At 39.7% G+C, this 70,960-nt stretch overlaps 6 protein-coding genes, 1 long non-coding RNA gene and 1 pseudogene across 12 annotated transcripts; 4 read left to right on the forward strand and 4 right to left on the reverse strand.

Moving 5' to 3' along the window:
• Positions 1-853: 853 nt before the first annotated feature.
• Positions 854-5,863, forward strand: LOC149096265 (uncharacterized; annotated as a pseudogene).
• Positions 5,864-7,750: 1,887 nt separating this feature from the next.
• LOC149096266 (uncharacterized) lies at positions 7,751-10,171 on the reverse strand (the record flags this gene model as incomplete). Its single annotated transcript, XM_089281401.1, has 2 exons — positions 7,751-8,796; positions 9,940-10,171. Coding segments are annotated over 2 exons (1,266 nt in total), but the record flags the coding sequence as incomplete, so codon positions are not given.
• Positions 10,172-13,044: 2,873 nt separating this feature from the next.
• LOC149096267 (uncharacterized) lies at positions 13,045-20,905 on the forward strand. The gene is made up of 5 exons (XM_089281653.1): positions 13,045-13,119; positions 14,144-14,230; positions 15,514-15,739; positions 18,228-18,508; positions 19,472-20,905. Exons 2-5 carry the CDS (start codon positions 14,164-14,166, stop codon positions 20,794-20,796), a joined length of 1,899 nt encoding a protein of 632 aa, XP_089137779.1. The 5' UTR covers positions 13,045-13,119; positions 14,144-14,163; the 3' UTR covers positions 20,797-20,905.
• Positions 20,906-24,258: 3,353 nt separating this feature from the next.
• Positions 24,259-26,131, reverse strand: LOC149096268 (uncharacterized). The gene has a single exon (XM_089281246.1). It carries the CDS (start codon positions 25,704-25,706, stop codon positions 24,381-24,383), a length of 1,326 nt encoding a protein of 441 aa, XP_089137372.1. The 5' UTR covers positions 25,707-26,131; the 3' UTR covers positions 24,259-24,380.
• Positions 26,132-35,348: 9,217 nt separating this feature from the next.
• Positions 35,349-41,342, reverse strand: LOC149096269 (DELTA-actitoxin-Afr1c-like). 2 transcript variants are annotated; one of them, XM_089281014.1, is made up of 7 exons: positions 41,232-41,342; positions 39,702-39,810; positions 39,275-39,301; positions 39,105-39,173; positions 38,254-38,353; positions 36,740-36,934; positions 35,349-35,896 (listed from the first exon to the last, which is right to left on the reverse strand). In XM_089281014.1, the coding sequence occupies exons 2-7, from the start codon at positions 39,801-39,803 to the stop codon at positions 35,544-35,546; spliced, it is 846 nt and encodes a 281-aa protein (XP_089137140.1). In that variant the 5' UTR covers positions 39,804-39,810; positions 41,232-41,342; the 3' UTR covers positions 35,349-35,543. The 2 variants fall into 2 exon arrangements, with proteins under 2 accessions (XP_089137140.1, XP_089137141.1); XM_089281015.1 differs by lacking the exon at positions 39,275-39,301.
• A 2,504-nt stretch (positions 41,343-43,846) lies between these two features.
• Positions 43,847-45,873, reverse strand: LOC149096270 (uncharacterized). 5 transcript variants are annotated; one of them, XR_016204520.1, is made up of 5 exons: positions 45,590-45,873; positions 45,287-45,373; positions 44,751-45,033; positions 44,211-44,350; positions 43,847-43,952 (listed from the first exon to the last, which is right to left on the reverse strand). It is a non-coding gene; the product is annotated as an uncharacterized LOC149096270 (long non-coding RNA). The 5 variants fall into 5 exon arrangements; XR_016204521.1 differs by having other exon boundaries at positions 44,751-44,929; positions 45,590-45,871; XR_016204519.1 differs by lacking the exon at positions 45,287-45,373 and having other exon boundaries at positions 45,590-45,870.
• An 8,605-nt stretch (positions 45,874-54,478) lies between these two features.
• Positions 54,479-56,114, forward strand: LOC149096271 (uncharacterized). Its single transcript, XM_089281013.1, has one exon. The coding sequence runs from the start codon at positions 54,767-54,769 to the stop codon at positions 56,003-56,005; it is 1,239 nt and encodes a 412-aa protein (XP_089137139.1). The 5' UTR covers positions 54,479-54,766; the 3' UTR covers positions 56,006-56,114.
• A 10,809-nt stretch (positions 56,115-66,923) lies between these two features.
• Positions 66,924-69,830, forward strand: LOC149096272 (uncharacterized). The gene has a single exon (XM_089281201.1). It carries the CDS (start codon positions 66,924-66,926, stop codon positions 67,743-67,745), a length of 822 nt encoding a protein of 273 aa, XP_089137327.1. The 3' UTR covers positions 67,746-69,830.
• The last annotated feature ends 1,130 nt before the right edge of the window (positions 69,831-70,960 follow it).

Below are 70,960 nucleotides of genomic sequence, written 5' to 3' on the forward strand. Positions count from 1 at the left end.
ATAAATAAACAAATAAACCAGCAAATAAACAAGCAAAAACAAGAAATAAAAGCTGTTGTGCATAGCTTGAAATGCGTATTTGAAACGGGATCTTCGAATTTTTCTTTCTGCCCTTTCGGTTAGTCAGGTTGGGGAGTTTGGAGCGGCTGTAGTGTGGCATGTGGCGGTGAAGCTCAAACGCGACGCGCATTAACGATAATAGGGGTCAATAAATAATAACAACTATAATACAAACAATAACCACAAATGCAACGTTAATCAACATTTTACGAAAAAATTGCACACTGCAATGTGTTATTTTAGCTGTGTTGTTGCTTTGCCGTTTCTTTTTTTGTTTTTTATGTTCTTTTTGCTGTTGTTGTCGTTGTTGTTGTTTTTGCTGCTGCTGCTACGGTTGATGTCGTGGTTCTTGTTCTTCCAGCTGCTTTTCTTGATGTGAAGCTGTCGCTGTTGCAGTTGTTGATTTAGTTCCAATATTGTTATTTTTGTTTTATTTATTTATTTATTTATTTATTATTGTTGTTGTTGTTGTTGTTGTTGATGTCAATATTATAAAAGGTATTGACAACAGTTATTGTAATTCTAAATATATGTTAGGAGCAGGACGAGCCAATGCCAGGAAGGCTTCTTTCTGAGAGGTTTGTATCGTGGAAATGGGAATAATGTTGGCAGTATCGAGTGGGGAAAATGTTGCAAGTCATCTCACCATCCATATGAATGGGGAAACTGCTATGACGAAGACGTAAGCAATACATTTAACAAAGCCGGCCTCAGTGAGTGTAAAAGGGAAGGTTATTTTATCGCCGGGTTTGTAACACGCCAACAAGGAGGCAAATTGTCCAGCATCAAGAAATTTAAATGTTGCAGTATGCGGAATGGTGAGTTTTTACCGTACCTAGCCCTTCTTAGATAACATAATTTTCTCTAATTAAACGTGAGGGCAGAGTGTGCTTAAATGAAAATCTGCTAAAATAAAGGCTCGAATTTTTTTTGACATTCTTGTCCACAAATATTGCCTGATTCAATTAGTAAAGTATTCATTCCGTCATTACCTATCTCTCTGATATCAATGCTAAATGCACAGTATTCAAATAGACATTTACAAACCACACTTTAAGAAATACGCATATTTTCAAAGTGTGCAGAAAGATATATATATATATATATATATACATTTATTAAATCCATTTTGAAATCACTGGTTATCCTTGCAATCTGATTGGCTCTCAGTGGTGCGATTTATTCACGAATCGCACTATTTTTTGCTCTAAATCGCATCTTTTTCTCAGCCAATGAGAATGGGCCAGTAAAACAAAACAACCAATCAGATTTCAAGATTAGTTTAAAGTAAACAATAAAATTTCAGGAAAATGAAAGGCAAAAAGCCACTGTGTGGAGAATTTTGCAAATACTATTGCCAAAACTTTGTTGTTATTGTAGCTTTTTTTCCAAAAAAATTGACGAATTTAATTAATTACAGTGTCTGAATGACGATTATGAGCTCCTTTAGGCTGAAGACCTACTTTAATGGAAGTTCCCAACTTTCAGTGTCGATTTTGACGAATATTTTGGCGATTTTTCTTCAACATCTGCTCAAGATCGTATGATACTGAGTCCAGTAAAACATAAACAAACGAAAACCACATAACAACAAATTCAGAGTCATCTCAAGAAGGTAGATGTTTCCAGGTTTCCGGTAGTTTCAAACGAAGCAACAAAACAGCTGAACTCTGTTGCTGTGAATAAACATAGTCAAAATACGCCACACTGCACAAAATAGTGCATGAACGAACGTCTTACGAAGCCGGTGCCAGTCCCGCCATCTTGGAAATATCTTAAAACAAATGGCGCTGCAAGAACTTGACAAGGTCCTGAGTATTGAATCCTACGCCGAGGTTACAAAAAGAAACGGAGATGATAACGAGCTGGACCCCTTAAAATCATGCCATAGAACGGTATTTAAAAGAAAAAAACGTACTATCCACTGGGCATCGCGCACTCGAGGGAGTTTCACAACTCAAAAGAAATCGATCGCAGAATTACACAGGATATGCACCTTCAAATTCCTTCTCCAAAGACAATGAAAAGTCTCAGCCTCAACCACAGAAGAAAGGTAGGCCTTCCATAATTGATTCGGGCGACAAGAATTGCACTTTTATACCTGAAGTAGACTATTTATCAGAACTGCTTGTTTCTTTGTCATGCTCGAATGAGTTTTCGTCACATGACATCGTTTTGCATACTAAATTAGACGTAAAGGCGTTTCCGGTTCCGCTTTCTTTTCACAAACCGGCTACTGGAACAATACACCAAAAATCTAAAATTTAAGGCGATAAAATTGTGCGATTTCAAAATGGATCTAATAAAGTGGCAATTGAACTTCGTGTCGTGCAATTTTGGTCTGAAATCGTACTTATGATTTCAAATCGAACTCGCGCTGCGCGCTCGTTCGATTTTGAAATCACGCGTATGATTTCAGACCAAATTGCACTCCACTCAGTTCAATTACCATGATATATATATATATATATATATATATATATATATATATATATATATATATATATATATATATATATATATATATATAACTTCAGAGCAGTTCAGGTCTCACGAGTAATCATCGTTTTATTGCTACAGAACTGTTTCGTATGGTACAAGGACCACACTCATCGGGCAATTTTAACGACTGAACTGTTGAAATTGGAAAGCTGGCAGTTAAATACGAAAATTTGAATGGTTGCTATAGTAGCTGCGTTACATTCAGGCTATTTGAAACTGTTCGAAGAGTTGCTAGGTAACAAAAGCATGATATAAGAGGGATTACGTGTCGTTATTTTAAGTTACGTTACTCTAAAGTTCCGAAGTACATATCGGTTTCTGTGGGGGCATGAACTTGCTAATTCGTTTCTTCTGTTGAGTGGTATGTTTTTTAGTAATGCTGGGGGATGGTTGCTCTGTCGGTGGACGTACGATAGTTTGTTGCTGGGCTTCATATATGGCTTGTAGCTTCCGTCTGTGAGGTCGAAGGTTACGTCAAGAAAGTGAACATTTTTTTTGTTGGCATCGATTGTGATCTTTAGGCCATTTGATTTGAATACATTGCTGACTTCTTTCTTGGTTTTTTCAATTTATTTCGGGGTGGCTTTGCAAATTGTAGCCTTTGTCTGAATGAAAAGGTCATAATCATTTGTAAAAAAGAACTGTGTAGCCTAGTCTAACTGGTCTAACTGTCTAGCCAACTCCTCAATCGATTGAGTTGAGCGCTCTACGAAATACGTTCTACTCAAAAAAAAAAAAATTATAGATATATATATATTTCTTGAAAATCTTTTTTTCTCTTTTAGTTTACCTGGATGATTAACCCCGGGATATACTAGGGAAGTGGGTTCATAAAGTTGAAAAGGGGACTTAAGACTTTTTTGATATTCTTGTCCACAAACCACAAACATTGCCGGATTCAATTTTTTTGTTTTGTTTTGTTTTGTTTTGTTTTGTTTTGTTTTGTTTTGTTTTGTTTTGTTTTGTTTTGTTTTGTTTTGTTTGCAACACTACACTTTATTACTTATTACAAAAACTAAAGTTACTTACATCATTACCACTACTTACAAATTACAAATAACAATAGCAATCAACATTGGTTACAACACTAACAATATAACAACCTCTTTAACAGGAGTTAATCCAAAATAATGAATAATATGATTCAATTGTTAATCGCGCCATTAGTAGAGGTAATTTAAACCCTTTCTTGAATGTTTAGGCAAACGTAGGAAGCCATTCTTGAAAATTAAATACCAATTGATAATTGGGTCTGAAATTAGGTATGAAACATTAGATAGCTTGTTTTAAAATTCAATAAGGCTTTTAAGACGTTCCAGTCGCTCCCATCAAACACATCTGGTCGCGTTACGATGAAAAACATTGCTTATGATAGCAAATAAGAATACCGGATGCATTGCTCTTTTCCAGAAATTTCCCAACTTAACAACCTGGACGGACTTAAACAGCGCGTCATGGACTCCACCTTGTTTTACATTGGACAACTAGCCAACATGATGGGATTTGCATGGACTGGTGGATGCTGGTCTAAGTACGCTGGCGAAGATTTTCGTCGCCGAGGAGACACTTGGGAATCCAAGTACAGGTCGAATTGGTGCCTCGGAGACGGACCCAAGAAAGACGTTCGCCTAAAGATCACGTACGAGAATTTTGCCTACACCATGAAAGATGTGACATTCGGAGAGTCTGTTAAGCAGTCCATCCCCGTGGATCAGGAACAACAGTTGCTGAATTCACCTGACAGAAGCTACAGCAAAGTCGCCTCTAACAATAAGAATAATGCTGGCTATTCCTCCGAAGTGCAGATTGAAATGCGTGTTGCAAGTACCCTCAAAAATGTCCAGCGAACCAGCTGGGATTCAAAATTTGGCATTGAAGTTGGCGTGGAGTACGAGCCCCCAAGCGCAACAGGTGGTGTGGGCTTTTCGGCAAAAAGCAACTTTAACTATGAATGGGGAGGAGATGAGGAAGATACCACTGTCAACCAAGACTAGCATATTCTAAAGGTGACTGACAAGAAAGAACTTCCACCCAAAACATTTTCAGAATGGCACGCATTTAAAAAGCCCGAAAAAGTTACCCTTCCTTACACAGCTACCATCGTTCCCACATTCTCCGTTAAACTGGAAGGCTACATGAAATGGGGAGGCGGTTACCATGGAGCTACGACCAATTTCCATCAGGATCATCGCGGCTCTGGTGATCGTAGCAATGTAGAGCACACTTTTGGAAGTGCTGAGATCCCGTTCTACGAAGACCTCAAAAACCAGATTGAGCAGAATATGTTACCTTGGCAATGGCATGCTATGAAACAGAATTACCCCTCTGCAGACTACTTCATCGATCAGCTAACAAATAAAGATCTCTATGCATTCACTATGGCAGGTCAGTTTGAAGAAACAACAGAAAACGAGATAAAGTCATATTGGTATCCATCGCGACCCATCAACGAAATGTCAGACGCAATCACGAATTTAACTTTAATGGCTGATCAGGGGGAAAAGTTTCCGGAGTTTCCACGTATCCGCCCTCCACCACCAAAAGTCAAGACCATTGACAACAGTAAGGAGACGAAGGTTCTTCCTGTTAAGCATTTTAACGATGATGATGGGGGAGGACCTGAACCTACCACGTTCCCTCGCATTCATCCTCCGGCATCAAAGGTGAAGACCACCAACAACAATAAAGAGAAAAAGCCTCCTCCTGTCAAGCTGTTCAGTGAATAAGGCACTGTGTCATGTTGAGTAATTAAATTCTAACTGAGTTTTCCAAGAATTATAATGCACCCGTTATAAATACAAAGTAATTAAAGGAAAATAAACGTAGAATATGTTTTTTATTTCTTTTAGAAAATTCCGCGATGAAAAACAGAAAACAACTTGATTACTTTGATCACAAAATGTCAACTCTCTCTGCTTGTGCCATCATAATGTTTCTATCGAGTTCTATCTCAATACCACCTTGCTAAATAATAAATATGGGTCATTGACCAAAGTTTGGGATCAAGAGCGTTTAATATTGGCTATATTCCTTTTTGCGTGTTTATATCTGGTCCATATATGGGATAAGGAACACCGAAGGATGCTTTATGTGCTCGAGTCACAGCGGGCATTCCCGAAAGCAAGTATCGTGGCGCCATCCTTTTTTCCCGGCCCGCTTAGGTAGCCAATCACATCGCAGGAATTGGTTAATATTGCCACTTACAGAGCTAGCCATGTAATAAGGATATCTAGAAAATAGCCTGAAGAAAAAATTCGTGCTGATTGGTTGAAAATCGCTTCACTGACTGAGCCTTTTTAAGCCGTGCTCGGGAATATCGGCCGTCGGTCGTTTTTGTACAGATCCCGTCGCGCTCGGTTCGTACTGCAACAAACTCGGGTTAATACTAATCTCTTATTAACCCTCCAGTATGGCCCTCTGGCGCAAGGGCCACACTGGGGAATATTGGCCCAAGGTTGTGGCAGTACGGAAAGAGGGCAAAGTGGTCTGTACAAGAAAAGAACTAAGGGCCATTATTCCGATCAATAACTAAAATCAACCAATGAAATTTATCCATTGCCAGTCCAATATTCTATAAATATTGTACCGGGCACAATCACGCACGATCAATCCTTAAGATTTTCTCTTTAAGCAATAGAGCTCTTTTTCCGTGTTTACAAAGCCCCCTCAACACCGGAGGACGAGAACACGCGGAGGATTGGTAGAATTCGAGACAATTATGCACACCCCAGACGAAGTCGAGGGTTTGTTTAACTTTCGAGAATTCTCCCAACCCCCCGACTGTTTAGATGAGGCTATGCAAACATGGAGAAAGTGTTCTATTTCTTAAATAGAAAATCTTAAGGAGTGATCGTGCGTGACACGTCACAGCTGTGTTTACATACTCTCATCTAAACACACCTATAGACCAATGAGAGCGCGCGTAGTAGCTTCGTTATTTTATAAAGTTTTATTACTCACGTTTCTCAGAGAACTTGCTGTGACATAAAAGGTTCCTTTTCCGTTTCTTCCAACTCTCTTTCCCTTTTGTTTTACTTAACATCAGACTTGAGTATCTGCCTAATATACGCCTAGTCGACGATGTTTTTCCAGTTGATGATAGTATCATTTTATTCTTAACATTTTTAGTCGTGTACTATTCCGGCTTTCAGAAGGGTGGGTTAATCCTGTCTAAAGATTCGTTTATTATTATTATATTATTATTATTATACACTGCTTTTGATACTTTTTATAGAAACGATTCGTATGGCAAAATTCCGGCTAACAAAGAATCAATAAGGACGTCAGTTCTTACTCACCTCAAGACTATCTTGCTATCGTGAGTATGGCTCTCGCGCTGGGTTTGTAAAGGTTGTTAATTTTTTATGTCAATATGTATGGGTTATTGACGAAGCTTTTTCGGTCAAGATAGCTGGATATTGGCCAAGTTCTTTTTTTGCGTGTTTATGGACCGAGACGGAGTCGAGGTCCATAAACTCGCAAAAAAAGAACGAGGCCAATATCCAGCCATCTTGACCGAAAAAGCTTGGTCAATAAAGGATTTATTATATGGCTTTCGCGGAAATTTTTCTTGCGGGACACGGCGGGTAGTCCCGAGCGGGAGAGATAGCTCCATCTTGCCCGTTCGGGTAGCCAATCACAGCGCAGGACTTGATTTATCTTGGCCGCTCACGGAGCTAGCCATATAATAAATCTGCGTATGAGACTCATGATACGTACTCATGATATTCTCTTTGTCAGTGCAATCATTTTGCTTGTTCATTGGTCAAGACAAGCCCCAAGGGGGAGTGGCCAATTAAGTATACATTTTACATTTTTTTGTGCGCACTCTTACTGAGTACTTTTGAATGCAAAAATTATTTATGAGATCTACCGGAATAGCAATGTAAAGGAAGATGGTGATTGATTTGAGAAAGAAAATATTGTGTGTGATTGTAGAAATCTCTTCTTGTTTTTAGTAGCACTTTTATTCGCTCGTCAGTCATAACAAAAAGAGTGCGCTTTTAACCAGGATGAGTGTATTTCCCAAACGGATCAACTAGTATTCAATGATACATCACAAAGTACAACCATACTTTCATTCTTCTTTGTCTCACTTTTAATGTGACAACGGAGTATTACAAGGAAAATCGTAATAATTTTATTTCTTCACTTGCTTAGGTAGTCTGTTCCGTAAAAACGGCTGCGGGGAGACTATTCCTTAGGCGGAAAGCGTAGCATTTGCACCTGGCACGTTTTCAACGGGTTTATCATCCCACTGCACATCGAAATCCAAGCCTGCCACGTCATGAAACATGCCATGGAGCTCGAACTCGTACAGGCTCTCGTCGGTCAGTACGCCAATTACCTCTTGAACGTACTGATTCAATTCCTCGTCCTGTCCATGCATCATATCACTCCAAAGCCAGGGGCTGTCACCTCGTTCGCTGACCTGCTTCAAGAACTTGTAAACAGGAACACTGTCTGTACCGAGTGTGTATTCAAAGGGAGGTCGGTTGGTTTTACCTTTGTGCGTCTCGTGGAAGTTTTTCTCTTCCAGGAAGCCTTCAAATTTAACCTTGAACTGTACTTGAATGGTGGCTTTGTAAGGTATATTGACTTGCTTGTTGGAAGTTGTTATCTGGTATGATGACCCAGAATCGGCATCTGTTGTTTGCGTTTCTTTCACTTTAACGATGTCCCACTTGATCTTCCCGTCTTCATCTGTGTTCAATCCAGCACTCTCGCTTCCTCCAGACAAGGTGATGGACGCTTTGAAAGTTCCAGCAACTAAGCCGAACATACCGGGAGACGTGTAACCGAGCGTCACGGAAGCTCCGAAACTGGATTTAAACCTGGTGGTAGAGGAATGGGTGACGGTGCGAACAGACTTTATTTCTCGTGAAATACTCGTTTGGGTTGAAGTCGAATCCATGTTGTTGATCTCTCCGACATCCTGTACAATAGGCTTTATTGACTGAACTTCTGGCTCCCCGTAGTCGATATTCTTTACTTTAAAAGAAAAGTTCTCGTAGAAGATCTTCAGACGTTCCTTCGCCTTCTCTCCACTGCATCCGTTTTGATAATGGGACCTCCAGCTGTCACCATCTCTTATAAAATCTTGACCATTATGCTGACCTCTGCATCCTTTTGACCAACCGTATCCCAAGTAAAACGCCAAAAGACCCAAGTTATCAAGCGTCAAATCCATAGTTCTGGTCTTTACTTCATCTCCCGACTTCAGTGTTAAGACTTCTACAAGGAAAAGCGGAATAGAGGCTCTAGCCGTTATTAGCACGGGAACAGGTTGACACATATACATGCAAATTCATTGTATCGCATGAAGTAAGCATTAACAGCACCAGTTACTGGGCTTTGCCAAGGTTTACATTTTCGACCGCAACTTACCAGCTTCAAATAAAACGCGACGAAAAAAATTTTGTTTTCAATACTAACAATTTTCAATGCAAGAATAGGCCCTTTGCAGCTAAGCCATCGCGTATTTTTCATAACATTATGGGCTATAACTTAATGAATTCCAGAAATGGAAAAAGCATGTCGAAAACTATCAAAATGGCCACGTTTGATGCTCCCATCATTAAAGAATGAGAATTTATGACAGTCTGAATTTTAAAAAGAATAAGAAGATTTGTATGGAAAAAGTTGTTGGAGAGCAAGGCCTTCCTCTCCAGCAACATTTTCCATGCAAATCCTCTAAATTTTCTAAACTTACTCTTTAAATCCAGGGGCTTCAAACTTGGCCATTTTGGTATTTTCGATGCACTCTTTCCATTTCTGGCATAGCCCATAATATAAAAATTTTCTTGGAAAATGTTGGTCACGTGACACCAGCTGCAAAGGGCCTCTAACCATTTCACCTGTTCTCAGGGTGAGCCTCTGCGAATATGGCAGTAGAATCCTCTAAAATAAGGTTACCGGCAGATCACTCAACCAACAATTCGTAGAGGTCTGACCACGTAAAATGGAAAACACTATCAACCTAGTACCGATTATTTTGCCTTTTGGACGTCACCTATTAAACTTAGCTACCTCGTAGAGATGACTCAATAAGGTTCTATGGGAATGGGCGAAAGTAATATAGTGATATAGAAAAAGGTTAAAATCAAAAATAAAAAATAAAATTAAGTATACACTTTCTGTCTAAGATGGTACTCAACTGAACTATGTAGTCGCAGACGGGGTAGCAAATTTGTGTTTTTGTTTAGCATGGCACGGCATAAGGTTTCCCAGCCCCTGCTGAGCCCTTGCCCTTGCGTAACGTTTCCCAGCCCTGCGGAACAAAATGTCCGTTGTGTAAGGTCTCCCAGAGCCCCCGGAGCAATACTGCTTGATCTTTTTCAAATTCCCCTCCCTTCCCCTAAGCGGGCAGTTACTCACCGTCATACATGTTGCAGCACCTAAGCTTGGTGATGCTAGAAAGTGACTCAGATGCACCTCTGTGTAATCCAACTACATAGAATCCCTCATCGTTGCATTTCCATGTATCACCTGCACCAACATCTTGATCTTTGCATTCTTTGTACCAGTAAGGTTGTAGTGCAGGTTTACAACACTGCGCCCACTGGATACTTTTTAACTGATGACTTCTTCCTCTGTGGAACCCATTAAGGAAGTGTTAGAAGTGCCGGGAAGACGAAGGCCAGCATTCCAAAACCAAGAGGAGACACCATTGTACTGCACCTTCCTATAATGTTTCAAAACAGGAATAACCACTAAAAGACAAGTTATCTTTTAGGAGAAGAAATCTCACTTCATTTTTAAGTTTTAAATATCCCTCTGTCAAAAAAACGCAGACCCATTTTCTAAAAGCAAAGAATCGGCGAACAACAATCCCGTCCTCAAAGGCCTCGAGTTTTAATTTTGGCCAGCGGCGACCAATCGCCTCACCCTCTGTTCGACATAAAAACAAAACAAAAAAGGAACCAGAAACTCCTGGTTTCGCTTTGATTATGCGCATGCGTTCATACAAATATCAACCGCTGCGATTGATGCTGGCTCATTTTCCTATTTCGCCCAGGGTTTCGATTCTTTCTTGAAAAGATACTGTATCAGCGGATGACCACGAATAACTACGAAAAAGCGCGAGTCAAGATACAAAGAAAAAAAATGGGCCTTGAATATGGCATCACGTTTACGCCATTAAATAAATATCTTCCCCTATTAATGAAAACGAAATTCTTTTAAATACTAAAAAAAAAAGTCTTCTTGCACCGTACCAAAAATTCTGAAAATTTCCAGTTCTAAAATTTAATTTAAAACTCGCAGCAAACAGTGGATACACTTTAACAGTAATCAAGGCATAGCTGAGCAAGGTAAATTTGAAAATTACTCCTGGAAGTTGTTCACTCGCAGGATCAATGAAATAAGTAAGTGCGTCACTCGACAAAATGTTGAACGGGTCAGTTCTTCCCTATAAACAGTGGTGTACATGTTTTAGTAGCAAACAGTAGATACACTGTATCGACAGTTTTCAAGGCATATGTTTGATAAGGTAAAATTAATTTAAAATTCTTTCTAGAAGTAGTCCGCTCTTACGGTCAAAGGAATAACATAGTAAGTACGTGGCTATACAAAATGTTGAACGATATCAATTCTCTCCTATTAAAATCGATATTTGTCAGTGATATGCACATACATGCATAACAAGTGTTTTTTGAAATAATTTCAAGAGGCTGTTTCATCTTTGTTATAGCCAAATCAAGCTATCAAATGGTTCTTTCCTTTTTTCTTTTCTCTCTTTGTTTTCACATACTTTAGAGAATTTGGATTTTGAATTGAGAATGTCTCATGAAGTGTCTACGGTCATAACTTACCAAAGCAGGCAGTATTTTGCAGTTAGGTACTGTAGTGAGGTCCACAGTGTGCAAACATGTTTGGACCTAGTCTACAACAAAAAGATGTATCTATTACCAAAAAGCATTTGAAAAACATAATCTATTATTAAAGCGTAAAGGAAGGAATTATTTCATTTTTGCCTGTTCTGGTGCTTGTATTCAGTCCAGTGAACAAAGGGATTATTATTTCGTCTGTCAAAGGCAGCAAAATAAAGTTTAAACTGAACGACCGAAATAAACAAAATAAAAATTGCGTGCTAAAGAAAAAGGCATTTAGTATATTTTTGTCCATATGAAAGTTTGTAAATTACTTTCTTTTTTGTTATTGTGAAAAGAGATGTAAAACACATAATTCGTAATCATTTATTAAGAAGTGAACGTGACCATAATAATTTTGACAAAGTTGCTGAGTGATCTGTAGAACAGAACACTGAAATGTCATATTTTTATGATTGTCATTAAAGCTAACCAGGGACACATTAGTGTTTTAAAATTTCCTTCAAGTCCGAGAAAAATTAATACATAACGTATAAGCTTCCTTGAAATAGGCAGCATCTTTTTATGACAACAAAAACGATGAAAACATTAGTAGCTTTTCATATCGGAATTCAATGTTATTTGAAAGATAACTTGTGTGCTATATGGAGGAGAATGAAGAGATGACTTGTGTTGAAAATCCCATTGTCAAAGAAAACGAAAAGTACACCTGAAAACACCTTGCTTGTCACGGAATCAGACTTTGAGCGGTAACGAATAACATAAATAAGTGTAAAATAATCATTGAGACATTTGGCGTAATTATCGACTACAACTCCAAGGATTATTTAATTAAAGACAAGGGAAAGTAATTACATCGATGAACAATTTTGGGTGACGAATATATCATATTTCCTTATACTGAACGCTTGTTGAAGGTTTACAGTAAACCTGACACTGTATGGCTTTCATATCAAAAGGCCAAGACTAACATCGAGAAAATTAATAAGTTCTAAAAAGTGTCAATCTTTTGTTCACTAGCTTGTTCGTCGGATTGGCTGTTTCGACAATAATCCGACTTTTCACAATCTTTCAGTACGGGTAACCCGCTTTAGACTGGCCCTTTACGAAAAAAATAAAATGCTTTTTTAGCACATAAGGTATTTTCGAGCCTTGAATTGTCAAATCCAATTACCGTCGAAGCGCGTGTCTTGACATCTTGACCGTACAGTGGCGTGTAATTGAAGATGAAATAAATAAAATTTGGCGCATTTGAGTAGTTTCCAGTTTTGAAATTGTTTTAAACTGATATTTCTTAAACTATTTATAAATTCATGATTTAAAAAACGTTGCAACCATTTCAAGTTTTATTACGCATAGATTCAGCACTTCTTAGATAGCTGCCTGTTCCAGAAGGTCTCCTTTTTAAAATCTTCTCGAGAGAGGGAATTTACTTTACCATGTGGCACAAACATATTTTAGTTTGACAGGTTTTCTATTGTTTCCTCGAGGATGGATACCTTGAATGCTCTGTTTGATATTTGACTTATTCCACGCTTTTGAAAAATACAGTGTCAAAATGGAATTCAACCTACTGTGCAATCAACAACACATTGTTCAGGTGCCCTTAACAAGATGTCAAGAAAGCGCTGGCTCACTTATAATTACTGTGAAATTCAAAACAGTCATCTGAACTCAGCCTGCCTGAGAGGAAGGAAGAACTCAGATTTACTGACACATCTTTGTGGTGAGTAGCAGAGAGAAAATTTTTACATCACCCGTTGCCAAAATAGTAACTATACTAGCCAATGAAATACAACTTTTACCCTTTGGTCACAAAGACACGAAAGATTGGTCCAAAGGGAGAGTAAAATCAAGAGCGAGTATAACTCTATATAAACGGATTTCCTTAAATTAGTGTAGCTGAGAAATACTTGTGTTTTTTTGTTAGATATATGAAGCTTTTATTTTCAGTTACCATTATTCATCTAATTAGCCGTGTTCGCATTACATGTTTGCGTAAAGTGTACTTCCTTTTGTATAGAAAGAAGTAACTGCTTTTGTCCTACCAAAGATTCCTAATTTTAGTGTAAGGCTCTCACTTAGTAGACACGCACCTCAAAAAGCACTTAGAGTCACTGAGTTTAGTTCACCGTGAATTTACTTGACTGAGTTAGCGTTGCATCGTTACGCGCCAAGGAAATCTAGGTACCTTGGAAGAGTTTAAGAACAAGATATCATGAAAGGCGCAAGGGCTCAGTCTTTCCTTCGGATGCTTAATTGAGTACGTCTTGCTTTGTTTCCTTTCCCTAAGGTCTTGGTAATTTCTTGGTGACAAAAAGAAATTGTTAGCAAAGATACACAAGTATCAAGGAAAGCCAAAATCTAGTACTTAATTGAAATTCAGTTTCATTCTTCCCTCGGACAGTAGTGGAGTGTGAATTCCGATAGGGGACAGTACTTAACAGGAGCTACCTCACGGCTTGCGCATCTTGAAAAGCCTAGCCTAATTTTTTTTAAGTTTGTCGTTTCCAATCCGTGTTATATCTTCTCCATCCTTGATCATCCTTGTTCCTTTATGGTTTATTAATATCTCTTAAGTGTTTTTCTATGTTAGTAAACTATTATTTTCAGGTTTACTTAAGTTTAAAGTTAATTTTGTATGTGGCCAAAACAACTCAAAATACCTTGACTGAGCTCCTTTAAGTCATCCCAGCCGTCACCGTTGAGGTCTTGACGTGAAACGAAACTGTCTGCTTTCTATATTACAGCATATCGTACATTCCTGCTTATGATGTGGCCAAATAATCCAGTTTGGCTGACATTCTTGGTGTGTAGCTTATGTTCGTCCTTTTCAGGTAAGTGCATGAAATATCATAGATTGGTCATTTATTTTCAGGTACAATATTATGTTAGGAAATTGGAATATGACGTGAGAATTCGAAAAGTTCAAGAAACGGCGTCGTTTCGTCAGGGAGTGGGGTGGTTTGACTAATAAAGAGTGTATGGGGTTCTAAAGTGAAAATTAACTTGCTTGAACAACTCCATCATATCTTATCAAGGGAGGGGTGTTTAACCTACTTAAATTGCCTTCGAATATCCTACAAACAGTCACGAAACAGATGGTTAAGGGGAATAAGATTTGTCGAGCAGAAAACAGTTGAAATTGAATTCATATATGTAGTAAGAAAAGAAAGAATCAATTTAACGGGGCTACACCTTCAGGAAGCGTTTTGTAAGATCAAGCTGAACTACTTTGGACCCTGTGTGATGAATTTATGCCTTTTACTAAAGATTTAAAGTTGGAGGTTGGAATGTGCTCGGGCTGGGTCATTCTGTTTCGTATAGATTTTCTTGAACTAGGTCAGGACTCACCACAACCAGGGCTAAAAGCAGGTACCGGTCAACCGTCAGGGTAACATCGCTAATCTGTTAACAACGGCATCAGCGATATTTGTTATCCTTAGAGAAAGTCTAGATGGTGCAACATGCAAGTTTTGTAGCGTGCGACTTACAATGTGCAAAAATCTTATCGTACGTAATTTTAACTTTAAAGATTGTTTTAGGCAGGGATTCTCCAGGGGTCTTTGAACATGTTTCGTAAAGGCCAAAGTCAACGGTTGTACCATCTAAAACACCCCCGCGGAAGCTTAAGATAATCATCGGTACATGCAAGTATGTAAAACTAATCAGTTTCTACCGGAACTGATCATAAATGTGACCCATCCGATTAAATTCCTTAGATTGGAATGATTTTACTTGACTTCAGGAGGTGGTAAAAGGACTGGCTGCTTTTCATATGTTAATTTAACAGTCGATTTTAGGTTTTATCATCGAGCTGTTAAGAATGCACGTGGGAAGACAGCATGGAGGGCATTGAGAAAGCCCAAAAGTTACTCGAGGTGCGGTCGAGAGCTGTAGCTTTGAAGACATCACGATAATCGATCATGTCATTTCCCTGGTCAAGTCTTTCTCAAACACAAATTGGAAACGGCCGGTGTTGGTGCGTTTTCAAATTTCTCCGGCGTAGTGTGGACAGAAACATTTGATGCGTTTTTAAAGTGAAAACTCCATTTTCAAATTTAATCCGACGTACTGTATACGTGGCCTTAACGACATACGTGTTTTCTCTCCTGCCCAGTTGCTGCACGCTCATGTTTTATGCAAGACTGGAGCAATAGCTTTAACAAAAAGGGAGAAATGAGGTGTGAAAGGTCTGACGGATATTACTACGTGGTCGGCTTTGAACGGGATGGCACGGACAACTTAAACGGAATAAAGAAAGCCAAATGCTGCGCGCGAGATCAAGCTTTCTGGAACACGCCTACCCAATGCCAGATGCCGGACTGGGCCGCAAAAATGGATGGGTGAGAAACATATTGTTTTCCCTCTTCGCACTTTAGATCCACCGCAAAGTTTATCTTGCCCTTTGTAGGTGATTCGCTATAAAGAGGGTCAATTATACTGTGGCGGTTTCACAACTTAAGTCAGTTTTGAGTGCCGTTTGGCGGGTACATTCACATTTATCTGGCGGTTTACAGTTAAGAAATTATTGCGCAGTTGGAGGAAATCATAAATTTGGCCCGCAGTTTTCGGTACGTTTTTGCGTGTTTTTGTGGCGGTCATTCAAACAGAGTTACTGAGCTCAGAAGACTGAGCGGTAACTTTGTCTTGCTTGAAGCTTCTCCTTTAACAAAGATTGACTTTAGGGCTAGAGTAAGTCTTGTGGTGTTTGTGCAGAGAAATACGATTATTGAGCTAAAGATCATTTATGATGACGCACGTTTTCGGTTTTTAGGAGAGAATAAAAGCGGTCTGCGATTTCGAAGGTACAAAATTTGGCGGTTTGCGGAAGGTAATAGACCTTATAAAAAAAATAAAACATCACAAAACAAAAAAAAAACCTGCATTATGAAGCCAAGATGAAAAAATTGCCTTGCGATCACGTGATAAAAGTTAGCGTTCTTTTAATAAAAAATGGATTTTTTTACAAGATGGACCTCTTCAACAGTCTGTGTAATTCCTGGCGAGACCAACAGATCAAAATTGATGTTTGGAAATAAATGAATCGGTCATCTGATTTAGGTGATTCCACAAAATTGCTTTTTGCATCCTCGCTGCGTTCGATTTTCGCGTCATCAGCGCGCGCCCGAGCGCGCGCACATAAACAACATTATTTCTTTCAAGATAAGCTCGACAGCGAAATATACATTTTTCAGAAATTATTATTAATTCCTGATAACTAGGGTAACCTTAGGGGGTTAAAGAGTTACTAAAACGGTCCTAAATATTGCCCAAAAAGGGCGCAGTGATACCCATTTTTATTGCACTTTTACAATACGGCGGCAATACTGAGAAATTAGTTCATGCTTTTATTAGTAGTAGATTGGATTATTGTAATAGCCTTCTGTATGGAATCCCGGAATATCAGACTATGAAATTGCAACGTGTTATGAATGCGAGTGCAAGACTTATATATCGTGCGCACAAGTTCTGTCATATAACACCTCTACTCGCAGAATTACATTGGTTACCAGTGCGCGCCAGTATACATTATAAGATACTCTTGATAACTTTTAAAATTTTGCATGGCCTATCACCTAAGTACCTTTCAGATTTAATTAGTATTCAACAGCCTTCGTCCTACCATTTGAGGCGCAACGACAATGGTCGTTTGTTGGAAAGACCAAGTGTGAAAGCCAAGAAATCATTGGGAGACAGAGCTTTCCAGGTAGCTGCTCCTTTCCTATGGAATAAGCTGCCAAGGTCCGCGCGCGAAGCAACGAACTTAGAATCTTTTAAGACTTTAATCAAGACATTTTTATTTAGGGAATCATTTCAGTTATCTTAGCATATCTATATCTTTATTTGTAATTATCTTTTACCCATTTAATGTAAATATTTTTTTATGATTTTGATAGAAAGATTTGTAGAATTTTAGTTATTAATTACTGTTGTGATGCGCTTTTGAATATTTTATAGAAAAGGCGCAATACAAATAATAAATGTTAATGTTAATGTTAATGTTAATTGAGAGTCGAAAGTAATCAGGCAGTTACTTTGGTCTTGGTTTTGGTTTTGGTTTGAGATTGGCTGAGCGGTCTAATTGGTAGGTAATTGGCCTGGTTTCAGTTTTAGTACATTCAATCGAGAGTACTCCATGCAAAACATAATTACCTGCAAGCCAAGTGTTCTTATAAATGCCCCTTCTTTTTAAATTGCATTCCCCATTCATTCTTTTTAACTTGCATTCCCCATTCATTCTTTTTAAATTGCATTCCCCATTCATTCTTTTTAAATTGCATTCCCCCATTGTATTGAAGTCTTCAAACACTTTATTTTATTACTCTTGCTACTCTGTTTTCGCCGTCCTATTGCCAGGCTTTTGTTGTTATTGTTGTTGTGTTTTGTATTTGTTATAGGAATCTTTGTTAACATTATTGATTGTCATTGAAATATGTGATTATGCTGACGATGATACTGATAATGATGACGGTGACGATGATAATGATGATGATGATGATGAGGAGGAGGATGATGATAATTAACAGATATTTCACGACCACGCGTTGGAAGTAAAATGGTAGATAGCCTCAGCATCTCAGCATGGCATCTCATATCCAACAAGCGCGAGTGGAATAATTATTTTATTAAAAACGCTCCCAAAATATAGAAAATTAAACTACAATTAAATTAAAAAACGCCCCAGAAAATCACGCGCACCGTTACTATATTCGTGGAGCATGGTTTAATGGCTCATAACCCTTGATGGCTAAGCCAATGAAAACTCTCGCATTGCATTATTCAATGATTCAGTTTATAATCACAATGCTTATTTCGCAAAATGCTCTTTAGGACTGGAACAAGCACATGCCAGCAGGGTTTTTATCTCAGAGGGCTGGCCCGCGGAGACAGCAGCAGCGTTGGCAGTATTGATTGGGGCATATGCTGTAAATCATCACATCATCGCTATAGGTGGAGAGATTGTTATGACGAGGATGTAAGCAACACTTTTAACAAAGCTGGCCTCAGCGAGTGTAGAAAAGAGGGAAGCTTTATCACTGGTTTCCATAAACAAACATCAGGCGGCCAATTGTCAAGCATTAAAAAGTTTAAGTGTTGTAAAATGGAGAAGGGTGAGTCCAGTGATTATTCCAGTCTAAACTTACGTCAAAGTGGTTTAGAGCGTTTTCACATGATGGGAATTAGGCAGTCTGCTCTGAAATGGGTTATAGTCTTCTAGAAGAAGAGTAACTCCCCTATACAATGACGAATCTAGATCCCTGCTCAAATGTTACGATAGCGGCAGTTAATCTTCTGATTAGCGTACTAACTTTAGAGTGTCTTCTAGCAGGCAAGAAAAGCAGGCGAGCAAATCGCATACAGTCGAACCTCCCGTAAGCGACCACCCAAAATGTCAAGGAAGTAGTCGCTTAGGAGACCTTAGACTATATTGGGTCAAACTTTTGCCTCTTTCGCACATGGTAGCAATAGAGACTTCACCCATGTTTTAAATGTTTTATTTATATAAGAACTCAATTTCGAGAAAAATATGGTACTTCCCATTGAGAAATTTGCGTCTTTTGTACTATTTAGGAATACGATAATGTTACACCACCCTATTGTTCAATTTCCGCTCTATTAGCTGTGAAGTGGTCGATTACGGGAGGTTTAAAACAAAAGAAAATTTCCAACTTTTAACTCTAAAAGTGGTCGCAGTCGCTTAAGAGAGGTGGTCGCTTACAAGAGGTTCCAAATGTACTGATTTGCCTTGGAAACTTTTGGTAGCGACTGAGATGAGGAAAGGTTTCAAGTAGTAAATATTTCCTCATCAAAGCTGGAAACATAAATCCAAAGTTCTGCTCCAGTTGCAATTCTTAGTTTAATTTGATATAAGACGAGCTACAGTTTAAGTATAGAGATCAGTTAATATTTTGCGATCACGAAATTCCTGCAGACAATGAGAAAGATTTGGATCTTGTGGAGTAACTGTATATATTTAACGGAAGTTAGTGGGCAAACCGTTAGTTCCGTCTGCAGTCGTTATTACATGAATGAAATGACGCAAGAAGAATGACTGATGCCTTTCTTTTTTCTAGAAATCCCCCAACTCGCAACACTAGACCAACTGAAACAGCGTGTTATGGATACCACCATGAATTACATCGGAACGCTGGCTAGCTATATGGGGTATGCATGGTCAAGTGGATGCTGGGCTAAAAGGGTTGGTGAAGATTTTCGCAAGAAAGGCGACACCTGGGAGTCGACATACAGAGAAGATCGCTGCGAGCTTAAAGGTGGACCCAAGAAGGACGTTCGCTTGAAGATCACCTACGAAAACTTTGCCTTCACAATGAAAGATGTAAAATTTGGAAAGTCAACCAAGCCCCCTATTACCTTGGATCAGGAAAAACAGCTGATGAATTCCCCCGACAGAAGCTACAGCAAGGTCGTCACAAACAGAAAGAGTAACCCAGGTTATTCATCTGAAGTGCACGTTGATATTCGAGTTGCAAACACCCTAAAAAACATCCAGCGAAGCAGTTGGGATTCCTATTTCGGAATTGAAGCTGGCATGGAATACGAGCCACCAACTGCGACAGGCGGGGTGGGGTTTTCCGCCAAAACAAGTTTTAGCTACGGATGGGGTGGGGATGAAGAAGAGACCACTGTCACTAACGACTGGCACATTCTAAAGATTGTTGAAAAGAAAGCACTTCCACCGAAAACTTTTGCTAAATGGCATGCATTCAAAAAGCCCCAGACAGTGACCATTCCCTACACAGCTACCATCGTTCCTACATTCTCTGTTAAACTGGAAGGCTACATGAAATGGGGAGGTGGTTACGATGGAGCTACAACCAATTTCCGTCAGGATCATCGTGGCTCTGGTGATCGTAATGAGGTAGAGCACAGCTTTGGAAGTGCCCACAAACCATTCTACGAAGACCTGAAAGACCAGGTGGAGCAGAACATGCACCCTTGGCAATGGCATGCTATGAAGCAAAGATACCCATATGCACAATTGTACATCGATCAGCTGACAAATAAAGATTTATATGCATTCACTATGGAGGGCCAGTTTGAGGACACCACAGAAAATGAAATAAAGTCATATTGGTATCCATCACAAACCATCGAGGGAATGGAAGAGGAAGACGAAATGGCGAATTTGACTGCCCAAGCCGACCAAGCGGAAAAGTTCTCAGGGTTTCCACGCATATTTCCTCCGACACCCAAGGTCAAGATTATCGACAACAGCAAGGAGACGGAAATTCCTCCTGTCAAGAACTTTGACGACCAAGATGAAGCAAAACCTGAACCTACGGTGTTTCCTCGTATCCATCCCCCGGCACCCAAGGTTAAACCCATCGACAACAGTAAAGAGATGAAGCCACTTCCTATTGAAGAAAAGGAAGAGTAAGACTAGGACTGATGGTGTTGAGTTGAAAGCAAGCTGTTTGAGTGTTAGCTAGAATGAGAAATGTACTCGATCTCAATGTAAGTCGATTAAATGAAGACTTGTGCAGTCACTTACGCCAGCTTCATTGATTAACTTACCACGCGCCCCTTTGCTTTATTCAGTGTGAACCAGGGATGGTGTAGAGGCGAGAGTACTCACCTCTCACAAGTGTAGGCCGGGCTTGATTCTGGCCCGGTGCCATATGTGAGTTGAGTTTGTTGTTGGATCTTGACTTACTCCAAGGGTTTTCTTGGAGTCTCCAGTTCTCCTCCGTCGTGTGAATTCAAGATGTCCAAATTTCAATTCGAAAAGGATAAAGAAAACCAGCTAGGGTTGATTTATTTACTTACAGTGGAGTCAAGCTAGGAATTATCAGTCGTCTCCTTTTTCTTCTCAACCAAACTCTAATTTAAATGTTCTATAATTTTGAAGATCCTTTGAAAGGTAGCATCATTTGAGCAATTTCAATTTAATTTTTTTTCACTGTCAGAATCGTATTGATAAGTTTATCAACTCCATTAAGAGAAAGTCCTGCATTGAGATCTTTTCTGCCACTCTAGACTCAGGCAGTCTGTTAAGCTTCCCGCAAATAGTAAACTTCGCTGTTTCTAGGTAAAGACTAAATCCACTACGGAACCCGATGGATGATCGAGCAGGTACCCGTTCCTCGAGGGTCCCGAAACGTTTTCGCACCCGGAAAGCCAAAGCAAAATATCCAAGCTTATGATTACAGAACTGTTTATGAACAGAGGTTCCCATTATACAAGAAGTCTTTGGTGTATACACCTCTCCGTTTTTAGATACTGATAAATCAAAAATGGCTTTAAATTGAAGGCCCGAAAAGTTTTCGAGGCTTTCGAGAAACGGGCCATAGGTCCGGCGTTTAAATTTTGGAATGTTGGTTCTCTCCTTAATTGTGCTCTAATCCAGAAGACCCCTAATATTTGGGAACTTCTTCCATGTTCCTGGTATCTTGTTCAAAGTTCGCTTTATAGTAGTATTTCACGGGAAAACTTCGTTGTTATTTCTTGTTTGCCGTGCTTTCCTCGATCGTGCACACAAACTATTTACCTTTGAAGAGTTATTCATGATCTTCCTAACTAAAATAAACTTTTAATCTGGGGGTCACTATTTCAAATGCTGTAGTAACCAAAACAATTGTTCAGCTTAATAGCGGTCAAAGTAGAGATTATAGGTAATGTTAAGTCTTCATACGAGCCAAGTGGTCCATCAGGACGAATCTTATCCCTGTTTTTGTAGTATAAAGCGACTTGGAGTATTTCTACTCCTCCCTGGATGGGATGCTAGTTCATCGCAGGGTTACCCCCAGCATTAAATTCGCCAGTACCCATTCATACACCTGGGTGGAGAGAGGCACTGTGAGAGTAGTGCCTTGCCCAGGAACACAACACATTGTTCCAGGCCAGGGCTCGAACCCGGACCGTCGATCCCGAATCGAGCGCACTATTATAACCATGAGGCCGCCGCGCATTCAGCACAGTGGCTGGTATCCAGAGGGGCCCTGCTAAATACAATTTCTAAAAATATAAAACGTCTAATAGTATAAAATAGTTATAAAAATAGAGTTAAAAAAAGCTAACGTCTAGTAGTTGAAATAGTTATATAAAAAGAGTTTAAAAAATTGAAACGAGTTACAAGCATGAACTGGTAGGGAAAAAAATAGATATCATAAATTAGGCGCTATAAATAAAATGGGCTTTGACAAGATTTTTAAAAGGGGAGAGTGATACAGCTTGTTGGATTTTACAAGGTAGTGAATTAAAAAGGGCTGTGCCAGAAAATCTAAAAGTACGTTTGCCAAGGCTAAGTTTGGGTTTGGGTAGATGGAGGTCAGCCTTCCTTCGAGTGTTGTAACCATGTACATTGTAGTTCCTAATGAAAAAGTTACTTAAATACTGAGGAACTAAGTTATGCAAAAATTTAAAAACTAAACACATTTGTGGATTTTACGGTTCGTTTCTAAGTCAGTCCACCCTAAAACATTAAAAGTATCTCTAGAAGAGTCACGCTTGAGAATGATACGGGCAGCATGGTTTTGCAACCGTACCGCTGCAGACTTTTGCTGGAGCCAACAGACAGTTCACCCCAAGCAGTGTCAGTATAACTTAAGATTGGCTCAATAAGGGTATTGTAGACACACTTCGCTGCTTTAAGAGTGAGGCAAGATCGTATGCGTGCTAAGTCCTAGACGCTTATTAACTTTTTTACAAGTAGTGTCTATGTGCTCTTTCCAGTGAAGCTGTTCATCGAGCATAGTCCCGAGGTAAGTGAACTTCGTCACTCTCTCTATGTCCTTGCTTTGAATCTGCAAGACAAAGTCTGAGGTGGTTTGCAGCAGTTGTCTTGTTCCAAAGAGTAACCCTTTGGTTTTGCTCTGGTTTGGTATTAGCTTACTGTTCACCAACCACTGCTCAACACGGTTGAGGTCTTCTTGTAAATTTTCCCTGATTTTGCTAGCCTCAGATCCAGAATAATAGATAACAGTGTCATCCGCATACATGCTAATCGACGAGTGCAGTAAACATTGAGGCAAATCGTTTATGTGTATCACAAATAATAGAGGCCCCAACAAGGAACCCTGAGGAACACCGAACTCGAGAGGAAGGCTGGATGATAACTCCTTTCCATATTGAACTCGCTGCGAGCGGCTGGTTTCTGAACCAGCCGAGACTGTGCCCTCTAACTCCATAGTGCTCTAGCTTGTGAAGGAGACATTCGTGGTCAACAAGATCAAAAGCCTTTTTTAAGTCAATAAAGGCAGCGCCAGTCAACTGTTGTTTGTCCATGTGTTCTAATATATGATCAACCAAGTGGACAACCGCGGTTTCGGTAGAATGCTTCTTACGGAAGCCGGATTGATATACCGATAGAACTTTGTTAACCTCAAAAAATGCTAACAGTTGAACTTGGACCGCACGTTCCATGACCTTGGAAACAAGGGGGAGAACTGAAATCGGACGATAGTTGTTCTCGTCATCCTTTTTTCCTGCCTTAAAAATGGGAGTTACTTTAGCCTCCTTCCACTGAGATGGGATTTCGCCAGACGAGATTGTGAGGTTTAGGAGATAAGTGATTGGCTTGGCTATTACAGAGGATGCGTCTTTGAGGAGTTTTGCGGGGATTTTGTCAAGCCCGGTAGCTTTGGATGAATTTAGCTTTGACAGCTCATGGCGCACGAAATTGGCGCTAACTTCCTGCAGAGTAAAGTCATTGTTAACTCTGGGGGCTAAAATCCTTGGCAACGTGTGGTCTTTGAAGACGCTGCATAGATTCTTTGCAATTGATGAAAAGAACTTGTTAAAGTTCGTTGCCGACATTGTTTCTGACCCTCCGGACGCAGATTTCTTTTGTTTAGGTAAGATCTTGTTCAGTGTTCGCCACATTTCTTTCGAGCTTTGATCATTTGAGAGCTGGCTGGAGTAATAACAACATTTTTCTTTACGCATTTTTGTGTTCACAGCATTACGTAATCTTTTGTAGTTGCTCCAGTGAAGCTCTTTGTTTGTTGACAGCGCTTTTTTGTGTTAATGATCACGCTGGTGCATGAGGTCTTTTATTTGTGGCGTTAGCCATGGCACGGATCTTCCGCGGACACGGCGCGTGACAACGGGCGCGTGTTCATCGGCCGCTGTGAGAAATAGGTCTTTGAATGACTGCCACGCATCATTAGGAGTTTGGTCAAGTTCTAAGATATCCCACGGGATGCTGTTTAGATCCTCGCAAAACAAAGCGGGGTCGTAATGTTTATAATTCCTGGCCTCAACAATCCTTGGCGGTGGAAGCGGAATTCTGTGAAGTTTCCTAATTCCAAAAATGGCCGAGTGATCGGAAAAACCGATCGGTAATACTCCAGATACATAAAGTTCAGGCTTTGAAGTAAAAAATAAATCAATAAGAGTTCTAGAATTTTGAGTAATCCTGGTAGGGTCGGTAATGAGCTGCTTCAAGTTGAATAAATTTGCAATGCGCTGGAAATTTTTTGTCGCCGCATTTGGTGAAGTATAATCAAAATTAAAATCACCAAGTAAAACAGTTTCGAGACTTTCATTTACGTGGTTATTTAACATTTCCTCCAAGCTGTCCGTAAATGTCGAAGCGTCGAGGATTGGTGGTCTGTAAATAGCCCCAAACAGGATCTTTTTACTGTTCGGTTGTGATAACTCAAACCAAAGAGCTTCGATATTGTCGGCGGGAGTATCGAGGCGATTTAAACTCAAATTATCTGCTATGTAAACAGCTATACCACCCCCATGGCGGTCTCTGTCTCTTCTCATTAGCTGATACCCAGGGAGAGAAAGCTCTACATCCGAGAAAGAGTCGTCCAGCCAAGTTTCATTAAGGGACAGGACGTGAGGTTTGAACTTGTCACAAAACAGCCGCAACTCGTCCATCTTATTCCTCAGACTACAGATGTTGATGTGAAATGCCCGGAGACCTTTCGCATCGAAAGGCAGTGATGTTGCAGGCCCTGGATTTGAAGACACATCGTTAGCCAGGAGTACTAGGTTTGCAGTTAGTGTGATATTCAGAAGTTTCGCGGCAAGGACTAGCTTCGACGTCGGCGCCATTTCAGAAGATGATTTGGAGCTTGACTTCGTTTCCGATGGTGCAGAGTCGATTTTAGGTCGGTTTAGGTCCTGGGATGTCGATAGAATCTGTAGCCTATCATGCATAGGCAGTTTGGAAGCATTATTGAAGAACTGGACAGCGATTAAAACAACTAAGAGATATATTATTAGGGAGCGAGAGAAACGTGACCAGCCCGCCATTATGCACGTGGTCCCCCCTTGAGAAAAATCCCTAAATTGGAGCCGTAATTTTGTTCCAGCAAATGCAGCTATGTTGCACATGTGATGTGCCAGATGGCTAAAGCGAAAATAAAGAAGAAAATCGGAATAAAAAATTATCCCTCTAGTGTTATTGCCTTAAAATTAGTTTTGTTACGTCATAACTTGTGACGTCACCCGTTTTTTTACTGTTAATACCATCCTAACAAAGCCGAAAATCAAATTTCTAAAACCATACGATTTTTGACAACATCAAGCTTTCTATTTTTCTAGATTATAAACCTTCCTATAATAAAACTGAAAAAAAATAAACCAGAGAGACTGACTTAAGAAAGACACTATGGTTAAGCAAATTCCGGGAGACCAACAAAAAAATATTTAACTTACCATATCTCAAAAAATAATCATCATAGCAAAAAACGGTTTCCGGCATTTTACTCCCCAAGTCAAGGCCTTTGCAATGACATAATCTTTTTATCAGATTTTACAAAAAATTACAGCATGTTTTGGTGACGTCATCAATAGTGACGTCATAATCTGACATTTTGTCACAACTTTCAAATTGAAATAAACTGGAGAACAAAGAAAGCTCATCTACCAAACTTGTTTCAGAAATATATAAACCAAGCAAATATAGCCTTCGTGAAACATTAGGGGGGTGGTTTGGCCCCTACGTGATCCGATCCTCGCTATCGGTAGACGTGAGTCGCCACTCAGAAAACAGCGAACTGTTTGTCTGTAGAGACAAATGCTACCAGCGTTTGATAAAATTTAATCGGGCATCGGATAAGTTGAAGGAGCTAAAGAAAGAAATCGAAGAAGTCTTCAAGGCAAGAGAAAATCTCAGGGCAAAACGCCTACTACATCCAGATGAGAGTGCCGACAGAGGTGCCAAAAATACATCAACTTCATCACCTCGAGGAAAAGCATCCAAATCGCTGCGATTTGCCGATACCACTTGTACTTCTTCTGCCATCCACGAAGATTCGGATGCGTTGGGTACACCAATTTCTGCTGACAGAATGCCGCTGGGTTCCTGCTTATCACCGATTCAAAGTCATCCCTTTGGTCTGGTCTTACGCGCTTTTCCAAATGCACAACTGAACGGAAGTTCTCCCCTTCCAATGTTGACATCCACGCCGATTTCTGGCCATGGCTCTCGTGATACGAGTCAAATCAAAGTGTCCTTTAAGTATCCGAGTAAAAATGTGAACAAAACTTTATCACCGGCTTATCAGTCCGTTGGAAAGGCCTTGGCTTATGGCGTTCCATCGCAAATCGCGGGAACAATAATAAATTGTCAACCACTACGACAACACAAGTGGAAGAGCTTGATAAATAAGAGATTTGCTAAAGCCGGTAGCCAGGTTCACAAAAAACATCTCTCCTATTTGAAACTATTTTTTCAATTGCCAACTTCTGATGATAATTTAACCTGGGGATTTTAAACGTGGAAGACACCAAAATAAAGGCTTCTTCGAGCGACGCCATGTTGGTTTCACTATCAGTAGCCCCTAGAACACGAGTTGTGATTGGATAATTAGTCTTGGCGCGACCGCCTCAGGAATATGTGAGGGATGTTGTGATTGGCTAATCCCCAGAAACAAATGGGGTTCGGGTTTAAGCAGCCGTTAGTGGGGGAAAAGCGTTGCGTGACGACCCTAATGACGGCTGCGGAGGAGACTAAACCTTTGTGAGTTCGAGTGCGGACTGATTTGTCTTTGGCAGCGATGCAAGCGCGCATCAGCTCATTTTTTTTTCTGTCGCGTAACGGTGAATGTCCTCCTTTTAGTCTTCCGAGAATTGAACCATCCAGTAAAATTTCTAAATCTCATTCGAAACTGTTACGAAACGGAAAAATGTAGCCTTTCGCAGTGACGGAACGGACAAAATCCAACCTATATGAGTCGTACACAGTTTAAGGCGACAGACCTACATTACCATTAAGCGTACCGTTTCGTTTCCCACGTTATTAAAGCTGATTAGTCAAAGAGGGGACACTGCTTGGCTTGAATCAAACAGAAAGATTTGTTTCACTGCGTAACAAGATCACTTTGCCACTGTGTTTAAAACAACACTGCAAGTTGTCATTCAGTACCGTTTCAGGGAACTCCAAACCAACGATTTTTTGAGTTTGAATTTATTGTAAATATTGGATGCGTTCATAAATCTCGTAAACGGAGTAAACGTTTGCAGTTGGCGACCATTTCTCCGCTGTTCATTACCACATAGTCAGTCTTAACTTCAGAATAATTAGATTTCTAAGCTAGTGACGTACTGAAAACACTTCGCTGACGGGCGCAGATAAATTCAAAGTTAAAGTTTCCTCGGCGAATTAGTTTAACATCATTTAGGCCTTCGTAAAATGATCAGGATGAAGCCAAAGTATGATTATTTTCGTTCCATCTAGCAATTTCTTCGGAACATCTGAGATCATATACGCTATTTCAAAGAAACTTTCATAAGCCAAAAGTAAAATTTTTATTAGCTTTCTTGTCCCACCCACGCACGCTAACTTCCAGCCGTCAAAATCGTTTTCAATACCAAAAAAATATCAACATCATCGTCCCAAAGTCGTAACATCGACTTATCCTCGGTTAATCAACACGTTAAATCTATCGTCGAAGAAGAACCCTCGTGTGTACGGTTCGAATGTAACCTGTCGGACCAGTAAATGTAGTCTTATATGGTATTGTATATTAATACATATAGGCCGAGAAAGGAGACTCTTAATTGAAAGATAAGACCCTAGTATGCGGCATTTTAAATGAAAGTATTTAACTGGACCTTCTGTTAAAGAAGGAGAATAACCAAAGTGATGAGGAATTGAATGAAACATGACAGGGCACATGAGGCGTGGTGTGGCAGCGGGTGGTGTGGTAATTTTTACTGCCAGACCCGCCCCCGAAACTGAACACGAAGAATAATAGTAAAGAGACGAATATCAGTGCCCGTATAAACTTGGCAAGAAACAGATTAAGTGATTGATAAGACACGTCTTTCTTCACAAGTGGATAGAAGATTAACAGTGAGTGCATTGATATAGGTCAATAAGTATTGAGCGAACGACGTTTTATGAATAACCTAGAAGTATCTCACTCCAAGCTCCATAATTCAAATATTAACTAGCTATAGATTAAGCAAGAGACTTGGCTTTTGTTTTCTGTTTTTGTTGTTGTCGTTGTTGTACGTACAATCTACTTAAGTGCCAAATGCGTCAAGTGGTGTCCATTTAACATTACGTGAGACATGACAGTCTCAAGATTCAGTTGCTAATTATCTGAAAACGATGAGATTATCTTCCTTCAGTGAGTCCTTAATTTATTCTGAGCAGCCATCAAGTGTCAAGTGAACGAAGGATTACCTTAAAGGCGATCACTGAACTAAGGATATTGTGTTGATAAACCTCGCCAGATTCTTAGAACTATAACATCTGACAATTACTACAAAGAATTGATTTTGCGCTTGAAGTCTATAAAAGTGGTCTGGTAGAAGTGTCAGAAAATTTTAACTCTCTAGAACTAAGTGACATATATTCCAGTCAAAATGATATGACAAATTAATGTACTGGCAGGTCACGACGTGAAGGGCCTCAAAAAGCCAAACCCTTTATCTCCAAATCAAAGAAAGAAAGGAAATATTAGTTTTATGATTGTCCTTTCGATCATGTCAACACCTGTTGGTTTCGATAGCTCGATGGTATTGCAAAACTTCTTTTACTTACTCGAAGGCCCCTCCCGTCCCGGCATTCTCGGCTAACACCAATACTTGGCCAGCATTCATACATAAACCCGGTTAGAGTTAGGATTTGTAAGAGTGAGGCTACTAAATAATTTAGACAACAACATTCAAAACTGGCCTTACACTTGCCACTCAGCAGACTGGCAGCTTAGCTTCAGCAGGTAACGTTATACAGGTCTTTTCGGTACCGTGATGTTAGATGGGTTGCAGCTTTGCGCGATTATTTGCTCGAGTCAGTTCAGATGCTTGATGACATGCAAGAATTTTTGCCACGACAACAAAACAGCAACAGCAACAACATTCTTTATTTAAAGATGATGCCGGAAAAAGTGAGGACGCGCTGGTGGAGGAGTGTTTCTATAAAAAAACAAACTAATTAAAAAACCCTCTTCTACCGTAATTGATGTAATCACATTATCATCAGTCTTAATTGTGCCGTCGGTTGATAATGAAAGCATCATCATCTATTCTATCTGTGCGATAAATCCATAAAACTTAAGTCCTTTACGTTCCTTTTTTTACGGTTGACAAAGAACATGAGATAACTGAACTAAGCATAGGAGCGTTCTGTCTTCCAGTGAAAAGATCTTATCGGTCATAGTCGATTTTTTCATTGTAGTGAAGGCTGGGCCACATGCTCGCCTGGATTCTTTCTTGGAGGGTTCCACCGGGGGTCTAGTGACGAACTAAAGAGTATCCAATGGACAGCCTGCTGCAAGCCTTCTCTTCATCCATACTCGTACCCAGACTGCTATGACCAGGATGCTGGACAGGAAACCTGCGGCAGTGCAGAAGGGATGGCTTCCTGTTGGTTGGATTGTACCGAGGAGCTGGAGAGCAATTGTCGAGCATCAAAAAGTTCAGGTGTTGCAAGATGCTTGAAAGTAAGTTGATACACCTTCACCAACTTTTATGTGTATTAGCCGGGCACGTAAAGAAGTACTGGAATAAGTAGAGTACTTGAAATAAGAAAAATGTCGATCAGCACAGTTCACAGTCCTTGTGTTACATAACGACTCTAACCTTTAACACAATAGCCTGGTACATGTATTTAAGGGAGTACTGGAAGTAGGTTATTTGAATAAAGAAACAAAATCGACCGGAATGTGGAGCATAGCTAAACATTCTTGGACTGCATCAGGGCTCCAACCTTAAATACTCGACATTCTGTCGGATTCGATTGCAATAAAACTTATGAAAAGCTCTGACACTGTCCCCAAACTGCTCGGATTTATTAGCGGTAAGTTTGCGTTTCGTCTATTTACAGGTTCAAAGATTACTTGCCGATTGCTATCAACAATTAGCAATAATATGTATTGGCGTAACTTTTAGAAATAGCTTTGAGTTTTCGTAATTTTTATTGTTAGGTGCAAGGGCGCGGACATCACTTGACCAAGCCAAATCGCGCATTATGGACGTAAGTTTAAATAACCTAGGAACACTAGCGCATGCTATGGGCTACGGCTGGACAGGAGGTTGCAGAACCAAATGGCCTGGGATGGACTTTAGAAGAGAAGGAGAATAATTGTGTGTAGTAATATCATAGCTGCAACATTGTGACAGATACATTGTATTAGATTATTAAGAAACGCCTATGATACATGTATTAACTAATTATTTAAAGTGTCTGTTAAGTTAATCAGTTTTTCTTAGAGGTAATTTACTCACCATGTTATGGTTTAGTTAAATAATTGCTTTTTTGGCTTGAAAATGATATTTATTGTTCTTGGTTTATGTTGCTCTTAAATCAATTTTGTGATAACCTGCATTGGGCATGGCATAAATTAATATTTTGCCAACACGAAATGGAGAACTGGGTCTTAAGCAAAGTTGCAGGATTAGTATTTTCGTAGAAAGAAAGAGTTGAGAAATTTGTAACATTCTACCGACAGCCTTGCCATTCGCAACGTCCAATAAGGCTAATTTGTTCCCTAGTGTTGTTCAAATAGTGTTCTCTAATTTATAAATTATTTCAATCTGTTGTTTAAATGATTGCCTTATAACCCCATGTCCAGCTTGGGTGCATGTAGGATATTGACGTATTGTTTATCCATGTTGCTGTAAATTATCTTTAATTGATGTGTCAATCAAAACATATCTTGGATATGCTGGCTTTTTCTGGCAAATGTACCTATGCCTCAAAATCTTTGAGTGCGTTTGGTTGTGCAGTGCAGACAAAATACAAATACATAATATAACATACTCATAGCTTACTTATAATTCTTGGTATAATTTATTAATAGCAAAATTAATAAATTATATGGGATGGACTTTAGAATATGTAGTCCACAATCTCAGTCGAGAAAAAGAACAAATCACTTTGGAATTGAATAATAAAATTATTATCCGAAGCCTATGCAAGTATTCATGATCAGTAACAAAATATCATATTTATCGTTCATGCCAGAGGGATTTTGCTTATACTTATACTTTGAGATATGGTGCAAACTCTTTCAGCAGGAGGAGACTCCATACGAAAATGAAGATGGCTAACGATCTTTGGGGATCAAGTTAGAAAACAAAACTTTTTAACTTTTTACATGTGTATACTATTTTGGTATTTTTTGTGAGATTTCATTTGGTAGAGATTTGGGGACTGCGTATTTTGTAACCACTGCATTTCAGTCATACCCCATAACAACAAAAAATGTGTAAACTTCTTTTGTGCGGGAGTCCCCATGTTAACTAAGAAAGAATATAATGATTAATAACGATGTCTTGTGACCAAAAAGCACAGAAGACAGTTCTGTTATGTGATCAACGTTTTTGGTGGCTCCCCTGATATCCTTGAAATCATGGCGGTATTTTCATCATCACACCATCTTACACCTCAGTCTGCTGATGTAATCCTATTTCGGGCTGAAACTATAAAATCGTTCGCAGTTTACCTCACATACATGTACATGTTGGATTATTTTCATTAGCAACAACATCCCAAAAAATAAGTAACTGACGAGCTCCGCTTTTAAGCTTTGCTAAATCTATATATTAACTTTTTCTTCTATACAAATGTTTTTTTGCTCTTTTGTTTTGTGTATATGGTGATTATTAAAACTCAAACCAGAAGGCTAAACAAAATAGAGAAAACCTCACCGCAAAGTTACAAAACTCAAATCAAAATTGTATCTTTTCCTGGGTGAGCTTAATCGGGCTTTGAATAACCCGGCCCAGGAGCTGCGCTTTTAGGCTGGCGTAAATTTATATATTATGTTTTTAACTAAACCGAATAAAATCTGTCCTCTCTCTAAATGGCAAAACTAGCCAAAAAGCAATCAAAACAAAACTAGCCGTTTCTCGCGTTTTTTTTTCGCTGAAATTCAGTAAAATTTGGCAGACTGTTAGTAAATGTTTGACGTTAGTGGAAGCTCGTTTTTCAGGGAAATTTATGAGGAGTTTTTTGCAGCGGTAAAAGACATAAATTTGGAAAAATCGGAAAAAACGGCCTTTACAAACTATACTTTTTTTGTGTTTAAAATTCGTATCCCGCAGGGTGCGATGCGCTGTGAAAATTTGGAAGATTTCACCGAAGGAAATTTAAGAAAATCACAAATAAGGCCACAAAAAGAGCAAAAAAAAAAGAACACATCTGTTTGGGCATTTATAATTCAAGACTAAGACCCAAAATTTTAACAGATATGATAGTAAAACACTATTTAAACATTGCTTATTTCATGTAATAAGTTCGAGAGGACTGGGTGTAAAAACAAATACAAAAACTGCATCCAACACATAATACTTGCGCGCGCAACTCCATAAATGACTACCCTATGGAGCCACCTTGATTGCTAAGTCCAGTGTAGGGTGGGATTTATTGTACAGTATATTCTTGATTGAAATTCGATGGTACATATATATGTGGGTTATTATTGACCAAGCTTGCTCTGTCAAGATTGCTGGATTTTGACCAAGTTCTTGTTTTCGCTGTCTATGGACGAACAAGACGGAGTCGAGGTCCATAAATACGCAAAAACAGAAGGAGGCTAATATCTAGCCATCTTGACCTAACCAGCTCAGTCAATAAGGGATTTATTACTCGGGCCTCCGTAGGAAAGCCCGAGTCATAAAATGCAAGCGTTTTGGTCGCCAAAATGGGGGTCATGATCGCAAGCGTTCCATGCGCAGACCATGGAAACTGGGGACGGGAAACGCGACATTGCACGCTCTTCGTGACAGAATGCGGAGTTTTGCGAATAAAGTTTTGGCAAGAATCGCGCCTTATTCGTTCATCTCACATACAAAGATATCGATCGTCTTCGGAAAGGGTCGGTACAAGAATTATATTGCTTGAAAGCCAGCCAGGTACGCAAAGTTCACGCTTGAAACGTTCTCGTGAGATAACAGCTGAGCCGATCGCGGTATGAATTCAAACTACGACAACACTGACGAAAAATAGCAGTCAATGACTGAATGTGGCTACTGCTGTTATTATTTAGAACATTGCAGTAAACCAAGTCGTATTGCAATAAAACATGCAACTTGCTACTTGCACCAGGCAAAATGTCGATCTCCAAATTTGTCAAGATAAGACTTTTGGTAACTTGAATTAAATATCTTACGTCCAAGTTAGTTGGCTTTCTAGTAGGGTGCAGCAAATAAAAAATAACGTGTGATTTTGGAGGCAAATCGTACCGGAAAATTAAACCGATTGTGCAGAAAATTGTACGGGATTGTTGACGAACCAATGTTCTTGCTAAGTCCTAAGGAAAATCTGCATTCTGATTGACGATAGTTTAGCCAGTAATTTCACTAGTAGTTCGAATATATTTAGCAGTCTTAGCAGTCGCTAATTCTTTTAGAAAACTGTGTCTGACTGCTTAAGAAAATCGTGTTGCGTGACAAAAACTAGATGTGTATGAAACCAAAATAAATAGCAAAACAGAATGCCGCATCTTCCCTTATAAATGAGATTCCGTTTTAAAAATACTTCTGCCTTGATTCAATAAAAATATGTAGCTTGAACATTTCTTCATAAATTGCGTTAAGGGTCGCAAATTCTTGGAAGTTATCCGCAAAATACACAACTTGAAAGTTTATGCAAATTATGCGCAATGCAATTTGCACCTTGTCATAGGGCTGCTGTTTTCGCGAAGGAGTATATACATTAGCCCTCCAAAGGAGACATGACTCTTGAAAAGGGTTTAAGATCGCAACACGGCAAAGATGTTCAGCTGCACAATTTACTCGGATCGCCACGACCAGTAAACGAACCTCGTACAATTTCTGCTAGCATGTAAAATGTAATCGCCACAAGTTGTTAAAAGACCCGGAAAGTTCTTTGCAAACAAGTTCTCCATAAAAGCGCAGACAGCTGTGCTTCATTCTTGAAGCAAAATGGTTTAAACTCACAACTTGCGACGTACATTGGGACTCAAGACTATGGATCAGAAAGTATTTATAAGGCTCTCTCAAAGGGACTAAAGAGAACCTTAAAGATTGAAAGAAACCAGAGGTACTTGGCTAGAATTTCGGTATTGATGAACAATGAAGTTTTACTCGCATTATCGGCCAAGGGAGAATAAAAAAATGCATATAAATTAGTTTGCACTTAGTTCAATGATTTTTTTTTTTTCAGAACAATTCTCCACGGAACCATTCTAGTCGTGATAGCTCTGTAACGTAGCTCGGTGTTGCACAAAAGTTTGGGGTAGGGGGTAAAGGGAATTTCGTGATTCGGGAATAGCTTAATTTTTTCCCCGTGGAATCAGTTGCCGACAAACCGTTATTTTCCAAAACAATTCAGTTGTGAAAGGTCCAACTTATTTTGTGTGAAAGGTGATCTTGCGCCCCCCCCCCCCCCTCCCACCCTTGACTTCACCACCCTCTTTTGTGGGTGTTTAAAGTTTCTGTAAACTAAAAGTTAGGGGTTAAAACGAGGAAGCCATCGGCGTCTAAGGAAGAGCTCCCCTGACTAACCCATTTAACTTTTGGGTTTAAGTTCAGTTGTGAAAAACAACGAAATACTACTTTCATTTTTCCTACACGTTTATTTGTCATTTCAACTCTTTAATAATAAGCCCCACAGATTTTCAACTAAAAATCTTTCATACAGCCAATGATGCGACCGTGCTAACCATCACCCCCTAACTAAACTTACTACACAATACAGCCTGTTACTTCTTAACACCGGTTATGCGAGCGAGTGAGGCAAGCATGCTTGTTTTACATGCAAGTTTCGCTTTCTTTCAGGACATGAATCTCCAAGGTAGCTTGACCAGAGCTGGACATAGAGCCGCAAAATTTTAGACCAGAACCGAGGGATCTCTCATGCCAACCATTTGCCTTGAAGGGGTTTGCGTCATAATACAAATCTACGTAATGATCATAGTCGGCGTCTTGGTTTCCAGAGTATAGCTTAGCATTCCACCAGTTCTCGTAGAAGTTATAATCAAACGGGACAGACCACATCACAGCAAGTGTTTTGCCGATGCTTGGAATGTAGTAGGCCAGGACTCCGACAACTCCCGTTGCGACCGGTCCATTGGTCTTGCGAGGCCCGTAAAGTACGGCATACCCTGTGGAAATAGAAAAGAAAAAAAAAGAAAGAAAAAAGAAACGGAGAAACGGAGAAACAATTAAAAATGATTGATCTCGGTTCTCGCAAAATATCATGATTTGTTAGTGGCGAGCAGATCAATTATTTGCCGAAGCCGAAGACAGAGGAAAATAATTCTTCTGCGAGACACTGACGAATCACGATATTTAACGCTAACCGAGCTCAATAACTGTTCTTGAAAATGTTCTTGGGCGCTTTGTTGACAACGGTTTTGATTTTCTTCTTAATTATTAATCTCGGTCCTATTTCAGAGGCTCCAATATAATTCTGAAAAATGGGGATATCACTTGAAAAATCATGTAACAAAACAAGCATGGCGCGAAAAGGTGAAGAACAAAAAACAACAACAAAAAAAAAAAGGTGAAAAAAAAACCTAAACAGAAATAAAAATGTAATGTAAATGTCAAGATTATTTATAGTAGTCATTCACTTAGCTATACAAGCAGTAAGCTTAGCTATTTTACAGGCATGCCACTGAAACAAAGGAAACAAATGTTTCAAATAAACGTAGCATAGTTCAAAATCCCAACTGGCAGAAGGCAGACCAGTTGGCTATTTACAAACCGTTACCAAGAATTTGAACTGAGGGATACCGAGAAACAAATCCCGCTAGTGACAGATGGAGGCCTTGAACCCGAGACCTCCAGATTACAACACCAGCGCCCTAAACCACTCGGCCACGCTGCCTCCTTTGATGCCTAGCAGGGTGAAACGGTCATGTTGGTCATATTGTGTTGGTCAAGTTCAAGCACGATAACTACTATACTAGCGAGCCCCTGTAAATGCTAAATTCACTTTTTACCGTCAGAAACAGAATAGGGCAGGTTTTCATCTGCAGTGCCAGAAGAAAAGTAGGTAGAACCTTCTTGCCACCTAAATCCACTTTCGTTGTCAACGCCAACGGCGCATTTGCGGTTTACGTTAGCGAGGACATCTAGGAGGTTTTGCAGCAGGCCGATTGTAAGCTCGGCACCTGCAATAATAGTTCCTGCAGCAACTGAAATTAAATGAGCAAGTAAGTGAGATCTTAATAAAACCCCTGCACAGTCTGTATCAACCGAAATCTTGTTAAAACCTTACCAGAAGTGGAAGCGATCTAAGGAGGCATATAGAAGACGTCTGGTAAGGTTTTGTAAAAATCAACGAATCAAATATCTCGACTTGTTACTTGTATGGTCCGCATAACGCTCTCCACCGGACAATTAACAATTATTCCACGAGGGCGCGCTCGATATGAGATGGTAAATAGCCAACGAGGCCCTACGGGCCTCGTTGGCTACGATTACCTCATATCCAACAAGCGAGACTGGATTAATTGTTGTTTTAAAAACGTCCCTAAAATGTAGAAGACTAGGCCCCCAAGAATCACGCGTTTGCATACCATATTTTTAGAGCATGGTATAATGGCTTATGACCCATGATGGCTAAGCCAATGAAAACTCTTAAATTGTATTATCCATTAGACAGTGGGGATTTATCCGGAGGAGGGCGTTATCCACCTTTCGAACAAATCTTGCCTGGCCCTTTCTCTGTCACGCAACTTTGCGCTTTCGGAAGAGGGAATCTCTTTGGAAAGCGTAGCGTTGCGGGACAGATAGAGAGTCACAACTTGTATAGTTACTCGTTTATTGACAAACTATTACCGCAAGGGGAGGGGGGACTCTCAAGATAAGCTATGTGGGTTTGTACCGCTGTGAAGGAAATAGTTTTCAAGCAATTTAGTCTGGGATAAATAGTTTTGGTCTAGAGTAGGGTATAATTTAACTGACAAGTGGCCAGTATAAATAATTTAGTCTAGAACAGAGTTATTTACCCTGGGTTCGACAATGGAAATTAAAACTCGAAAGTGACTTTGCAAGATATTGGCTTAGTTAACGTATGTTGGGCTGCGATAGTGATAAAGTTTCAGCATGGAAAATAGCTAGTCTAGGATAGAGTACGGGTTTTGGGTACCTTGTCCAGAATAGGGTCGCAAAATCAAGCTGATCATGGTCTAGTATAGGGTAAGGGTTTCAGTGTCCCCACGGCACACCCCTACCCAGGCGGGCAAACCATATCTAGCTAATGTCAGACTACTTGGTAAACTATCAGCTCTTGATTTTAACGAGTTGGTGCAAGCCCTTGCCATCCTTAGAGGGCTAACCTAGCTGGAGGTGCAACTTCCTATGTTTTCATTTGTTTGGTTGTTGTTGTTGCCTTTTTTCTTTTTTCTTTTTTTGTTTTTTTCTGCGACCGTCTCTAACTAGGCTTTACAACTATCGAGACAATTCATTTCATGTGTCAGTCCACTAACTACAATTACGAAAGATCATTTACTTCTGCCCTCGCGCTTTTCGCTGTCTAGGTTTTCCAAGTCCATCGGCTCCTGCGGTATAGCTTCAGCGTTATGAGATCGCTTTAAAAGGGCCCTCAGTTCCTATGTAGCAGAAAGTAAAACAGTCAGCTCATTCAGTTGGTTTTAATTCTTCATCTCTTCTTTTGTTATCAGCCGATTTTAGAACTACCTTACATAACTGTAGCATCAATAGCGTGGCCGAATATCTCCCATAGAAAATGCAGCCAATCGGAATACAGGAAACCCGTTGAATATTCGACGGTATTGCATCAACCTTCCCATCATGCAACGCGCATACGTCACATTGATTGCGTTGGCCAGTGCATTTCTATGGTGTGGTATAAAATAGTTATGCAACGCCCTCTCGTGGTATACCATGGAATATTCCACTTATCACTTGTATTATCTTGGAATACACGCTCGCCTAAAAAGGTCGGGTGTATACCGAGGAACGGGTAGGATATTCCGTGATATCCACTACCTCTAAACTGGTAACGATTAAACACAGATAACAAGAAGCTAAATTTCACACGCTTTCAACAATCGATCACTTACTAAATTCATGTGCCAAATGTATCAAATATTGTGAAAAGTTACTTTTTTAAAACAGTGAAAAAAATGAAGTAATATGGGACATTACCAACAGAAAAGTAAATTTAATTTGTTAAATAATTATTACTCCTTTCATAGTGTCAAAGAAAGCATGTTTTTGACCCAGCAGTAATCAGATCATGTGATCTGCGGTTAGTAGTTTCGCAATGATTGAATTAATGAAGCGAAAAGTAAGAAAATTCTATTTCCAAAATAAAAACTTACATTAATATCTTTTTACCTGGCGATTGGGAACCATTTCAGGAAAGTGGGCCAGACCAACATCTGCTAACAATGCCTCAGCTCCCCGCTTTGTAAGGAAAAAAAAAGCTAAAATGTTAGAACAAGAATCAGCAATGTTTCAAAAATGCCCCTTCACACATTTTTATTACCAGTAAAAGTTGTTATCACCTTGGTTTTGGGCATTTCTTCTAGTACCTATGTGGAGAAAAATATATCCAAGGGCTTAGCGGTTATTGTTTAGCATCTGACCCATGCAAAACGTTTTTCTCCCTTTATAATATGTTAAAAATATAAATAAAATCCTTCTAAAGGTACATTTGTGTATTTCAATGAAATTGTGGCCGTTGCAATTTGACTTTCTTGTAAAAGTGTGTCACAGCATAAATGCCAGATTCTAAAAAGCACCTCGATTTGTTAAAGCTAATGTTCATGCTCTTTCACGTTTTACATGATTGTGTTAAAATTATAACTTCATTCATGGCGTAAAACGGACCAAATATACCATGGACATTTTAAGAGAGACGCCATTTAGGGTTGCGAACATAAAGTTTGATGAAAGGCAATAACACAGGTCATTCTTTTTTTTTTTTTGTACCTCTCCATTTGGATCGTTTGCTTTGATCGGCGCAGATCCAAAGGTAGTAGTAGTAACCGAAACGATTAACAGCAAGGAGAAGATAAAACTGAGGTGGTCCATGTTCAACCTAGAAAACAATAATTATAACCAAAAACATTCATTACCAATGACAAGAAAACTTCTCGCGTCTGAAGTCTGTGGTGGGTTAGTTGGGTTCAGTGATTCTAAAAATCTATCTATAATAATTATAGCATGGAATAAACAAACAGTACGTGGAGGAACATTATCCTGTGTATTCTAAGGTTTTGGTATGAATAATTCAAATTTGTAACTTACATTTGCAGGAGCGTGGGCGCTTTACGTAAACAAATCTGTGCTATACTTGGCAAGGGATGAGAAGATGGTATGATGCATTTTCCGCTTGGTTAATTTTTTTCGTCCGTAATTAGGTAGAGAGTTATTATGTTGCGTCTGAAAGGTCTGTGGTGGGTCAGTTGGGTTCAGTGATTCTCAAAGGAAAACACCGTTTCGGATCATAAATCGCTGAGAGGGTTGTAAATGCGAGAGAAAGCTCACATCTCGATTGTTCTCTAATTTATGTTTTGTAGTGTTTAAAGCGCCAATTCATAATTCACAATTATTCCCTAAAATATCTGCACATGCAGAAAGCATGTTGCTCTCACAAACAGACTTCCCGAAAGTTGCTTTCGGGAAGCAAGCTGATGCTTGTTAAAAAAAATCAATTTAGAGACAAAAAATATACAAGAAAGAAAAAACTGAGCTACTGTTTTCCACGCTCTACATGTATCTGTTTCTTCACGACCTGATAAGCTTCTATGTGAAATCGCTTTGTTACATCTACCATGGAACCCCGCCGCATCCAAGAGAGTTCCATTTTTTCTATTTCGTCGCTAAATTTTGTCTTTGTTTCTATTCGGTCAAAATATTTCTAGCCTCGTTCCGTTCCGTTTCTGCACTTAGTAGCTCATTTTTGCGTACTTTTTTTTGCATACTTACGGTGCAAGGTGTTTTCTCAAAATGACATTTTCTGTTTCTACATCGATGAAAGAGAACTAGAAAGGAAGTTGAGGAAAATTACGTGACTGAATTCATGAACAGAGTTGGAAGTTTGCTTGCTAGTTTTCTATATATTAAAGACTCACAAAAATAAACTGTTGTTTAACATAGATATTTCGTATTCCCCACTTAAAGTTACGTGAGGTTTTGGCGTCTCGCGATGCTGCTTTACCGTAGTTTCCAATCTGTAGTAACCTCATCTTGTCAAAAAATACGGTCTCCACGTTTAAGGACGAGAGCAATTCAGTCGAAATTGCACCTTCACTGTGTGTGACTAATCAAACTTCCCTTTATAGTTGAGGTTTTCAGTACAACTTGTAGATAGCGAAGAATTAAGTTCTTTGCTTAACCTTATTCAGTTTTACTCGAGGATAACGAATATGGTTTTGAGAACAAAATATCCTAATGCATATCAAGGTGTATAGTGCCAGCTTACTTTATCAAGAGGAACTTCAAATAGGAGATACAAACCTACTGTTTGTCTTGCTCACTCTGTACTTTGATGAAATTTTTCAGCAGCAGGTAAGATCGTCTTTTCTAGAAACGTTTCCGAAAAGAATGAGAGTCCGTATTTTCTGTGCTTGCTTTTCAACGGTCCTAATTAGACGGGAAACTGAGAGGTACCAATAGTCAAATTCCTTAATAACGTGCGGATGATACCTGGCAGACAAATTGTTTCCAAAATGGTTTTCAAACAGCGGGACGCCTAGAGATATTTTTCCAGTGGTGGGAGAGCTTTCGGTGTTCAGTAGCTACTTATATAATCTAAATGCGCTAGAAAACTACTGATTATTTGTTACATGTAATCCAACTTAAACTTGATCAGAAAGGAAACATTTGTATTTGGTTACCAAGGAAATCATGTCTTCTGTTCAAAATCACCGATGATATGAAAGATGAGATAAACAAAGAATACGTGCAGGCAGAATTACCTTTGTGTTTATTCTGAGAGACTTCCTTTAATTTATTTGTTTTTGCGAACAGTTATGCCAAGTCAACTATACTTGCGGTTCTTGTCATCGTTTGGTCGAAATTAAATACTTAAGGTGCAGCTTAGTTTACAGCTTTCTTTGAAAACTGAGCAGAACTACCGCCCGAAGTAGACTTTGCAAACAGCGCATGACTATTTCCATTTCTTAAGGGTAGGAAAAGTTTTTGATGATAACATTTTCTGACTGAAGTTTTTTGATTAAAATAGAAAGCTTAGAATATGCATATATCTCTGATCATTTTTCGTACACCTAAAGTTAAGCATTTATAGTTCAAGAGCCATTCCCACACTAAAGAATTCTGGATTGTGGTCAATGTTCTCAACGAAATCCACCTTAAAAATACACGGTTTGAAACAAAGGAGAACAAAACCTTTTTTAAGTGCGTAGAAACATGCAGAGATGTTTGCTGTTACCAGGACATCAATGCATCTCTTAAGCATACCTTACATGAAACTCGAGTTGAAAATGAGATAGATATGTCGTGCGATATGAAATATTTCGGTAAACAAGAAAAACAATTAATAGCTGCCGACAAACGTATTTGCAAATATCTTTAAGTAGTTATGATATTATCAATTTAGAAAAATACTGCGAAACGTCCGATGAAAAACACTGATTTTAAACAAAAGACATCACGTATTTTATAGTAGAGAATCCAGTGGGGACTTTTTACTTGAACTTAAATAATTGGTTTGCTGATAATTCTTTGTTCCCTTTGCAATGTAATACGTACAAGGCATAGAAGAATGGTTTTTCAATATAATTTAGCTATAAAACGTTAGCAACATTATCCTCGTATAAATTCTGGGAGACGTTCGTAAATTTATTTGTTTTCCCGGACAGTTATGTCAAGTCCTCTATACTTGCGGTTGCTGTCATCTTTTCTTTGAGGTTCAACACTTTAGGTGCAGTTTCAGTTTACAGCTCTATTTGAAAACTGAAACGAACTTCCGCCCGCAGTAGACTTTACAAGAGGCGTTTGTCTGGCGGTTTTTGTCGTCTTTTGTTCGAAATTAAACACTTTAGGTGCAGTTTTAGTTTACAGCATTATTTGAAAACTCAACGAAACTTCCGCCCTTTGTAGACTTTGCAAATAGCGCATGACTAGGAACATTTTTCTAGGGTAGGAAAGGGCTTTTGGTGCTAATATTTATTCACTGAACTTTTTTTTGACCAAAATAAAAAAGCTAAGAAAAGGTAGATTAAAAAATTGCTCTCAGATCATTTTTCATGCTCCTAAAGTTAGGCAGATACAGTTCGAACATCAAAATTTCTGGTTTGTGACCAATGTTGTAAATAAAAACCGCCTCCAAAATATATGATTTAAAACAGTGGGGAACAAAACCTTTTTGTTAAGTAGGAAGGACCGTGCAGGTTTGTCGGCTGTCACCAAGAACATAAAATCTATCGGTTAACGACGCCTTCGATTAATCTCAAGTTAGAAATAAGATAAATATGTCGTACGATATGACATATTTTGGTAAACAAGAAAAACAATTAATAGCTGCCGACAAACCTATTTGCAAATATCTCTAAATAATTATGATATTAGCAATTTAGGAAAATACAGCGAAAAGCCCGATCAAAAAGCTTTATTTTAAACAAAACACGACACGTATTTTATAGTGGGGAATCCAGTGAGGAGTTTTTACTTGAACTTAAATAATTCGTTTGCGGATATTTGTTTGTTCTCCTTGTAATGTGATAATTACAAGGTATAGAAGAATGGTTTTTTAATATACAGTCCGGGATCGTTATCAGATTTGATAACCTCGACCAAAACAAACCATAAACCAATCGCTGCACAAGTTTTCGTTCACGTGACATTATTTGGTAGCAACAGTGTATAATTCAATATGGCGGTCGACGGGGCGCTGCGATGAAAGGAGTTACTTTTTTCACAACATCACAATGCAATTTCATTTAATTGTAATTGTATGTTTGCTTCACAATAGGTTACTGGATTATGGAATAGAAACAGAGATGTATGGAAGAAAACTGTCTTTGTCCAAAAGCTACAGCGAAAAGTTTCATTTTCAGATAGACACCTTATAATATTTGTTCCGAGTAAAAACACACGAAGGTAGACAACAGTTATTCTGTTCACAAAAGCGTTGTTTATTGATACTAATATGATTAGCTTCTATTTTCACTCAGGCTTCATTTTCTTGGTAGTTGGCGAAGCTGGCTGTTCAACAGTCTGTATAAAATATAAACGAAACACTAACAGTAAATACATCTTGAGTTCACAAATTGACACTGAACAAGTTGCTTCTATATTCCAAGCGGAGAGCTGTAACTGAATTTCGTTCAATTTGCATGAGCGAAGCGTGGTTAGGACCGAAACATCTCCGACTATGATTCATTACTATGACATGGAAATAACAGTATCGAAACAGTTCGCGACCCTCCCTCTGTCGACTCTCTGTCCAGATATTCTGAAGATAGAATAGCTTACCTCGATGGCCATATCCCATCCCACGCCTAATTCCATTTCTGCGATTGCTAATTCAATCCCCTCCGCCGTATTGTACATTTCGTTTCCATCTTTGATGCACTGGAGTTCTCTTTGTCGTTGTGGGCTCGCCTGATATGGTTCTGGCACAACAACAAAAATATAGCAGGTATATTTACTTTAATTCGTGATACACCTCCGTTCAGTGGAATGGGTACATGCAACACTTTATGTCGTGAGATGTGACAGTAAACTTGGAAGTCTTGGCATTTCCGGAAAAAAAATAGTTTTAGTTGTAGATCAGTAGTCTATTGTTGTGCATTCGGTGATATGGAAAAACTCTTTTAATGACCGATTCATATAAAAGAAACTATAATTCAAGTAATATGTTTTCGTACTATAGTTCACTCGCTAAATCCAACAATAAGCTTCATTATATAACGACTGGTGTACCAGAAAACTGACCTAGTTTGGCCGGCATTTCCGGAAAATATTTCAGGACCGCGAGTTGTTGAAATTGACTCTAAAATATAGGCAACTTACCCTTTAACGTGGTTGCCGATTTTCCCGCAGTCCGAAAGGTGTTTTAGTTCCCTCTTTATGAAGTATTGCACCCGGCCTATCTGTCTTCCAGCAACTTCTCTCAAAGTGCAATTTTTCTTAGCGCTCTTGGATACCAGACTGTGGCACGTCTAGAAGTGTCTCGGGTATTTCTCTCATTTCTGGCAAAACACAACGAAGTGCGAACGAGTCTTTGTTTGCAATTTTCAGGAAGGACATAAAAAGGAGTTCCTTCTGGCCCCTTGATTTTGACCTCATGGTAACCCTTCAAAAGAAAATAAACAACTAATGTTAGATTCGCAAGTGGTTTCCCGACCACCTGGACTGCCGTACCATGAATCGAGCGACTCACTAAGAGCTATAATTTTTTCTGAAGGGGCTTAGATGATTTATGTAAATTACTTTTACGTTCCCCTTGATTTTGCCACCAGTAATTCTTAAAGTTGAATTGTGCGTGTCTGTCAGGCCTAAAAGGAACGAAAATTTTATGCTGCAAAACTCGACAACAATAAACCTACCCTATGTAATGACCAAGCTATGTCCACAAAATCGACATAAATTTGCTATTTTGATTCTATGGGTACCAGCATCCGCCATCTCAATACCTAGGAACATATCAATTACAGCTGTAAATATGGCCGCCGTTACGAACAACACATCGCAAATCAAAATGCTCCCGTGCACTTTTTTCACAGATCGTGCACAACACTAAAAACACGTTAAATCCCAAGAATATGGCGTGAAGATTAACGACATATTTTTTGTGATTTTCGCAAAAATCTCCAGGTAACTTAAATCTAATGACAAAATGAAAAACATACCTGGTTTGGATGCAAAATTGCAAGCGCTGTTTCACTTTACGAGTAGCATTTTACATCGTTTACGCTGGTCTTCAACCGCCATCTTCAAAACACGTGAGGCTCCTTCTTTTCTGGTAATTATCGAATAGAGTTATGGGTAAATTACCCGAGTATAATCGAACAAATAACGAGCAAAGCGAAGTGAATACGAAAATTCTCGGTTTTTGAAATGGCCGCCATGTTGTGACGTCACATGGTTATCAAATCTGATAACGATCCCGGACTGATATAATTTAGCTATAACACGTTAGCAACATTACCCTTGGGTACATTGTAAGAGACGTCCTTAAATTTATTTGTTTTTCCGGATTGGTATACCAAGTCCACTATACTTCAGTGCGGTTCTAGTCATCTTTTGTTCGAAATTAAACACGTTAGGGGCAGTTTTAGTTTACAGCTTTCTTTGAAAACTGAACAGAACTTCCGCTCCCAGTAGACCTTACAAACAGGGCATGACTAGACAATAGCTACCTAGAAACAAACTGTGCTAAAAAACTTCTGATTATCTGTTACATGTAATCAAACTTAAACTTGATCAGAAAGGAAACATTTGTCTTTGGTTACCAAGGAAATCATATCTTCTATTCAAAATTACCGATGAAATGAAAGATGAGATAAAACAAAGAATACGTGCAGGTAGCATTTTCTTAGCGTTCGTTCTGGGAGACTTCCTTTAATTTATTTGTTTGCGGGCAGTTATGCCAAGTCAACTATACTTGCGGATCTTGTCATCTTTAGTTCGAAATTTAAAACTTTAGTTGCAGTTTTAGTTCACAGCTTTCTTTAAACCTGAACAGATTTTCCGCCCGTAGTAGACTTTGCAAACAGCGCATGACTGTTTACATTTCTCGAGGGTAGGGAAAAGTTTCTGATGATAATATCTACTCTTGAAATTTTTTGATCAAAATGAAAAACTTAAAATATGTATATATATCTGACCATTTTTCATACATCTAAAGTTTAAGCAGTTATGGTTCAAGAGCCATTGCCACACTACAAAACGCTGGTTTGTGTCAATGTTGTCAACGGAAACCGCCTTCAAAATATACGATTTGAAACAAAGAAGAACAAAACCATTTTTAAGTGGGTAGAAACATGCAGACATTTTTGGTGCTACCAAGAACATCAATGTATCTGTTAACGATGCCTTAGATGAAACTCAAGTTAGAAATAAGATGAATATGTCGTACGGTATGAAATATTTTGGTAAACAAGAAAAACAATTAATAGCTGCCGACAAACCTATTTGCAAATATATCTAAGTAATTATATTACCCATTTAGAAAAGTACTGCGAAACGTCCGATTAAAAACCTTTATTTTAAACAAAAGACGGCACGTCTTTTATAGTATGGAATCCAGTGGGGAGTTTTTACTTGAACGTAAACAATTCGTTTGCTCATATTTGTATGTTCCCCTTGTAATGTAATAATTACAAGGAATAGAAAAATGTTTTTTCGATATAATTTAGCTATAAAACGTTAGCAAGATTATCCTCGTGTACATTTTGGGACACTTCCTTAAAGTTATTTGTTTTTTTTTTTTTTTTCCGGACAGTTATGATATGTCAACTATACTTTCGGTTCTTGTCATCTTTAGTTCGAAATTGAACACTTTCGTTGCAGTTTTAGTTTACAGCTTCCTTTGAAAACTGAACGGATTCTCCGCCCGTAGTAGACTTTGCAAACAGCACATGACTGTTTACATTTCTCCAGGGTAGAAAAAGTTTTTGATGAAAATATCTACTCATTGAAATTTTTTGATCAAAATGAAAAACTTAAAATATGTATATATATCTCACCATTTTTCATACACCTAAGGTTTAAGCAGTTATAGTTCACGAGTTATCGCTACACTACAAAACGCTGGTTTGTGTCAATGTTGTCAACGGACACCGCCTTCAAAATATACGATTTGAAACAATGGAAAACAAAACCTTTTTTAAGGGGGTAGGACCATGCAGACATGGTTGCTGTTAAGCCTGGTTCTCATATGCCGCCGACATACCTGGGACATAATCGCCGGCAAGGCCTGGGACACCGTTACGCCATGTAAGAACATTTATCGCCGAATCATAATCTATCCCAGGCATTGACCGCCGGCTTGCCTGCGAAGTTGAGCTAAGTTCAACTTCGCAGGCAAGCCTGCGGTTGTCGGCGGTTGTCCGCGATGAAAATATTTTATGTGAACATCACCTGCGGACGCAACGTACTCCAGTAAGACGATTCGATCCATATTTACAGGTAAAATGGTTGAAAATTGCGCAATTCGATTTGCATTTCGCGCAGTTGAGTACGTCGGCGATCCATCGCAGATGCGCCGGGAACCCACTGGAACAGATCGCAGAACGTTGTCAGTTATAACCGGCGACTGCGTCGCAGGTAGGTCGGCGGGATATGAGAACCAGGCTTTACCGAGGACATCAATGTATCTGTTAACGATGCCTTAGATGAAACTCAAGTCGGAAATAAGATAAATATGTCGTATGTTATGAAATATTTTGGTAAACAAGAAAAACAATTAATAGCTGCCGACAAACCTATTTGCAAATATATCTAAGTAATTATGATATTACCCATTTAGGAAAGTACTGCGAAACGTCCGATTAAAAACATTGATTTTAAACAAGAGACGTCACGTATTTTATAGTAGGGAATCCGGTGGGGAGTTTTTACTTGAGCTTAAATAATTCGCTTCCTGATATTTGTTTGTTCCCTTTGCAATGTAATAATTACAAGGCATAGAAAAATGGTTTTTCAATATAATTTAGCTATAAAACGTTAACAACATTATCCTTGTGTACATTCTGGGAGACGTCCGTAAATTTATTTGTTTTTCCGGACAGTTATGCCAAGTCCTCTATACTTGCAGTTGTTGTCATCTTTAGGTGCAGTTTCAGTTTACAGCTCTAGTTGAAAACTGAACAGAACTTCCGCCCGCAGTAGACTTTACAAGCAGCGTTTGCCTAGAGATATAATTCCAGTGGGTGGAGAGCTTTTGGTGTTCAACAGCTACAAACAAACTGTGCTGAAAAACTTCTGATTATCTGTTACATGTAATCAAACTTAACCTTGATCAGAGAGGAAAAATTTGTCTTTGGTTACGAAGGTAATCACATTTTCTATTCAAAATTACCGATGACATGTATTTAACAAATAACGAAGCCTAAGCCGTGTTTTACACTTCGATAAAACACGATGGGCATTTGAGAACACGAGGAAAATATAGAAAACTAGACGCTCTAAGAGCGTTTCCTCGGGCTTCGTACCTCAGTATCAAATCGTACTTTGGACACAATAAAAGCAAACTAAAGAATCAGGTCCAAGCGCCGCTCCACTCATGTGCCGAACCAAACTTGATTAAGTTGGACTTTAGAGCGACTTTGGAGCGACGGCTGGTTCAGACGGCGTACTTGCGTCGAATTTAATTCGGGAAGCCGGTGGTAACAATTTTCGAAGAGAAATTATGCGTTCTGAATTTAAGAACTCTTTCCAGATAGAAAAGCCGTGACTAACATTTCGCTGTTATCATGGTGTTATAGCAATATTTAGGGAAGTAAATTGAAACTCAAGGTTCAGTGTTTGTATTAAGACAGGTTTTCTCCCGGTTAAATCGACTTGTCAAAGGGAAATCTAATAAGCTGGGCTATTATCACGACGAAAAAGAAAAAAACGAATTTGGGCTAACGAAACTCGCTCATACAGTCCCGTTTCTCATAAATCGAAAACATACTGGTATTTTGTTGTCTTTATTTTTATCGACGACTTTGAGCTTCATGCATGACTGGTCACACCACTCAATTTTGAGCCAATCACGAGTCCCGTTATAGGAAAAATAAATTGCAGTAATTTATGCAGTAGGTTCGACACATGAGGAGAACGCCGTATGAATCAGCTGCCGCTCCAACGTCGCATAGTGCGACAGACCCTGCCGAATTTAATGTTGTTTGCCGCACCAAACCTAACCTACCGAACCAAACGGATTCAAACGCCGCTCTTCTGCCGTACTTAACCCATCAGTTAGGTTCGGCGCATGAATGGAGCGGCGTTTGGAACGGGCCTTAGCACAAGAGTTCCGCTTAGATATTTACTATTCAAGTTCCTTCGTTTAGTATCCTCCTCATCCTATCGCAAGTTGTGAGTTTAAATCATTTTGTTTCAAGAATGAAGCACAGCTGTCTACGCATTGATGGAGAAGTTGTTTGCAAAGAATTTTCGAGGTCTTTTTACAACTTATGGCGATTGCTTTGAACATGCTAGCAGAAATTGTACGAAGTTTGTTTACTGGTCGCGGCGATCCGAGTAAATTGTATAGCTGAACATCTTTGCTGTGTTGCGATCTTAAGAGCAATCGTCCCAAAATCTCGCCTGGAGGTATGCAAAATGAAAAAATCGAAAATCCCCAAACTCTTCCAGAATATAGGACTGGATGAACTATTTTTAAAAAAAAATACTTTAAGTTCGATTAGATTTTTATTTTACGCGAACGGCGACAAAATCGGTTTGGCGGCTCTCACATCAGTTTCACGAGCTCCAAACAACACATTATTTGAGCTTCGCTTAAAAATAAACAAAACGGTAAATCTGGCCATTGAATGTCTTAATGAAAAGAACACATATTTACGAACAGTCTGAAATGTTATTTGTCCGATTCCATCGCAAACTGAATTTTTGGGCGATTTTTGCTTTTCTTCAATATTTCACGCATTTCGGAAGACAAAATAAAGGCAGAATTGAGAGGGTAAAATAGCACCTTGGTACATGATATGGAGTTACGTCAAGTTAATCCAGCGAAAGAACAGGGTTTCTTCTTCAAATAGCTGCAATAAAATTTTTGGGCTACTTAAAATGCGAAATTTTAGGGCGCCAGACAAAGGTGGCACTAAGGACAAAACACGCTATTTCGTGTCACGCAACTAGAGGTCAAAAGTCAACAAAGCGCTCGTGGAAAAGACAATAGGCCAGTTTTTTGGCGAAAAATCGTTGCTATTCCGAATAAAAAGCTACTTTCTATCAATATTTGTCCTGTCTGCTGCTCAGGTTGCCTGAAATTTAAACTTTAAGCGATTATTTTTCGAAGCAAAATACAAAATCCTCATGTTTTGAACGGCCGAGGACGGATACAATTTGTAAATTGTAACAAACCGTAAAATCGATACTTTATCGTATTTATACTTCAATTTGAGTATTATAGTTAATCTGTGCACACCATTTATCAGCGCCAAGCATGGACTGCATGTGTATTGGCTTCACAAGTTGTTTCCGTTAACTGCCGACCACCGCAAACAGTGAGAATTGCGTGACAGACTGCCGAAGGCCAACGCACCTTGCACGTGTTCTACAGTCCACCCCCTATTGTCCCTACTAAACAATCACCCTTGGGGATATGGATTTTGGGACTACGATTACCGGCCGCCTAAAAGGGGTGGCCGTTTAATAGGTTACCGCTTAATGGGGGTTCGATTTGTAATGTAATTAAAAGAAGTAGTTGAAATAGAAATAGTTCATCCAGACCTATATTCTGGCAAAGTTTGGGGATTTTCGATTTTTTCATTTTGCATACCTCCAGGCGACATTTTGGGACGATTGCTCTTAAACCCTTTTCAAGAGTCATATCTTCTTTGGAGAGCGAATAATCCCTTTCGAGAGAGCCAAAACGAATCATGATAAACTCCTTCGCAAAAACAACAGTGTTGTGACTAGGCTCAAATTGCATTGCACATAATTTGCATAAACTTTCAAGTTGTGTATTTTGCGGATAACTTCCAAGAATTTGCGACCCTTAAGGCAGTTTATGAAGAAATATTCAAGCTACACATTTCTATTGAATCAATGCAAGAGTATTTTTTTAAAAAAAGGACTCTCATTTATAAGGGAAGATGCGGCATTCTGTTTTGCTATTTATTTTGGTTTCATGCTCGTCTAGTTCAAGTCACGCAACATGATTTTCTTTCTAAAAGAACTGGCGATTGCTAATAAAGACTGCTAAATATATTTGAACTACTAGTGAAATAACTGGCTAAACTATCGTCAATGCAGATTTTCCTTAGGACTTAGCAAGAACATTGGTTCGTCAATAATCCCGCACAATTCCCCGCACAATCGAAGGTTTAATTCTCCCGCACAATGTGCCTCCAAATTCACACCTTTTTTTTTTTTTTTTTTTTTTTTTTTTCCTGCACCCTACTTGAAAGCCAACTAACTTGGAGGTAAGATATTTAACTTAAGTTACCGAAAGTCTTATCTTTACAACATTGGAGATGGACATATTTTGCGCGGTGCAAGAAACAAGTCACATGTTTTTAATGAGCTACGAGTCCAAAAACGTTTTCGTATTTAGCTCGTTTTATTGCAATATGATTTGTTTTACTGTAATGTTCTAAGTAATAACGGCAGTAGCCACATACCGTCATTGACTGCCTATTTTTTGCCAGTGTTTTCGTAGATTGAACTCATGCCGCAATCGACTCAGTTAATTGTTATCTCACGTGAACGTTTCCAGCGTGAACTTTGCTTACCTGGCCGACTTTCAAGCAATGTAATTCGTGAACCGACCCTTTCTGAAAACGATCGACATCTTTGTATTCTGAGATGAACGTATAAGGCGCGATTCTCGCCAAAACTTTCTTCGCCAAACACCGCATTCTGTCACGAAGAGCGAGCAATGTCGCGTTTCTCGTCCCCAGTTTCCATGGTCTACGCATGGACGCCTGGGACCATGACCCCTCTTTTGGCGACCAAAACGCTAGCATTTTAAGGCTCGGGCTTTCCTACGGAAGCCCGAGTAACGAGAGCCGCAGGCGAGTGTTTTCTACATTTCGCGAGTGTTCTTAAATGTCCGGAATGGTTCATCACAGTATAACACACGGCTTAGGCTTCTTTATTTGCTATATTGAGGTAACGTTGCGTAAAACAATAAAACACGCTTTTTCTGTGTTTTATACTCTGATAAAACATGGGTTTTTATGAATTTGCATAGTTCGTAGCCGTCCTCTGCAAAACAACAGCGTGAAATGACCACGACCGCTAGGTTTTCGCATTTCCTTTCCTTTCCTCTCCTATACCGACTTTACACATTTAATTTAAGGAAGAAAGTATAACCTAGATCATAATATCTTTTTTTGAGCATGTTTTTAGACCGATATGTGTCCTGAAAAGATGAAGACAAATTGGAAATTCCGAAGGTAAAGATAATATTAAGCGTCACTGTCGTAAATACGATGAAAGTGACTTTAGGAATGGACCACTAGAAAAGTGATTGGGGAGGGGGGTGGGACGTTTTCAGCTTGCAGGAATTTTTTTTTTTTTTTTTTTTTTTTTTACATCTACTGCCTCTGTAGGATTTTTTTTAGGGGTCAAGTCCTCCGGACCAACTTTTTTTTTTTTTTTGTAGGGAGGATGGGAGGGGGGGGGGGGGTTGGGGCGGGATTCTCTTCTGCCGCAATGTTCATCTTGGCCTCCCCACACTCTGAATGTCTGGAACAGGCTTAATATAAATACTTCTTACGTCACACATAGTCTTTTTGCTTTACTGCCAAAATATCAATGGTTTATCATTTATTAAGATGTTTTTAAGATTGTTTAGGGTTATTTAATTATCATTTACTGTTATTCTTGAATATTAGATACACTTCTTACATGACAGTTGTCTGTTTATAAAGAGAATGACTCAGATTGTGAGTTCGACATGTATGAAGAAAAACTAAGGAAAACTGAGGATATTCTTTAGGTTTCCAATGCTAGGCACAATCTTGCCGTTCAGAAGTTTTGGTTTTTTTTATATATATATAGACTTGAGTTTCAACTAAACTTGGAGTTTGCGTTTCATCTACATTAATTTTATAAATACAAAATTAATAGCAGAGCACCATACTCATCGGACCCAATAAATTGCTTTTCTCATGGTTATCATGGCGAGCGGTATTGCTCGTGGGCGCGTATGTACGACGACGACGACGACGACATAGCGCCACATGGCGGCCATACTCCAGCTATTAAATAGGTCATCCAATGCATGAGGCCCTGGTTTATAGTGATCTGTACATCTTTGATATTGGACATCCATGTTTTAGTCAATTCACAGCTGTCAAAACAAAGTATCCGCTGACCAGTATCATGTTTAAATTTCGCGGGCTCATTTTTAGAGCTTATCGAGTGCACATGTTTTCTGAAGTTGACTACAGCCCAGGCACTGGTTTTCGAACGGATCACAGGTTCAAGTCAGGTTATTACTCTTGAGGGAAGCTTTATTACTGGTTTCCATAAACAAACATCAGGCGGCCAATTGTCAAGCATTAAAAAGTTTAAATGTTGTAAAATGGAGAAGGGTGAGTCCAGTGATTATTCCAGTCTAAACTTACGTCAAAGTGGTTTAGAGCGTTTTCACATGATGGGAATTAGGCAGTCTGCTCTGAAATGGGTTATAGTCTTCTAGAAGAAGAGTAACTCCCCTATACAATGACGAATCTAGATCCCCGCTCAAATGTTACGATAGCGGCAGTTAATCTTCTGATTAGCGCACTAACTTTAGAGTGTCTTCTAGCAGGCAAGAAAAGCAGGCGAGCAAATCGCATACAGTCGAACCTCCCGTAAGCGACCACCCAAAATGTCAAGGAAGTAGTCGCTTAGGAGACCTTAGACTATATTGGGTCAAACTTTTGCCTCTTTCGCAGATGGTAGCAATAGAGACTTGCCCCATGTTTTAAATGTTTTATTTATATAAGAACTCAATTTCGAGAAAAATATGGTACTTCCCATTGAGAAATTTGCGTCTTTTGTACTATTTAGGAATACGATAATGTTACACCACTCTATTGTTCAATTTCCGCTCTATTAGCTGTGAAGTGGTCGATTACGGGAGGTTTAAAACAAAAGAAAATTTCCAACTTTTAACTCTAAAAGTGGTCGCAGTCGCTTAAGAGAGGTGGTCGCTTACAAGAGGTTCCAAATGTAGTGATTTGCCTTGGAAACTTTTGGTATCGACTGAGATGAGGAAAGGTTTCAAGTAGTAAATATTTCCTCATCAAAGCTGGAAACATAAATCCAAAGTTCTGCTCCAGTTGCAATTCTTAGTTTAATTTGATATAAGACGAGCTACAGTTTAAGTATAGAGATCAGTTAATATTTTGCGATCACGAAAAATGGGGTATGCATGGTCAAGTGGATGCTGGGCTAAAAGGGTTGGTGAAGATTTTCGCAAGAAAGGCGACACCTGGGAGTCGACATACAGAGAAGATCGCTGCGAGCTTAAAGGTGGACCCAAGAAGGACGTTCGCTTGAAGATCACCTACGAAAACTTTGCCTTCACAATGAAAGCTGTAAAATTTGGAAAGTCAATCAAGCCCCCTATTACCTTGGATCAGGAAAAACAGCTGATGAATTCCCCCGACAGAAGCTACAGCAAGGTCGTCACAAACAGAAAGAGTAACCCAGGTTATTCACCTGAAGTGCACGTTGATATTCGAGTTGCAAACACCCTAAAAAACGTCCAGCGAAGTAGTTGGGATTCCTATTTCGGAATGGAAGCTGGCATGGAATACGAGCCACCAACTGCGACAGGCGGGGTGGGGTTTTCCGCGAAAACAAGTTTTAGCTACGGATGGGGTGGGGATGAAGAAGAGACCACTGTCACTAACGACTGGCACATTCTAAAGATTGTTGAAAAGAAAGCACTTCCACCGAAAACTTTTGCTAAATGGCATGCATTCAAAAAGCCCCAGACAGTGACCATTCCCTACACAGCTACCATCGTTCCTACATTCTCTGTTAAACTGGAAGGCTACATGAAATGGGGAGGTGGTTACGATGGAGCTACAACCAATTTCCATCAGGATCATCGTGGCTCTGGTGATCGTAATGAGGTAGAGCACAGCTTTGGAAGTGCCCACAAACCATTCTACGAAGACCTGAAAGACCAGGTGGAGCAGAACATGCACCCTTGGCAATGGCATGCTATGAAGCAAAGATACCCATACGCACAATTGTACATCGATCAGCTGGCAAATAAAGATTTATATGCATTCACTATGGAGGGCCAGTTTGAGGACACCACAGAAAATGAAATAAAGTCATATTGGTATCCATCACGACCCATCGAGGAAATGGAAGAGGAAGACGAAATGGAGAATTTGACTGCCCAAGCCGACCATGCGGAAAAGTTCTCAGGGTTTCCACGCATATTTCCTCCGACACCCAAGGTCAAGATTATCGACAACAGCAAGGAGACGGAAATTCCTCCTGTCAAGAACTTTGACGACCAAGATGAAGCAAAACCTGAGCCTACGGTGTTTCCTCGTATCCATCCCCCGGCACCCAAGGTTAAACCCATCGACAACAGTAAAGAGATGAAGCCACTTCCTATTGAAGAAAAGGAAGAGTAAGACTAGGACTGATGGTGTTGAGTTGAAAGCAAGCTGTTTGAGTGTTAGCTAGAATGAGAAATGTACTCGATCTCAATGTAAGTCGATTAAATGAAGACTTGTGCAGTCACTTACGCCAGCCTCATTGATTAACTTACCACGCGCCCCTTTGCTTTATTCAGTGTGAATCAGGGATGGTGTAGAGGCGAGAGTACTCACCTCTCACAAGTGTAGGCCGGGCTCGATTCTGGCCCGGTGCCATATGTGAGTTGAGTTTGTTGTTGGATCTTGACTTACTCCAAGGGTTTTCTTGGAGTCTCCAGTTTTCCTCCGTCGTGTGAATTCAAGATGTCCAAATTTCAATTCGAAAAGGATAAAGAAAACCAGCTAGGGTTGACTTATTTACTTACAGTGGAGTCAAGCTAGGAATTATCAGTCGTCTCCTTTTTCTTCTCAACCAAACTCTAATTTAAATGTTCTATAATTTTGAAGATCCTTTGAAAGGTAGCATCATTTGAGCAATTTCAATTTAATTTTTTTTCACTGTCAGAATCGTATTGATAAGTTTATCAAGTCCATTAAGAGAAAGTCCTGCTTTGAGATCTTTTCTGCCACTCTAGACTCAGGCACTCTGTTAAGCTTCCCGCAAATAGTAAACTTCGCTGTTTCTAGGTAAAGACTAAATCCACTACGGAACCCGATGGATGATCGAGCAGGTACCGGTTCCTCGAGGGTCCCGAAACGTTTTCGCTCCCGGAAAGCCAAAGCAAAATATCCAAGCTTATGATTACAGAACTGTTTATGAACAGAGGTTCCCATTATACAAGAAGTCTTTGGTGTATACACCTCTCTGTTTTTAGATACTGATAAATCAAAAATGGCTTTAAATTGCAGGCCCGAAAAGTTTTCGAGGCTTTCGAGAAACGGGCCATAGGTCCGGCGTTTAAATTTTGGAATGTTGGTTCTCTCCTTAATTGTGCTCTAATCCAGAAGACCCCTAATATTTGGGAACTTCTTCCATGTTCCTGGTATCTTGTTCAAAGTTCGCTTTATAGTAGTATTTCACGGGAAAACTTCGTTGTTTGCCGTGCTTTCCTCGATCGTGCACACAAACTATTTACCTTTGAAGAGTTATTCATGATCTTCCTAACTAAAATAAACTTTTAATCTGGGGGTCACTATTTCAAATGCTGTAGTAACCAAAAGAATTGTTCAGCTTAATAGCGGTCAAAGTAGAGATTATAGGTAATGTTAAGTCTTCATACGAGCCAAGTGGCCCATCAGGACGAATCTTATCCCTGTTTTTGTAGTATAAAGCGACTTGTAGTATTTCTACTCCTCCCTGGATGGGATGCTAGTTCATCGTAGGGTTACCCCCAGCATTAAATTCGCCAGTACCCATTCATACACCTGGGTGGAGAGAGGCACTGTGAGAGTAGTGCCTTGCCCAGGAACACAACACATTGTTCCAGGCCAGGGCTCGAACCCGGACCGCTCGATCCGGAATCGAGCGCACTATTATAACCATGAGGCCACCGCGCCACCCACTTTTGTGACTGATTGTTAATTATTACAAACTTAAAGCTCTCAGCTTTGTACGTCTCCTCCGCAGCCGTTATTAGGGTCGTCACGCAACGGTTCTCCCCCACTAACGGCTGCTTAAACCCGAACCCCATTTGTTTCCCTTTGTTTAGAGTTCACGTGAAAATTACAGAATGCACCAATCACGCATTGCCTATTGTTAGCTCTGAAACCAATCACGTATCAAGTTTGTCAATGACGTCAGTTTCCCCGCGTAAATTCATCGCCTCCTTACCGAGATGTTGCGAGACATCCCAGAGATTTCCTATGGATCTAACTCAGAAGAAAATAGTCGAAAGTCGTTCTAGGTGCTTCATTTGCTCGTCGGCTTCCCTCAAGAATAACAAATCTTCATTTTCGGTAAGAGTTTACTCGGCATTGCTGAAGTCATCCACGTAGGGGCCAAACCACCCTCCAAATGTTCGTCAGTTCTTGGGTATTTCACATTATTTCACATTACTTAAAAAGTATTGACTTTTTCTACACCAAATTTGGCAGATGAGCAGGAGACCTATTGCCCATTATATTTACGTGAAAAAATGTCAGTAAATGTCAAAGTTGTGACGTCACAGTGATGACGTCATGTTTTTTTGCCACTTTTGAAGTTTTTAATATGCATATTTTTTACAATGTATTCGAAAGAGCACATCAAGGGGAGTCGAAACCTGAAAAAATTTTGTCCATATCACAAAAATTAAATGAAATATGGCATTTTTAAATATGAAAAATAACTCTGCTAAATATGGGTTCCCCCCTTGAGAAAAATCCCTAAATTGGAGCCGTAATTTTGTTCCAGCAAATGCAGCTATGTTGCACATGTGATGTGCCAGATGGCTAAAGCAAAAATAAAGAAGAAAATCGGAATAAAAAATTATCCCTCTAGTGTTATTGCGTTAAAATTAGTTTTGTTACGTCATAACCTGTGACGTCACCCGGTTTTTTACTGTTAATACCATCCTAAGAAAGCCGAAAATCAAATTTCTAAAACCATACGATTTTTGACAACATCAAGCTTTCTATTTTTCTAGATTATTAACCCTCCTATAATAAAACTGAAAAAAAATAATAAACCAGAGAGACTGACTTAAGCAAGACACTATGGTTAAGCAAATTCCGGGGGACCAACAAAAAAATATTTAACTTACCATATCTCAAAAAATAATCATCATAGCAAAAAACGGTTTCCGGCATTTTACTCCCCAAGTCAAGGCCTTTGCAATGACATAATCTTTTTATCAGATGTTACAAAAAATTATAGCACGTTTTGGTGACGTCATCAATAGTGACGTCATAATCTGACATTTTGTCACAACTTTCACATTGAAATAAACTGGAGAACAAAGAAAGCTCATCTGTCAAACTTGTTTCAGAAATATATAAACCAAGCAAATATAGCCTTCATGAAACATTAGGGGGGTGGTTTGGCCCCTACGTGATCCGATCCTCGCTATCGGTAGACGTGAGTCGCCACTCAGAAAACAGCGAACTGTTCGTCTGTAGAGACAAATGCTACCAGCGTTTGATAAAATTTAATCGGGCATCGGATAAGTTGAAAGAGCTAAAGAAAGAAATCGAAGAAGTCATCAAGGCAAGAGAAAATCTCAGGGCAAAACGCCTACTACATCCAGATGAGAATGCCGACAGAGGTGCCAAAAATACATCAACTTCATCACCTCGAGGAAAAGCATCCAAATCGCTGCGATTTGCCGATACCACTTGTACTTCTTCTGCCATCCACGAAGATTCGGATGCGTTGGGAACACCAATTTCTGCTGACAGAATGCCGCTGGGTTCCTGCTTATCACCGATTCAAAGTCATCCCTTTGGTCTGGTCTTACGCGCTTTTCCAAATGCACAACTGAACGGAAGTTCTCCCCTTCCAATGTTGACATCCACGCCGATTTCTGGCCATGGCTCTCGTGATACGAGTCAAATCAAAGTGTCCTTTAAGTATCCGAGTAAAAATGTGAACAAAACTTTATCACCGGCTTATCAGTTCGTTGGAAAGACCTTCGCTTATGGCGTTCCATCGCAAATCGCGGGAACAATAATAAATTGTCAACCACTACGACAACACAAGTGGAAGAGCTTGATAAATAAGAGATTTGCTAAAGCCGGTAGCCAGGTTCACAAAAAACATCTCTCCTATTTGAAACTATTTTTTCAATTGCCAACTTCTGATGATAATTTAACGTGGAAGACAACAAAATAAAGGCTTCTTCGAGCGACGCCATGTTGGTTTCACTATCAGTAGCCGATAGAACACGAGTTGTGATTGGATAATTAGTCTTGGCGCGACCGCCTCAGGAATATGTGAGGGATGTTGTGATTGGCTAATCCGCGGAAACAAATGGGGTTCGGGTTTAAGCAGCTGTTAGTGGGAGAAAAGCGTTGCGTGACGACCCTAATAACGGCTGCGGAGAAGACTAAACCTTTGTGAGTTCGAGTGCGGACCGATTTGTCTTTGGCAGCGATGCAAGCGCGCATCAGCTCATTTTTTTTTTTTTTCAGTCGCGTAACGGTGAATGTCCTTCTTTTAGTCTTCTCGAGAATTGAACCATCTACTAAGATTTCTAAATCTCATTTCAAAACTGTTACGAAACGGAAAAATGTAGCCTTTCGCAGTGACGGAACGGACAAAATCCAACCTATATGAGTCGTAGAGTTTAAGGCGACCGTCCTACATTACCATTAAGCGTACCGTTTCGTTTCCCACGTTGTCAAAGCTGATTAGTCAAAGAGGGGACACTGCTTGGCTTGAATCAAACAGAAAGATTTTTTTCACTGGGTAACAAGATCACTTTACCACTGTTTTTAAAACAACACTGCAAGTTGTCATTCAGTACCCTTTCAGGGAACTCCAAACCAACGATTTTTTGAGTTTGAATTTATTGTAAATATTGGATGCGTCCATAAATCTCGTGAACGGAGTAAGCGTTTGCAGTTGGCGACCATTTCTCCGCTGTTCATTACCACATAGTCAGTCTTAATTTCAGAATAATTAGATTTCTAAGCTAGTGACGTACTGAAAACACTTCGCTGACAGGCGCAGATAAATTCAAAGTTAAAGTTTCCTCGGCGAATTAGCTTAACATCGTTTAGGCCTTCGTAAAATGATCAGGATGAAGCCAAAGTATGATTATTTTCGTTCCATCTAGCAATTTCTTCGGAACATCTGAGATCATATACGTTATTTCAAAGAAACTTTCACAAGCCAAAAGTAAAATATTTATTAGCTTTCTTGTCCCACCCACGCACGCTAACTTCCAGCCGTCAAAATCATTTTCAATACCAAAAAAATATCAACATCATCGTCCCAAAGTCGTAACATCGACTTATCCTCGGTTAATCAACACGTTAAATCTATCGTCGAAGAAGAACCCTCGTGTGTACGGTTCGAATGTAACCTGTCGGACCAGTAAGTGTAGTCTTATATGGTATTGTATATTAATACATATAGGCCGAGAAAGGAGACTCTTAATTGAAAGATAAGACCCTAGTATGCGGCATTTTAAATGAAAGTATTTAACTGGACCTTCTGTTAAAGAAGGAGAATAACCAAAGTGATGAGGAATTGAATGAAACATGACAGGGTACATGAGGCGTGGTGTGGCAGCGGGTGGTGTGGTAGCTTTTACTGCCAGACCCGCCCCCAAAACTGAACACGAAGAACAATAGTAAAGAGACGAAGATCAGTGCCCGTATAAACTTGGCAAGGAACAGATTAAGTGATTGATAAGAAACGTCTTTCTTCACAAGTGGATAGAAGATTAACAGTGAGTGCATTGATATAGGTCAATAAGTATTGAGCGAACGACGTTTTATGAATAACCTCGAAGAAGCATCTCACTCCAAGCTCCGTAATTCAAATATTAACTAGCTATAGATTAAGCAAGAGACTTGGCTTTTGTTTTCTGTTTTTGTTGTGGTCCTTGTTGTACGTACAATCTACTTAAGTGCCAAATGCGTCAAGTGGTGTCCATTTAACATTACTTGAAACATGACAATCTCAAGATTCAGTAGCTAATTATCTGAAAACGATGAGATTATCTTCCTTCAGTGAGTCCTTAATTTATTCTGAGCAGCCATCAAGTATCAAGTGAACGAAGGATTACGATAAAGGCGATCACTGAACTAAGGATATTGTGTTGCCAAACCTCGCCAAATTCTTAGAACTATAACATCTGACAATTACTACAAAGAATTGATTTTGCGCTTGAAGTCTACAAAAGTGGTCTGGTAGAAGTGTCAGAAAATTTTAACTCTCTAGAACTAAGTGACATATATTCCAGTCAAAGTGATATGACAAATTAATGTACTGGCAGGTCACGACGTGAAGGGCCTCAAAAAGCCAAACCCTTTATCTCCAAATCAAAGAAAGAAAGGAAATATTAGTTTTATGATTGTCCTTTCGATCATGTCAACACCTGTTGGTTTCGATAGGTCGATGGTATTGCAAAACTTCTTTTACTTACTCGAAGGCCCGTCCCGTCCCGGCATTCTCGGCTAACACCAATACTTGGCCAGCATTCATGCAAAAAACCGGTTAGAGTTAGGATTTGTAAGAGTGAGGCTACTAAATAATTTAGACAACAACATTCAAAACTGGCCTTACACTTGCCACTCAGCAGACTGGCAGCTTAGCTTCAGCAGGTAACGTTATACAGGTCTTTTCGGTACCGTGATGTTAGATGGGTTGCAGCTTTGCGCGATTATTCACTCGAGTCGGTTCAGATGCTTGATGACATGCAAGAATTTTTGCCACGACAACAAAACGGCAACAGCAACAACATCCTTTATTTAAAGATGATGCCGGAAAAAGTGAGGACCCGCTGGTGGAGGAGTGTTTCTATAAAAAAAAAAAACAAACTAATAAAAAAACCCTCTTCTACCGTAATTGATGTAATCACATTATCAGCAGTCTTAATTGTGCCATCGGTTAATAATGAAAGCACCATCATCTATTCTATCTGTGCGATAAATCCACAAAACGTAAGTCCTTTACGTTCCTTTTTTTACGGTTGACAAAGAACATGAGATAACTGAACTAAGCATAGGAGCGTTCTGTCTTCCAGTGAAAAGATCTTATCGGTCATAGTCGATTTTTTCATTGTAGTGAAGGCTGGGCCACATGCTCGCATGGATTCTTTCTTCGAGGGTTCCACCGGGGGTCTAGTGGCGAACTAAAGAGTATCTAATGGGCAGCCTGCTGCAAGCCTTCTCTTCATCCATACTCGTACCCAGACTGTTATGACCAGGATGCTGGACAGGAAAACCCGCGGCAGTGCAGAAGGGATGTACCGAGGAGCTGGAGAGCAATTGTCGAGCATCAAAAAGTTCAGGTGTTGCAAGATGCTTGAAAGTAAGTTGATACACCTTCACCAACTTTTATGTGCATTAGCCGGGCACGTAAAGAAGTACTGGAATAAGTAGAGTACTTGAAATAAGAAAAATGTCGATCAACACAGTTCACCGTCCTTGTGTTACATAACGACTCTAACCTTTAACACAATAGCCTGGTACATGTATTTAAGGGAGTACTGGAAGTAGGTTATTTGAATAAAGAAACAAAATCGACCGGAATGTGGAGCATAGCTAAACATTCTTGGACTGCATCAGGGCTCCAACCTTAAATACTCGACATTCTGTCGGATTCGATTGCAATAAAACATGAAAAGCTCTGACATTGTCCCCAAACTGCTCGGATTTATTAGCGGTAAGTTTGCATTTCGTCTATTTGCAGGTTCAAAAATTACTTGCCGATTGCTATCAACAATTAGCAATAATATGTATCGGCGTAACTTTTAGAAATAGCTTTGAGATAGTTTTCGTAATTTTTATTGTTAGGTGCAAGGGCGCGGACATCACTTGACCGAGCCAAATCGCGCGTTATGGACGTAAGTTTAAATAACCTAGGAACACTAGCGCATGCTATGGGCTACGGCTGGACAGGAGGTTGCAGAACCAAATGGCCTGGGATGGACTTTAGAAGAGAAGGAGAATAATTGTGTGTAGTAATATCATAGCTGCAACATTGTGACAGATACACTGTATAAGATTATTAAGAAACGCCTATGATACATGTATTAACTAATTATTTAAAGTGTCTGTTAAGTTAATCAGTTTTTCTTAGAGGTAATTTACTCACCATGTCATGGTTTAGTTAAATAATTGCTTTTTTGGCTTGAAAATGATATTTATTGTTCTTGGTTTATGTTGCTCTTAAATCAATTTTGTGATAACCTGCATTGGGCATGGCATAAATTCAGTAATATTTTGCCAACACGAAATGGAGAACTGGGTCTTAAGCAAAGTTCCAGGATTAGTATTTTTGTAGAAAGAAAGAGTTGAGAAATTTGTGACATTCTACCGACAGCCTTGCCATTCGCAACGTCCAATAAGGCTTATTTGTTCCCTAGTGTTGTTCAAATAATGTTCTCTAATTTATATGGCCCATTATTGACTTAGCGCGATAATGGATTTTATGCTGAGGCGGGGCCTTATCTTATCTTACGGTACAAGCTGCAGAGGTAGATAGCCGTTAATGGGTTAGACACCACACGCAGAGCAAGCTTTAAATTCGTGTGCTCTGCTAACCCTCTCCCCTTTTTCTGCCAGCGCCGATCGTGATAGCTGTTTAGCCTTAGAAGCGTACTTTACTTTCTTTCTTCGGAGTCAGGCAAGTGTACCTTTATAGCCCTTACCTTTACTCTAATTAGTCTGTCCTTCTCCATTTTGGCTATTGTTAACCTTCGTTTCAAGTTGCTGTTAGTGCCCTCTCCTTTTATACATCTATGGCTAAACATCGCGTGTTAATAATAGGGCACTCCTTCGTTCACCGACTTGCGGCGTTTGTGCAGAAGAAGCGGCATTTGCATGCGTTTATCACTCTTAGTGATATTGCGGATATTCATTTTCATGGCGTTGGGGGCCGCACAATTGAGAAATTTCGTAAGTTTGACTTTACAGTCTTGCGCCAAATTGCTCCCAAGATCATTATTTTGGAGCTTGGCTCCAATGATCTCGTTAAGGTCGCGCCTGAGACTGTTGGCTCCGAGCTAGAAAAATTAGTTCGAGATTTGCACGATGTATATTCAGTCGAATTTGTTGTAGTAGGGCAGGTACTGCGGCGACGTACGCGGGACTCAGAGGAGTACAATTGTAAGGTGGGCAAGCTTCACCAATATCTTAAGGTAGTGCCCGAGCAGTTGCCTTTTTGTTATTACTGGCGGCACAGAGGTTTCTGGAACTGCAAGCGAGACCTTTATTTACCTGATGGGGTCCATCTAAACAATTTAGGCTACTACAAATTTATGCGTAGTATTCGAGGGGCTGTTTTGAAGGCTGTGAAGTTAGTGGGTGTGTCCGCCGATTAATTGCCGTTGCCCAAGGCCACGTAGCCATCGTGATCTTTTAAAGGCGGTATTACAAAATATTTAATACATGCATCAAAGATACAGATTTCGCAGGCTATATTGGAATTTGTAGTTTCTTGCACTTGACATTTATGGCGTAATTAGTGTGTTATCACCTGGCGGCTATTGTTATACCACATTAGTGTGCCCAACACACTCAGGCCATTATAGGACAACTGTCCTTTTGAAATGTCTCGGATTGTTTTACAGTATTGCACTTGACATTTATGGCGTAATTAGTGTGTTATCACCTGGCGGCTATTGTTATACCACATTAGTGTGCCCAACACACTCAGGCCATTATAGGACAATAGTCCTCTTGAAATGTCTCGGATTGTTTTACAGTGTTGCACTTGACATTTATGGCGTAATTAGTGTGTTATCACCTGGCGGCTATTGTTTAACTGCATTAGTGTGCCCAACACACTCAGGCCATTATAGGACAACTGTCCTTTTGAAATGTCTCGGATTGTTGGTTTTGTTATGTTGCCTGCTTCTATGTGTACTTGACATTCGTTGGCTTTCACGTAAGCGTTTACGAAATGTCTCGGATTTGTTTGTGCCATTTGTTTTCAACATTAATCGCCCTTGGCTCATTGGCTGAAGTGCCAGTCTGCTAAGACAAGGGGAGTACACCCACTAGGTTTGAGCTTCCCAGCGTCTTAATCTGATCTACGTTTGAGTAATGTAATTTCAATTTTTCATAAGCATGCCTCCTAAACGAGCCTCTAAGCGCCAGGCGTCAAAAAGTTCCACACAGGCGGTATCGGCGAAACAGCGCCGTTCAGAGGGTAAGTCTGCGTCTCTGCCTAACAGCACGACGTCCTCACCACAGTTCAGCCTCACCGCACTGAGTGAATTGATCTCAAACGCGATTTCTGGGGCCTTACAGTCGGCCGGCATCGGCACTCTCAACATCTCTCCCGCAGTTGGCGAACAGAGACCTAGTAATCAGTCCACGTCACAGCCCACCGTGGTTGAAGATGCCGCCTCAAAAGAGATTGCAGATCTGACGAACACCGTGGCTGCGGGTAGGCTAACGTTTGCGTCCGAGAAACCGGACGGCACGTTTTCCAGTGTCATTTTTGACCTCGAGTCTCGCGTCTCGGATCGTATCAAGGCAAAGATATGGGCAAACGAATATGTTGATTTCGGGTCTCTCCTCTCCGTATCACCAGACGAGTCCAAATATCGATTATCTGTCGCAAATGACCATGATCACCCTAGTCTTTGCCTTGAGCACGTTAAGCCAAAACGGCGTAGCTTATCCATTGACCAATGGGTGACTGCATTTAATGTGTTTGTAGCTGTTTATACAGTTAGGGTACCTAAGGCGACAAGTTCTCTGATTTCGGACTATCTTATCCAAGGCTTTATTCACGGTTTCTCAATACGATATTTTGGTTCTCCCCTTGCAATCCGATCCCCAAATCTGAAGTGCACCATGGACAATCCGACTAGCGTGAATAATAAGTTGTCAAAAGAGCTCGCAGCGGGCAGAATTGTGGGTCCGTATGATACGCCTCCCTTTGAAACTTTTAGGGTATCGCCCCTAGGCATCGTTCCCAAAAAGTTACCGGGAGAATTTAGGTTAATTCATCATTTGTCTTACCCGGAGGGGTTATCTGTTAATGATGGTATTCCTAAAGAGTTAGCCACCCGTAAGATATGCCACTATCGATGATGCTGTTAGGCTCATTAAAGCAATCGGACAGGGCTGTTTTCTGGTTAAGACAGACATTAAATCATCGTGCAATATATGTGAATCACTCAGCACTGCGTTAGAATGGATCGCTAAATATAGATTGCACGCGTCGTCGGTCATCCACATTTTAGATGACTTCTTATTTATTGGGCATTCGGAGGCCAAATGTCAGGTAGATCTCGATAATTTTCTTTGCGTTTGCCGTCGTATAGGCGTTCCGATAGCCGATGAGAAAACTATGGGCCCCACTAATGCTCTGCAATTCGCAGGGATCACTTTAGATACGGCATTGATGGAGGCTCGTCTTCCAGAGGACAAGCTTGCCAAATGCCGTACTCAGTTGGCGTATTTTTGCTCTCGTAAAAGCGTCACGCTGAAAGAGCTACAATCTTTAATAGGGCTCCTCAATTTTGCCTGCTGTGTTGTGGTTCCCGGGCGTTCTTTTCTGCGCCGTTTGATAAACTTGACTAAAGGTATCCGGAAACCCACACATCACGTCAGATTAACCCAGGAATGTAAACACGATCTCAACGTCTGGGAGGAATTTTTGAGCGTGTACAATGGCAAATCGTTTTTCCTAGGATCGCGATGGGCCACTTCCCAAAACCTCAATTTATTTACGGACGCGGCGGGTTCCTTGGGCTACGCCACAGTATTTGGCACACATTGGTGTTTTGGAGAGTGGCCCGCCGCTTGGAAACAACTCCATATTACTGTCTTAGAGTTCTTTCCGATTGTCCTGGCGCTTGAGATTTGGGGACCGCTTATGCGTGACAAATGTATTGTTTTCTTTTCGGATAATCAGGCAGTTGTTGCTATAATCAATAAGCAAACTTCTAAAGATCGTTCAGTTATGGCTTTGCTTAGGCACTTCGTTCTCTGCACACTTAAATACAATATTTTGTTTCATGCTAAGCACATCGCTGGTCGCGTTAACCGCGAGAGCGATGCTTTATCTCGCTTACAGGTAGAGAAATTCAGATCACTAGCGCCTTACGCAGACGAACAACCGACGCCGGTTCCGCCGGGCTTACTACCCAACAACTGGCGCATCACTTGAACGACCTTCTGCATTCAGCCATTACTGAGGGTTCGCGTAAGACTTACCAAAGAGCTTGGTCGACATTTGTCGATTTTTCATCTGAATTTTGCGAGTCGCGTGCCTCGCTCCTTCCGGTCTCGGTAAACAATTTAGCATTGTTTATATCATATCGCTCAGCGAGGAAGTTTGCCTCCTCGACAATCTCGACGTATGTCTCCGCGTTAAGTTAAGTTCACAAGCTAGCTAATTTCCTGATCCCACTAAACAGTTTTTAGTGCAGAAGATTTTAGCGGCTCACAGTAAGCTATACTCTTCACCAACCGTTCGACTTCCAATAACACGTAGCGTGTGCAACGATTAGTGCTCGCATTAGATCATACCAACTCATCAGCATATCAAAGGCTGTTGTACCAGACCATGTTTTTGGTGGCCTTCTATGGCTTTTTTCGAGTAGGCGAACTCACGGCCAAGGGTGCGATTTTGAAATCTTTAGTACAAATACAAGATCTTCATTTCCAATTTAAAGACAATTGCGTGACCGCCGCGACAATTGTCATCACCGACTTCAAACATAACTCGGGTAGGCGCCCCTTTTCAGTTGTTTTGGACTGCGCAACGGGAACAGAGTTTTGCCCAGTGAATTATTTACAACGTTACTGTTCTATGCGGGGTACCACTCCGGGTACCTTGTTCTGCTTTTCCGATGGATCCCCAGTTCAAACTAGCCATTTTACGCAACAACTGCGGCAAGCACCAAATTTTTGTGGACTTGATTCATCCAAATACAAATCTCACTCTTTTCGGATCGGCGCCGCATCGTTGGCGGCTGACCAAGGTTTATCGGATGCCCAGATTCGCCACCTTGGCCGTTGGAAATCCGTCGCGTTTAAACTGTATATTCGTCAACCTGGAGAGGTGTTTAAGACTTAAGCTCGCCTTTCAGTCAGGGGCTGGGGCATCATAATTATTATTTCTAGTCTTCAGTAAACTACTTCAGCTGTTAGCTGTAGCTAAGATCAATGCTCGCCTTCCAGGCATGGGCTGGGGCGGCAATTTTAGCCTAGTACATCCTATTTTATTTTTCCAGTTAGTTATTTTATTTTATTCCGACAAAGAACGGGCAAGTGCTGGCTTTGTCTACTATTATAAATTACTATTATTACGATTAATCATAACGTGATCCACAATTTCGCTTATCTCCAGAGTTAGTTTGCCTGTCAGACAAGGGCTGGGGCAACAATTTTATATTAGAGTAGTTGTTAATCTAGAGCGCTGGAACGCGTGCTCTTGTCGAGCCCGAGAACTAGCCGTAACTCGTTGGGGCTTCAAGGACATGTCAGAGAAGGGCCTGGTGTTCCTGATGCCTTCATATTACATAGTTTCCATTATCATTATATTTGGTCGTTTCTGCACTATTTCATAGTGCGTGCGTGCGTGCCTGCGGCTTGGGTTGGGGCTCGCCACAGGATGTGGCTTGTGGCTGTTTTTCGCCCCAACTTTATTCACTGAATCAAATATAGCGATGTTTAATTGATTAATTTGACACCTTAGCATTTGAATGGTTTGAAATAAACGCCACGTGAGTGGCCAAATTAATCCAAACAAGTGTTTCAGTGATTCAGTGGTTTCTGGCCGCACGCACGACCGCGATTATAACCATTTCATTATAGTCTTTTGTGCGCTGGGTTTATAAATAGGCGTCGCTCTCGGCATAAAAATTATTTCAATCTGTTGTTTAAATGATTGCCTTATAACCCCATGTCCAGCTTGGGTGCATGTAGGATATTGATGTATTGTTTATCCATGTTGCTGTAAATTATCTTTAATTGATGTGTCAATCAAAACATATCTTGGATATGCTGGCTTTTTCTGGCAAATGTACCTATGCCTCAAAATCTTTGAGTGCGTTTGGTTGTGCAGTGCAGACAAAATACAAATACATAATATAACATACTCATAGCTTACTTATAATTCTTGGTATAATTTATTAATAGCAAAATTAATTAATGGTACCCAATTACAGCTCCTGTAGTCCACAATCTCAGTCGAGAAAAAGAACAAATCACTTTGGAATTGAATAATAAAATTATTATCCGAAGCCTATGCAAGTATTCATGATCAGCAACAAAATATCATATTTATCGTTCATGCCAGAGGGATTTTGCTTATACTTATACTTTGAGATATGGTGCAAACTCTTTCAGCAGGAGGAGACTCCATACGAAAATGAAGATGGTTAATGATCTTTGGGGATCAAGTTAGAAAACAAAACTTTTTAACTTTTTACATGTGTATACTATTTTGGTATTTTTTGTGAGATTTCATTTGGTAGAGATTTGGGGACTGCGTATTTTGTAACCACTGCATTTCAGTCATACCCCACAACAACAAAAGATGTGTAAAATTCTTTTGTGCGGGAGTCCCCATGTTAACTAAGAAAGAATATAATGATTACTAACGATGTCTTGTGACCAAAAAGCACAGAAGACAGTTCTGTTATGGGATCAACGTTTTTGGTGGCTCCCCTGATATCCTTGAAATCATGGCGCTATTTTCATCATCACACCATCTTACACCTCAATCTGCTGATGTAATCCTATTTCGGGCTGAAACTATAAAATCGTTCGCACTTTACCTCACATACATGTACATGTTGGATTATTTTCATTAGCAACAACATCCCAAAAAATTAATAACTGACGAACTCCGCTTTTAGGCTTTGCTAAATCTATATATTAACTTTTTCTTCTATACAAATGTTTTTTTGCTCTTTTGTTTTGTGTATATGGTGATTATTAAAACTCAAAACAGAAGGTTAAACAAAATAGAGAAAACCTCACCGCAAAGTTACAAAACTCAAATCAAAATTGTACCTTTTCCTGGGTGAGCCTAATCGGGCTTTGAATAACCCGGCCCAGGAACTACGCTTTTAGGCTGGCGTAAATTTATATATCATGTTTTTAACTAAACCGAATAAAATCTGTCCTCTCTCTAAATGGCAAAACTAGCCAAAAAGCAATCAAAACAAAACTAGCCGTTTCTCGCGTTTTTTTTCGCTGAAATTCAGTAAAATTTGGCAGACTGTTAGTAAATGTTTGACGTTAGTCGAAGCTCGTTTTTCAGGGAAATTTATGGGGAGTTTTTTGCAGCGGTAAAAGACATAAATTTGGAAAAATCGGAAAAAACGGCCTTTACAAACTATACTTTTTTCGTGTTTAAAATTCGTATCCCGC

The sequence above is a fragment of the Orbicella faveolata genome, unplaced genomic scaffold (genome assembly GCF_042242905.1).
Source record: "Orbicella faveolata isolate gen_17 unplaced genomic scaffold, um_ofav_v1 contig_48, whole genome shotgun sequence".
Lineage (NCBI taxonomy): Eukaryota > Metazoa > Cnidaria > Anthozoa > Scleractinia > Merulinidae > Orbicella > Orbicella faveolata.

What these genes read in the sequence shown, in the direction of transcription:
- LOC149096267 (XM_089281653.1), top strand. Translation starts at nt 14,164, where the DNA reads ATGATGTGGCCAAATAATCCAGTTTGGCTGACATTCTTGGTGTGTAGC. An exon ending in TGGGCCGCAAAAATGGATGG is followed by an intron (nt 15,740 to 18,227) that starts GTGAGAAACATA and finishes AATGCTCTTTAG; the next exon opens with GACTGGAACAAGCACATGCC. An exon ending in GTGTTGTAAAATGGAGAAGG is followed by an intron (nt 18,509 to 19,471) that starts GTGAGTCCAGTG and finishes TCTTTTTTCTAG; the next exon opens with AAATCCCCCAACTCGCAACA.
- LOC149096268 (XM_089281246.1), bottom strand. Translation starts at nt 25,706, where the DNA reads ATGTGCAACATAGCTGCATTTGCTGGAACAAAATTACGGCTCCAATTT.
- LOC149096269 (XM_089281014.1), bottom strand. Translation starts at nt 39,803, where the DNA reads ATGGACCACCTCAGTTTTATCTTCTCCTTGCTGTTAATCGTTTCGGTT. An exon ending in CGAAAAGCGCGAGGGCAGAA is followed by an intron (nt 36,935 to 38,253) that starts GTAAATGATCTT and finishes ATTTAATTTCAG; the next exon opens with TTGCTGCAGGAACTATTATT. An exon ending in GCCCTATTCTGTTTCTGACG is followed by an intron (nt 35,897 to 36,739) that starts GTAAAAAGTGAA and finishes CTATTTCCACAG; the next exon opens with GGTATGCCGTACTTTACGGG.
- LOC149096271 (XM_089281013.1), top strand. Translation starts at nt 54,767, where the DNA reads ATGGGGTATGCATGGTCAAGTGGATGCTGGGCTAAAAGGGTTGGTGAA.
- LOC149096272 (XM_089281201.1), top strand. Translation starts at nt 66,924, where the DNA reads ATGGGCCCCACTAATGCTCTGCAATTCGCAGGGATCACTTTAGATACG.